Raw genomic sequence first — 60,754 nt, 5'->3', positions numbered from 1 at the left:
CTGTAACCCAAAAGCAGACACAATACACAGAATCTAACAGGTTTATTTGTGGGCAGGAAACAACAGAATATAAGGAACATCACAGGGCAGGATGTGTGAAGTGGAGGAGAGTAGAGTTAGTGATGTAGCGCCAGCTTGTTGTGGGAATTGTGTGATATGAACAGCAGGGTTTGTCTTGCTTATTTCACAAGGGAGAGCACTGGAGGGGAAGCTCCCAGAGGCGGGCCGCTGCTCCGAAAGAGAAAGTTAAATAACTTGCTAACACCCATGGACATGACAGTTTCTGAGAGGCTACATGTAAGCTGAACTGCTGAGAGGAAATCAGCTGGTTTACAGGAACTTGTGGTTGTTGTGTAAACACTCTGTCACTGCTGTAAAATCAGCTGATCAGAGGTTCAAAGTCTCCTTTCAGGTGTGTGATGGACAGTTTTAAGATTCTTCTAATTCTCTGTGTCAAGATGACCTTAATGAATTAAAAAGGTTCATATCATCATATTCTGTCTCCAATTGTTCAACTTGTTCAACTTAACTTGTGTCCATAAATGACTCTTGTTATTCTTCTCAGTCTAAAACCAGGCAGACTGCTGCTGTGCTCTGTGTTGTTGTCCGATCTGTTTCCAAAGGTAAAGTAAATCCTCACAAAGACAAACTGTGTGAAAATAGATTTATTTCAGATTTATGTATTAATCTGGTGTCAGTGGTTGATGTCCAAGCTTGTGTAGTTGACAGTTCGTGTGGTCCTCAGATCATCTCCACTGGGATTTAGAGGAACACTGTTCTTAAACAGAGAACTGAAATAAATTATTATAATTTTAAAATGACTTCCTGTATGTTCACATCTCCCTGAATGCAGTTGTGACTGTGAGGTAGACTCCTGCTTACAGAGCTGACACGTACAGAGGACGAGATTAAACTCTGTGTCTTATCTTTTATGAGGAAGTGGAAACATGTAGAGCTGCTGCTGGAACCTTAATTTGTTTACTTCCATAGAGTGAGAATGTCTGTTAAAAACAAAAACTACTGATAATATACATAATCCACATGACGCAGTGAATTTTACTTTAAGATTTTTTTCTTTCGTTTTCTTTGTGTAAATAACGGGGATTACCCTGGTGTCTGTGCTTTCACTTTCACCGTGTTTTTATTTGCCTGTGATCTTGATTCAGGCTACATAAAGATCGCTGAACACCTCACATAATCAGATTCCTTCACACACTCACTTGTGCTCTCCAAAGCAGGTAAGGCAAACAGTCTGATTCAGACTGAAAGTTTAACGTCTTCATGTGTGGTGATTATTATTGCCGCTTTCATTGGTGATCTATGTGATCCACTCTGTACATACTTTATATCATAGTTGGATTATTGATCAGCAGACGTTATGAAGGCTTCATTTTAACAAGATGTTGATATTCAAATGTTCACAGAGGTTTTCTGTCATTTAGCTAAACTCAAAAATCAGGTGGACAAAATAATAGAAACAGTGTAAATCTGAGTGGACGTGTCTTTGTTCACTTTGAAGATCTTTAAAACAGAATAATATCACTGTGCTACAGCTACACTTGACTTTTGGTTGTTCTTCAGGTCACAGGAGGAGGAGCTGCTTTGTGTTCCTGAGCTGATTATCGACTGAATATGGACAAAGACGAACTCGAACTCATCATGGCTCTGAGAGCCATGGCTTTTTTAGAGGCGTTGGAAATACAAGCGGAAATTCTGTGAGTCTCTCACGAACAAATTTATTTAGAAGATAATAAAGATTTTCATATTTCAGTCACTGTACAATGAAGAAAACTATTTAAATTAATTGTGTCTAAATCCACTTTTTGAATGGGGCTTTTTGAACATTATGGGGTGGTGGAGATTTGAAGCTGTGACAGAAATCAAATGAACATGAATCCAGTTTTAAAAGAAAAAGGAGAAAGAGAGCTGAGTGATAAACCTGAGGTCATACCTGCCTCCATTTTATTTTTTACATGAAATCCTTCCTCACAGAGTTTGTTATAATTATAGCAAATCTTCTGTTAATAGTATGTAGAGTCACGACTTCTGCAGGTCTTTTATCTGTGGTTCACTGCAGAAGTTTAATGTAGTTAGAAGTGAAACTCAGCTAAAGTCAAACTCTATAGTGACAGGCTGGACATGCTGTCTGTCACAGGGTGGCAGAAAACTTGTATGATTAAAAATATCACAGCAGATCTGCATATGTGTGCACATATATAACCTCACTCTCTTTAGTATCACACTGATCCAGTCAAAGCTTTCTGTACTTGCTAAAAAAGATTTATTTTTTTTGTTGTTTTATAAAAGGAAAAGGCTGGCTGCTGCATGCCGCCCTGAAAGTCCCAGGAGCTCTGCTGAAAGGAAAAGATTAATAAACCTTGCAACAGAAAACTGCAAAGACGAAACTGTCCTGCAGTGGCTGAGAGAAAATTCAGAGTCTGGCACCTTCAGAAAACTCTCAGACATGTTTGATTTCCTGAAAAGTAAAATTGATGAGGAAGAAAAGAAGAACCATGATGACACTGTTGACATAATCTTTGTGGCACATGGATCAATCACAGACTCCATGATCCCAGCCAAGTGTTTGCTGCCTCTGCCCACCATCACTGACCTGGTCCTGTACTCTCCCTGGAACTGTGCCACCACACCTGATGTAACCTATGGCATTGCAACAGGGAAAATGAAGCCACAGCACAGAGTTTTTTACCGTAATCTTTCACTACCGTTTGTTCCCCACAGTGGAATTCTTTTTGACGAACATCAACCCCCAAATCTGCCAAACTACTGGAACTCACTGAAGAAAGCCGGAGGACAGAAGATCCCAAATATCAGTGTTAGCCCTCTGCAGGAAGATGAAGGAGTGTGGGAAAGATTTAAGTCTCTCTCAACAAAATATGGTCCACCAGGAAGAAACCGCATCGTCATCCCGTTCATCCTCCCGGAAGAGAGTGAAAGTGTCCCGTTCTCTGTCGTCTGCTTGGCTCTGTCCCTGGTGCTCCTCTCTTCCAGGTTTAAAGCCACCGTGCACCTTGATACCTGTCTGAGTGATAAGTCTACAGGACAGAAATCTGACAGGAAGCATCTGCAGGAGCAGTACTGCTGCACTGAAGACAACACTGTGATGACCTGCTCACCAGATGCATTCAGTGTGAACTGGTTGGATCGTTTTAAGAGTCTGTTTAGTTAAATACACTCAATCGACATCTTTTCTGTGTTAAATGTTTTGAAACTGTTTCAGAAACATCACAAAAACAGTTTCATTGTTAGTTTGAAAAAAGAAACCCACACAGGACTCATGTTAGAACATATGTTTGAGTTTAATTACAATCACAGATGCTTCCAGTAGTTCAAAGTAGCCTTCAGTCTATCAGCCAGTTTCACTTCTTTAATGAAGCCTACATGAATCAGAATCAGAATACTATATTGATCCCTAGGGGAATTTATTTAATTATTACATGAATCAGTCTCCAGATTTTTGTGCACTTTAAGCTGTTTGTGTTGTTGCTGCTTTCCTCAGAGCTCAGGCTGGACTTCAGTGTACAGACTGTCTTATACTTTATCCTGACAGAAAAGAGTACACAGCACTTTATTGTCTAGTTTAGCTCCACACTGACATGGAGGTAAACCTGCAAACAGCTGAGCAGACAAAGTCACACAGTGTGTAAACTCTGTCTTTCTGTGTAATTTAAACATCTTAATGTATCTATTTTTTTTATGATGAAATCAAACTACATTTTGGATTCTTGTATCATTTGTACTTTCTTGACTTTTTATATCAATGTCATTTAAAACATAATGACTTTAATTCATTGCTGGGATGTAACTGAAGCAGAGTCACATGTGATAAAATCCACTGCTCTTTATGGAGCTCACAGGCGGAAGTGAGTTTCAATCAGCAGGCATTATGAAAATGAATGAACTGTGAAAATGAAGCAGAAATTAAACTTAAATTAAATTACATTAAATAAATGAGCACTTTATCACCAGAAGCATCGACTCATCTGCTTCTCAGTGACATTTAGAGATTATATACAAAACACAAAGGTAATAAGAAATAGACAAACTGAATGTCCATTATGTGTGTACCTTTACAGATACACTCAGTCATGGTTTTTTAAATATATATTTTCATTTTCCTCTTCATCCAACAAAGTTGACTTTGTTCATGTGGTTGCAGCATTTTCAGTGTGAGAAACTTTCCCTCCTTGAAGTGACTTCTTCCTCCTTATAAACAGTGCAGCTGTATAGTGATTGAAACCAGCACCACACTGAGCCAGTTTTATAAATGTGAAAAATGGGAGTGGACATCCCTAAGATGAGAATCCCATCAGCTTACACTGCTGTGTATAACTCCTGGCCTCTCATCAATAGTCATAGCAGCTTGCATATTAACCATCAGATGAACAGAATCAACTTTCTGAGATTTGCTTACCTGGATTATTGAGCATGCATCTCTTAGGTGTTTCAAAGGACAAAAACAGTGAATATTTGTTTGAGAATAAAATGAAAATGTTGAATAGAATGAAAGTAATAAAACAAAGATGAAAGAGAGGAAGAAAATGGTTTGTGTTCCTGTGTCCTGACTAGTTGTAACACACAGGTGTGTATGAATGTTTACAATAACAATAAATCAGAAAAAGATAAACAGTGATGTAAATCAGATGATTTATGGGAAACTGTAGTCTGCAGGACTTACTGATGCACTTTAGACCATAACGTAAAACTCAGTTACAAACTTGTGTTTGTGTATAGATGTGTATATAGATATATAGGCAGATGGATGATTTTGCTGTTATTTTTATTTCATCACAAAGCTTTTATTTCTATCCAGTGATCTTCAACTCATGTCAGATGGTTCAAACACTACTGTTAGATCAAAGCTGCTGGTATTTTACAGAAACACACTTTAGTGCAGGTACTTGTATGTACTTTTAGTGGTAACTGTGACCAGTGTGACTCCTAACTTATCATAGTTTCATGACAATCTTTACCTGAACGTAAACAATCAGCTAGCAAAGTGAAAGTAAACAACAAGTGAAACAAAACGAAACAGTGAATGAAACAGAGCAGGAACACATTCTCCAGAGAAAAAGGGAATAAAAACAGTATAATCATGTCACCATAGTGTCTCTACAACTTTACAAAGTCAGACTCAGTTCAGTACTCATGAACGTGTTCACTCTCATAGTCTTCGTGCGGTTTTTGTGGTAAATGTCTCCCCCGTGTAGAGACAGTTTAAGTTAATAACTGAAGAGAGTTCATCTTTAATGAACCCAACTGATTACAATCCAGGGCCATGTTAAACCTGGAAGCGTCTGTATGGTGACATGTACGAATGCTCTAGGTATTTAGGAAAAGACCTTCAGTCCTTCATTTATTACCTCCTTTAGCAGTGAATATATTTATTCATCATTTATGAAAGTAGAGGAGAAATATCATCCCAACAACCATCTGACTATTTGATTAACAAAGCTAATGAAGTTGCACAGATTATGCATCATGTACAGGATGTGACCTGCTGACCTGCTGTTGAATTCAGTTGCTCTACACAACTGAATTCAACAAGATGTAAAGAGATGTTTCATGAGTTGTCCAGACATACTTCCACTCTCTGAGAGTACACTGTCTTTATACTAGATGGTATAAAGTTGGTATGAAAGGGAAAATCAGCGAATGGATCTAAGAATCGTCAGCTAGAAATCGCATTAATCTCTGCTTTACTTGCTGTAAGCTACCTCTGAGCATTAAGCCACAGCCACTGTGCACCAGTCACACATTATTCTTTACTTTAAACCAATACAGTGCAGCAAACTAATCCATCAAAACATGGATAAGTGGCAGCAAAGCAACTGAGTGAACAGTAGAAGACAAAATGTGGCGGGGTGTGGTCTGCGGTGCCGCTGCAGGGGAGGCCGACACACCTGAGAGGCATCTGCAATCACACGTAGCCAACTGTTGTGATTGTGGATGGTGTGTGTCAGGCTGTGAGCTGTGGAGCAGCAGCCAACTTGGGGTGATCGTGGCTCAAGAGTTGGGCGTTTGCCTTGTAATCAGAAGGTTGCCGGTTCGAGCCCCGGCTTGGACAGTCTCGGTCGTTTTGTCCTTGGGCAAGACACTTCACCCGTTACCTACTGGTGGTGGTCAGAGGGCCCGGTGGCGCCAGTGTCCGGCAGCCTCGCCTCAGGGTGGCTGTGGCTACAATGTAGCTTGTCATCACCAATGTGTGGATGACTGGATATGTAAAGCGCTATACAAATACAGGCCATTTACCAACTGTGTTTGTACAGCAACCGTGTGTGTAAAGTCTGCTGCAAAGCATGTACATGTCGTCAGGTCTGCCGTGGTTCGGTTACACTATAATATTAAAAAGAGGTAAAGAGGTTAAACACAGAATAAAACACAGATGATGTAGACAAACCAGCAGAGTGTGAGTGTGTGTGAGAGGAAAAGTATAGTATTAAAAGTTCTGTATGACTGTGTGTTTAAGTTGCTTTCATCAACACTTTGGGGTTTTATTAGGTTTCGAGGTTTCTGCAGCAGGAACTCTTTTAGCCACAGATCACTGCAAAATGTCACAAGAGAGTGGTTAGAAAATTAGAAGAAGCAGAACCAGCACACTGTGTCTCAGAGCTCTACGTGTGAGCTGAACAGCTGACAGTAAATCAGCTGGTTTACAGGAACTCTCAGCTGTTGTGTAAACACACCGTCACTGCTGTAAGTCTCCTGCCAGGTGTGTGATGGAAGATTTAAGATTCTTCTACTTCTCTGTGTCAGGATGATCTTAATGAATTCAAAAGTTCCATAATGTCATATTCTGTCTCCATGTAATCGTTCACATATACCACATGTTGCTGTACAAGTTTGATGGTCTGTGTTCTGTGACCATGGTGGGTAAATAACTTGTGTCTAAAAATTATTCTTTTTATTCTTCTTGGTCTAAAACCAGGCAGACTGCTGCTGTGCTCGGTAAGGTTGTTTGACCTGTTTGTAAAGGTAAAGTAAATCCTCACAAAGAAAACCTGTTTGTGTGAAAATGGATTTATTTCAGATTTGTGTAACCATCTGGTGTCAGTAAAGTGGGATCCTTTGGCTGATGTCTGCAATCGACACGGTGGTGCCTGATCGTCCTGGAAACAGGCCTCTAACCTTGTGGAGTTGAGAGATCGTGTGGTCCTCAGATCATCTCCACTGGGACTTTGAGGAACATTGTTCTTAAACAGAGAACTGAAATAAATTATTATATTTTAAAATGACTCCCTGCATGTTCACATCGCCTTGAATGCAGTTATGACCATGTGGTAGACTCCTGCTTACAGTGGTAACACTTACAGAGGAGGAGATCAAATTCTGTGTCTTATCTTTTATGAAGAAGTGGAAACATGGACCAGGATGTCAAGACCCCAAACATGGAGCAATCAGAGACTCCATGATCCCAGCAAGCCAAGTGTTTGCTGCCTCTGCCCACCATCACTGACCTGGTCCTGTACTCTCCCTGGAACTGTGCCACCACACCTGATGTAACCTATGGCATTGCAACAGGAAAAAATGAGGCCACATGAGGCCACTGAAGACTTTCACTACCGTTTGTTTCCCACAGTGGAATTCTTTTTGACGAACATCAACCCCTGAACCTGCCAGACTACTGGAACCCACTGAAGAAAGCTGGAGGACACATGATCCCAAACACCATCGTTAGCCCTCTGTGACCATATGATGGTGCGTGGGAAGAATTTAAGTCTCTCTCATCAAAATATGGTCCACCAGGACGAAACCGCATCGTCATCCCGTTCATCGTCCCGGAAGAGAGAGAAAGTGTCCCGTTCTCTGTCGTCTGCTTGGCTCTGTCCCTGGTGCTCCTCTCTTCCAGGTTTAAAGCCACCGTGCACCTTGATGCCTGTCTGAGTGATCAGTCTACAGGACAGAAATCTGACAGGAAGCATCTGCAGGAGCAGTACTGCTGCACTGAAGACAACACTGTGATGACCTGTTCACTCAGTGTGAACTGGTTGGTCTGTTTTTAATTAGATGCACTCATCCACATCTTATGGTCTTTTCAGTCTATCAGACAGTTTCACTTCTTTAATGAAGCCTACATGAACCAGTCTCCAGATTTTTGTGCACTTTAAGCTGTTTGTGTTGTTGCTGCTTTCCTCAGAGCTCAGGCTGGACTTCAGTGTACAGACTGTCTTATACTTTATCCTGACAGAAAAGAGTACACAGCACTTTATTGTCTAGTTTAGCTCCACACTGACATGGAGGTAAACCTGCAAACAGCTCAGCAGACAAAGTCACACAGTGTGTAAACTCTGCCTCTCTGTGTAATTTAAACACCTTAATGTATCTATTTTTTTATGATGAAATCAAACTACATTTTGGATTCTTGCATTATTTGTACTTTCTTGACTTTTTATATTAATTGAAATTAAAACACAATGACTTTAACTCATTGCTGGGATGTGACTGAAGCAGAGTCACATGTGATAAAATCCACTGCTCTTTCAGGAGCTAACAGGTGGAAGTCAGTTTCAACCAGGAGGAATGATTAAAATAAATGACCTGAGAAAATGAAGCAGAAATTAAACTTCAATCAAAGAGCACTTTATCTGCAGAGCATCGACTCATCTGCTTCTCAATGAATTTCAGAGATTATAATCAAAACACAGAGGTCATCAGAAATAAACAAACTGAATGTCCATCATGTCTGTACTATTACAGATACACTCTGTCATGTTTTTTTTTTATATTTTTACTTTCATCTTTATCCAAGAAAGTTGACTCTGTTCATCTGGATGCAGCATTTTCAGTGTGAGAAACTTTCCCTGCTTGAAGTGACTTCTTCAGCCTCAGCTGACTGCAGACGTCCTCAGCTTAATAAACAGTGTGTCAGGAGTTGCTGTGTGGATGTGGAGTAGAGGAGACCCAAACGCTGGACTAGTGATGATTAAGGGTGTTTATTGCAATGGCAGGATGAACAGAACAGGGAAGATAGATGGCTGGCTGGCTGGCTGGCTGGCTGGCTGGCTGGCTGAACTGGAAGGCAAACACGAGGAATAGACAGCAGTGACAACATCAATGACACGACAATGAACTGGTGAACCTGAGGAACTTAAATACACAGGCTGAATGATGACGTCAATTGGAAACAGGTGAGTACACGGCTGAACTTAGTCTAACTAATGATGCATGGAATGAACTGGAACATAATACACTGGTAGACAGGCTGGCACAGAAAACTGGAAGTGAAAAACATGGATGTGGAAAATAAGCTGAACATGACAAAACTGAAAACGCTGGTTCAACTACCCAGGAAACCTGACACAGTGCAGCTGCATAATGATTGAAACCAGCGCCACACTGAGCCAGTTTCATGAATGTCAAAAAAAAAAAAAAAGGAACAGCCATCCCTAAGATGAGAATCCTATCAGCATACACTGCTCTGTATCACTCATGGCCTCTTAACAATAGCCATAGCAACTTGGATATTCAGGGTAATCAGCTGGCATCCAGTAGAGGTGGACTATTTTTTTCAAATAATAGCAGACAGCCCAAGTACCTGCTGTCAGCATTTTCTCAGTTACGTTGGATAAATGGATAAATATTACTGCTAGATTTGTGTTTGTTGCTGCTGTAGATGTTTATATGCCACATATATTCAGAGGTAAGTTAATCGACCTTATCAAATGATATTTTATAAGTATGTTGTTTTTGTAGCATCTCATCTCTGCCCTGTTAGACCCATTAAAAACTGTCCTATTTACAGCTCTAAGATCTTTTCCATCAGACCACAGAGAGTTATGACATGTCATGATTTTATCATTCAATAAAGGAATATTTACATCAATTTACCTTCATTTCTATCATGAACCCACAGAATGATCGCATCTTCTGACTTGAGTTTGTATTTGATTGTATTTTCTTTCTATTGTAGCAGACTTGTAACTTTAGACTGTGCAAAACGCTGCAGATTTGGCTTCTCTTCATTGGTTGCCAGTAAAATTTAGGTTTTGCTTTTATATCCTGGCTTTAACTCTTAGGGCACTACATGGTCAAGCTCACCATCTCTGAGCTGACTGCTCAAAAATCATTCTTCTGGAGATCTTAGCTCTTAAGGTCAGAGGTTACTGCTTTTCAGGCAGTGGCACAAAGATCGCATAATTTTCTTTAACCTTCATTCCACTGTATAGACTCCACTAACTATTTTTTTTAAATCTGAAGACATATTTATACAGATAAGCTTTCAATAATTTTTTGTTTTATTCTATTGATTTACATTTGTGATTTTTAAAATCTGTTTATCTAGAGTATTTGGTCTATTCTGAGAGGAGGAGAGTTTTTAACTATCTTGAGATAATTGAACTAAAATCCGTTAATAATTAATAATTGTGATAAATAATCAAATAATAAGTAATAACTTTTGTTGGGTTTCCAAGTTAACTTTCTTAAAAAATCCCAAATCACCCCTGGTTTAATGATTGAAGTTTTTACATGTAATTTGTTCTAAAACAGAGCCCGGTAGTTCTAACCCAAGACTGATTTGTAGTAATATACTTTTGCTTTATAAAAAAAATGTTTTGCTTCTATTATACTTTCATTGTTTGATATATTTTGTACGAATTTCACTGTCTACATATTTTATGTATAATGTGGCAATAAAAGTAGTTATATTTATTTTTATCATTATCTTTAATTGTCTTTAACCCATTTTTTTATATGCTGAATTTAGGGGAAACAAATATTTAGTTTTAACTCAAATCTGAATGGTAATATAACCCTTTTGAGTTTCAACACAATTTTTTGTAATCTTAACTTTAAACACTAATCAATTAACCCAATTTTTGGGTAGTTAGCCTAACCCAGTGTGCTGGATCAAACCAATAACCCAACCCTGTTGAGTTGAAACCAGCCAGAGTCCGCTGGGTCCAAATTAGGTTATTTTTAACCCAGCAGTTTTTAGTGTGTACTATACTATAAATCTATCATTTTAACTTCCCAAAGCTGGAAAATTTAAAAAAACAGTTGAAACATAAGTATTCATTTTACTGCTTTAAAAGCTTTAAAATGATGATTATAAAACAATCAAAAGTCATAATGAAACTCAGTAATTATCATGTTTGGTAATCAGGTTAATGCAGTTCAACTCCCATTGTTAAGTCCTTGTCTGGTCTTATTGATGATTGGCTGGCATCATCAGCTCATCTGTCTTCCAGACCAAAATATTCACTCTCTCTTCCACTCCAGCTGGCATTAACCTATTAGTGGTTTTTATGCTTAATTTATGTTTAATGTATTAATGCTTAATTTATAAGTAAATCTAATTTATATTTTATAATATTTTATTTAAGCAAACCTCTATTGTGGACTCCCTCCTTGCCACCTACTTTTAGCCATCCTTAGACCCATTGGTAAGAGTAACGTTTAAGCTTGATGGCTAAGAAAGTTTGTGGTTTGCTAAATGCTTATCTAAGTTGAAATGTGGCTTCAGTGCAGCATAAAGTACACTCAACAAAAATATAAACGCAACACCTTTGTTACTGCTCCCATTCCCCATGGGATGGACGTAGAGACCTAAAATTCATTCCAGATACACAATATAACCATCCCTCCCAAACAGTGGTCACAAATCAGTCCAAATGTGTGGTAGTGGGCACATCTGCCATATTGAGATAATCCATCCCACCTCACAGGTGTGCCACATCAGGATGCTGATCTGACATCATGAGTAGTGCACAGGTGTACCTCAGACTGCCCACAACAAAAGGCCACCCTGGAATGTGCAGTTTTGTCTCACAGCAAAATGCCACAGATTCCACAATCAATGAGGGAGCGTGCAATTGGCATGCTGACGGCAGGAATGTCAACCAGATCTGTCGCCCGTGCATTGAATGTTCATTTCTCAACCATAAGCCGTCTCCACAGGCGTTTCAGAGAATATGGCAGCACATCCAACCGGCCTCACAACCGCAGACCTCGTGTAACCACACCAGCCCAGGACCTCCACATCCAGCAGGTTCACCTCCAAGATCGTCTGAGACCAGCCACCCAGACAGCTGCTGGAACAATTGGTTTGCACAACCAAACAATTTCTGCACAAACTGTCAGAAACCGTCTCAGGGATGCTCAACTGCATGCCCGTCGTCCTCATCGGGGTCTTGACCTGACTCCAGCTCGTCACCGTAACAGACTTGTGTGGGCAAATGCTCACATTCGATGGCGTCTGGCATGTTGGAGAGGTGTGCGCTTCACGGATGAATCATGGTTCACATTGTTCAGGGCAGATGGCAGCTGAGAATGTCCCAGTTCTTGCATGGCCAGCATACTCACCGGACATGTCACCCATTGAGCATGTTCGGGATGTGCTTGACCGGCGTATACGACAGCGTGTACCAGTTCCCACGAATATCCAACAACCTCGCACAGCCATTGAAGTGGAGTGGACCAACATTCCACAGGCCACAATTGACAATCTGATAGACTCCATGCGACGATGTGTTGCACTGCATGAGGCAAATGGTGGTCACACCAGATACTGACCGGTTCTGGGTCCCCAGACCCCCAATAGCGCAAAAAACTGCACATTCCAGGGTGGCCTTTTGTTGTGGGCAGTCTGAGGTACACCTGTGCACTACTCATGATGTCAGATCAGCATCCTGATGTAGCACACCTGTGAGGTGGGATGGATTATCTCAATATAGCAGATGTGCCCACTACCACACATTTGGACTGATTTGTGACCACTGTTTGGGAGGGATGGTTATATTGTGTATCTGGAATGAATTTTAGGTCTCTACGTCCATCCCATGGGGAATAGGAGCAGTAACAAAGGTGTTGCGTTTATATTTTTGTTGAGTGTAGTTATAGTAATTTATGGTATAGTATTTGGCTACGTGACCAATATCCTGGATAAGACTACATTTTGTCACCAGCTGCCTCAAGTTGATCAAATGAAAACACTGTTATGCCCCAAAGGCCACGGATCAGATCACCGCCCAACACACATTATGCCCCACATTACACCCCACGCCCATGATGTCTCATGCGGGTGGTGGCCCCACAGGCCCATGTCTCCTCTTCAGGTTGCGCCCAGTCACCAGATGCTTCCTTGAGCACCGTTCCCAGATTTGATTCCAGGGTGGGGTCCTGGGAAGCCTATCCCGGGTAGGCTAGACTAGTCCCTTAATTTGGTTCCTTTGGGGTTGACGAAGATGAAACCCAGGGCAGACCCAGAATACACTCGAGAGATTAAGTGTCTCGGCTGGCCTGCGAGCACCTCAGCATTCCTGCAGATAAACTGGAGGAGGTGGGTGGGGAGAGGGAGGTGTGGGCTTCTCTGCTTTGGCTGCTGCTACCGTGACCCAGACCTGGATAAGTAGAAGAAAATTAAATGATTGATAGATAAACTCTGCTATTACTGTATAAATAATGTTTATTTTTGCTTGTTTGTATATTTCATTTCTCTTATTTTGTGTATTCACGCCTCTTGTTCATAAGAGCTGAAACACAGACATCGTCACCTTCTGGTGACCTATAATTACAATATTATAGTTGTAATTACAGTTCTTTTATAACCACACAGCTTCCACAAACTGTGTGTAAAGTAAAGTTTATACTGTATCATTTTCAGTGTTTTTAGACCATCTGATGGACTCATAGACACAACGGTCACCTGCAGGTCAAAGAAAATTCGTCTTCTCATTTCTGTGAGCCTAATTTAAGCATAAGTATTCATGCAAGTAGCATTTATATTAAATGTTGATATTGTTGTAGCTTCGTTTAATTCAACAGTGTTAAAACCGCAGCAGATGTTAAAGTACAGTCTTGCAAACTGCTTCAGAATAGAGTCTATATTTGAACCAGAGAGAGTGCTAACCATGAAGAAGTGAGGAGTATACTTGCTGTTGATCTTCTACCTGACTGACCCTCTGGTCATCAGTAGAACCTTTAAAACAAAAAAAAATTGAAATAAGACATTTGCCTTTGCATGGTTGATTTTTATACATTGTTGTGAACAGTTTCCCGTGCCTGAATGCTGATTCTGTGTACTTAAATATTTAAAGAGTAAAATCTTTTATCAGTGGAACAAAAATGCTCACCTCTGGATTTTCTGTAGCAATAGAACAAGAGCAGCAAGAATATAAATATGACTCCAGAAATTATTCCAATGATCATCAAAATAAGAAATGAAGAGCTTTCAGGACTGGGCACAGCTGTTGTAAATTAGAAACGTGAACTGTTAACTTCAATCAACTCAAGTGAATTTTCCATTTGAATAACAATGAAAGCTTCTAAAGAAAAATAGATCAACTAAACAGGCAGGTTCCAAGACAGCTCTGCAACATCAAGAGCACTACTCTCACTATATGTTTAGGTTTACCAGGCATATCTAGCACCCTCCCCTGTTAGCTGATGCAAATTACGACTGACTGGTGATTAGTTAATAAATGGTACACTTTCTGTTACTTCTCGTTTTTGTCTTTTGTGGTCTGCATTTGGGTCCTCACCTAAGAGAATCCACACAATCTGCCTGCGCATATCGTGACAAACCCAGTGGAAAGCAATCCTCTCTTTCGCTGGTAAAAAACACAAACACATGCAGCAAGCCGAGGGTACTAGGACATCCACCCCTGTCTGGCAACTCTTGCCAAAGAGAACCCAAGAGTTTCTCCAGGAGACTTGTTCCAGATTGAGGTGAGCCCAACTGTAGCTCTGTCAATCTGTCAAACTCATGCACTAGCTCTGCCTCCTCCCACACCAGGGAGGTAATTGCTAGTTTCAGCAACTGGGAACTGGATACCTAAGTCATTTGCCTTTGACTTTGCCTCTAAGAGAGTGGATACTCCTTAACACAACAGCCAGCAATGATAGCTAGGAGCTGGGGATGTTACTGCCAAGGTCTCCACCCTTGATCCCCTCTTGACACACATTGCATTTAACTCCTATGGCTCCTCCTGTGAATGGCAGAACTGAAAGGGAGGTCAGTGTTGGCCTCACAGGTCTCAGACTTCACAAAATCTCTGTGTCTCACAAAAACAATATGATTTGCTTTCTAGAACATTTACTTCATCCTGTGCTGATCCTTGTTATGTTTGTAAAATGAAGCTCAACAACAAACATGACTTACTTGATGCTGACAAGTTGAAGGCTTCACTCCACTCTGTTGAAGAATATGAGTCATCTCTGCGTCGACTCTTACACGTGTAGTCTCCACTGCTGGACTCAGAAACATTGAATATCCAGTAATTATTGTGAGTCCACTGTGTGGTCTGGTTGGCTCCTCTCCATCTATACTCCCACTCAGTGGTTTCACCTCCTTCCTGCACCTCACATGTCAGACTGATCGTCTCACCGCTGAATATCTGAGGCCAGCTGGGTCGTCCTTTAACAACAACCTTATTGGAAACTGTTTACACATATTTACAGTTGAGATACAAACAAACATAAAATCAACAGAAATAATTTAATATTGAGTTGCTTGATAGTGACGAGTCAATGTACAGTAGTATAAAAAGTGTCTTCCCCCTTCATGATTTCCTATGTCTTGTATTTTTGACTTAAATGTTTCAGATCATCCATCCATCCATTCGCTTCCGCTTATCCTTTTCAGGGTCGCGGGGGGCGCTGGAGCCTATCCCAGCTGTCATAGGGCGATCATCAGATCATCAAACAAATTTAAATGTTAAACATAGATAACAAAAGTAAACACAAATGCAGTTTCTAAATCTTTATCATTAAGTATAAAAAAAATCCAAACCTTGTGTGAAAAAGCGATCGCCACCTAAACCTAATAACTGGTTAGGGCGTCCTTGGCAGCAACAACCAGATTCAGTCATTCCAAACTCTTCATTTTGCTTTTCTTAACCCATTCAGAGGTGGACTTCAGTTCAATTTTATTTTATTCATACAGCACCAAATCACAATAACATTTGCCTCAAGGTGCTTTATATTGTAAGGTGAAGACTCTACAATAATACAAAGTAAACTGAGAAAACCCCAACAACCATATGACCCCCTATGAGCAACAGTAGGAAGGGAAAACATGCTGAGCCAGACAGCCAGAGATTACTGGTGTGATCTGGATCGTTGTCCTGCTGCAGAACCCAAGTGTGCTCCAACTTGAGGTCATGAACGCATGGCTGGACATTCTCCTTCATGATGTTTTATTAAACAGCAGAATTCATGGCTCCATTTACCAAAGCAAGTCTTTCAGGTCCTGGGGCAGCAAAACAGACCTGGACCATCCCACTAACACCACCGTAGTTTACTGTTGGTGTTCCATTGCTGAAATGCTGTGTTACTTTTAAGCCAAATGTAATAGGACACACACCTTCCAATTAGTTCAACTATTTTCTCAAAGTATTTTCCTAAAAGTCTTGGGGATCATTAAACTTTTTTCTGGCAAAACTGAGACGAGCCTTAATTTTCCTCTTTTTGTTGTTGTTGTCTCTGCCATGCAGGCCATTTCTGACTAGTCTCTCTCTTAGGGTGGAGACATGAACACTGACCTTAACTGAGGCAACTGAGGCCTGACAGACCGACCTTCAGCAGGTCTGGTAGTAATATCAAGGCAGTATATAAGGCCTTGATATGGGAGTGAAACTAAACTCAGCGTTGTAATAAAAAAATGTGGTTGATCACAGTTAATAATATTATTTAACAAGGTGGGGGCTTTTTCCACACACGGCCAGGTAGGCGTGGATTTTTCCTCCTTTAACTATAAAACCTTTCGATTTGAATCTTTATTTTCCGTTTACTTGTGTTATCTGTTTCTAATATTACACTAAACTTGATTTATGATCTGAAACATTTAAGTGTGACAAACATACAAAAAGTAGGAAATCTGGAGGGGGGCAAACGCTTGTTCACACCACTGCCCATTTCAAAGAAAACTTTTCAACTCACAGGTTATCTCAGTGGTGACATCACCACTTTTATCAGTGTAGTAAACTGGGTTTCCTCTTCTTCCTCTGCAGTGGTAGATTCCTCCTTGAGATACTCTGATTACTCCATTTTGTTGATCATCTGTTCTGATTTGAACGTCAGTGTTTGGGTCACGTCTGAACCACTCATATTTCCAGCCAGCAGAGCTCCCCACAGAGCAGGTCAGAGTCACACTGCCCCCTACTGGTATGATAGTTGATCCTGGAGTTAGTGTGGCCCTGGGTTTACCGGCTGTTAGGGAAAATAAAATATGTACACATATGATCTATTATGAAGTAATAAGAACACAGGTCCTGGCTAAAGATTTTTTTTTCCAAAGCTCCTTCCATGAGCACATTAATTAAGTGTACACTCTGTTTTATAATTTAGATGAATATTTGAATTATTATATTAAGTGTATTATATGTATTGGTCATGGTCATGTCACGGCCTGGGGGTTCAGCTGGTCGCTGATCATCCCCCTCTTTTTCTCTAGTCCTCTCTCTCTCTCTCTTCTCCGCTTTCTCGCCAGGGCTGAACTCATTATGGGTTCACGCCCTTGGCCCACGCCCTCGGAGGAAGAAACACCTGTGCCTTATCAGTGTGGTATTTAAGAGGGGAAGCAACGGCTGTTCTTCGCTGGATCGTTGCGAGAATCGCGTCAGTGAAAGTCGAGCGCCCCAGCAAGTATTTTCCCATGCAGTGTATGTGTTCAGCATTTAACAAGCGTCTCTTTGTGTACAGATTCCCTGGACTGTTCCCCGAGTGTGCGAGTGGATTCGTGTCTGGATTGTGTGGAGTAAGACGAGCGTGTTCCCCTGGATTTTCCCCGGAGCCCTGCCCCCCTCACCTTTTGTACATAGCACTGCCTCGCACCCCCTTGTAAATAGCACTGCCTCATATCTGTGTATATACTCTCTCTTTGGACATTGTTCTGCAATAAATTTCCTTGTGTGCATCATCCCCGGAGTCCAGCGCGTGAGTCCACCCCGTACGTCGTGACAGGTCACTGAGGACTTACCCAGCACAGTTAGGGAGACAGTATTACTGTTCTGTGTATAATGTGATTTCTTCATACGACCAGAGCACTGGTATTTACCAGTATCAGATGTAGTAATAAAGTAATAAAGTATGTAGTAATAAAACTAAGTAATAAGAATTGTTTTATCATACAGATGTGAGCTGAGTAGTGAAAGAGACAAAATGAGCAGATTACATGTCATTTTGTTTCCTTTGTCTGCTCCTCGTCTGCTTGTTGTGTTTGCTGGGAGCTTTGCCACCAATAATAGTTACTCTCACAGATGCTCCATCATGGAAATACACCATTCTGATGGGTTCAAACTGCTGTAGAAAAGCAATTTTCAAGGAGTCTTGAATTGCTTCTTATACACTAAAAGCTGCTGCACAAAATCCTTAAATTGCTTCAAATATAAAATAACTGCATTTTCGTCTAGCTTAGCCTCATAGCTTCAACTATCAGTTGACAAATAGCAGTGTCATACTCACCATAAGCAGATGTTCACATCAGTTAATCCATGCACTCTCTCACACAACAATGAAATCTGTAACTAAAAAATTGACTTTTTTTATCTTAATTGATAAAACTGAGCTTTACTAATATAGATTATTCCATTAAACCCCTGTAAAATCTTCTGGTTTCATCATAAATTGATTTACAGGAAACAGACAACTCAAACAGTAACAGAAGTGAGTGTGAGGTGAGAGGAAGTCGTCCTTTTTTCTGAACTTGCCACTGTTGCCTTACATGTCGCTGTAAGTGGGTTTAGAGGCGTGAAACGACAGACATTTCCTGTCTCATTGCCCAAAGCAATGAGAAGTACGCAGCAGTGTGGTATATATAAAAAGATTCCCCACTCGCCCCTGTGGGCGGTCAATCCTTCAAGCTCGGGTCCTCTACCAGAGGCCTGGGAGCTTGAGGGTCCTGCGCAGTATCTTAGCTGTTCCCAGGACTGCGCTCTTCTGGACAGAGATCTCCGATGTTGTTCCCGGGATCTGCTGGGAGTCACTGCACCTAGTGCTCCAATTACCACTGGGACCACCATCACCTTCACCCTCCACATCCTCTCGAGCTCTTCTCTGAGCCCTTTGCACTTCTCCAGCTTCTCGTGTTCCTCCTTCCTGATGTTGCTGTCACTGGGAATCGCTACATTGATCACTACGGAAGTCCCACAGGATCTGAGCTCAGTCATTCTCCATCACCCTTGGCGGAGTCTCCCATTTTGAACTCTGGACTTCCAGGCACTTCCAGACACAGATACTCCTGTATATTATGCCGGCCACTTGGTTATGGCGTTCCATGTATGTCTTGCCTGCTAGCATCTTACACCCTGCTGTTATGTGCTGGATTGTCTCAGGGGCATCTTTACACAGCCTGCACCTGGGGTCTTGCCTGGTGTGATAGACCCCAGCCTCTATGGATTTTGTGCTCAGAGCTTGTTCCTGTGCTGCCATGATTAGTTGACAGCATTGTTGAACGCTCCTGATCCAGGCTCATGTCAGTACAATGCAAACGCCAACAAAAAAGCTAATGGTTACACAGCTTGACAAGGTCCTGCCACCATTAACAGGACATGGGAACACATGTGAATTTGAGATGCCACAGTTTCCAATGGGATCCAAGGTGAGTTAAATTAAAAGGAGAGAGATCTCTTTCATGTTTTCATTGTCGTCTGTTTTTGACTTCACTAGGCAAGTCTTAAGACTTAAGATGAAACTGCACCCATTAAGTCACAAAAACTCTGACATGAAATATTAGATTTAAAATACTAACAGAAATTTTCAACACTGTATTCTGTGTTGAAAACTATTGCCCCTCCTCCTGTCCCTCAACAAAGTTTGTCCATTTGTGTGGTATAAAGGGTGTCATACATGTTCAAAGTTTTCCTGCCTCTGTACAAAGTTCCAGCAGGTCAGTGTTATATAAACACTTGAAGGACTCCACTCAGCATTTATGTTTATGTAATTTATCAACAAACACAACACACAAGACTGAAGCATATACTGTATAACATTTATATAATAAAGGCTACATGGTTTAAATGACACATAAAATGAGATAACAGAATAAAAAATTTGACGGCAGTTTACCAAATATGAAATAAACAAATATAAAATGTTATTAATGTACAAATCCATTTAAAAAAACAAGAGGAACAAAAATGCTTATTTGCAAAGGAAAGATCTGTAAATATAGATATAAAAACAATACATGTGTTGGGGGCGTGGTTTACGATGCTGCTGCAGGTGCGATGTACACACCTGCGCGGCGTCTGCAATCACACCTTAAAAGTTCAGAGTTTTGGTTAACGATGTTGTTGTGGTTGTTGTCTTGAGCTGCAGTGTGAGTGTGTCCAGCAACCGTCAAAGTATTAATACAAGTGATCAAAATGCCACTGGGTCTGCCGTGTATGTTTACAATATGCAGTTCAATAAATGCTTGTGTGGAAGTGGAAAGATCCTGATCCTAACACCACACTATCACTTGCTATTGTAAGCTATTTTATTTCTGTATTACTAAGAGCTGGTTTTGATTTGACTTCAGAATAAACTGCTTCATCAGCTGCTGCAGGGGCTGATTTTCCTGCAAATAAAGAGATTTTTTGATAAGATGACTGCCAGTAACATCTTAATTCTCTCTACTATTTATACACTTTTTCTTGGTGTGTATAAAAGTATAAAAGTATAAAGCAGACAGCAAAATGAAAAATTTGTAATTTTTTAGATTACTTTACTTACCTTTATGTATCTTGACTTTAGCTCTGTTGTGGGAGACCTCTGCATACAACAGGCTGTAATCTAAAGAGGACAGACGATGATCAGAAAAGGTTGACTGTCTTTAATTTCCTTTATATTTATATCATTCTGTCATTCAACACCTAAACTACATGACATGACTGAAGGATGTTCTCTACACTGACTAACATTTCTCAGCATTAGATATTATCTTGTTTGAGTTCATCATTATAGCGATAATGAGTCTGTTATTTCTGTGCAATTACCAAGAGCTGGTTGTGACTTGACTTCAGAATAAATGACTTCTTCAGCTGCTGCAGAGGCTGATTTTTCTGCAAATAAAGACATTATTAGTCAAAGATGATTGTCAGTAGCATTTTAATTCTAAGTCCACACAGCCAGCAGGATAACAATACCTCAAATCAGCCTTTTAGACTGAGGGGTAAAAAGTGTAAACAGACAGCAAAAAGAAATGTGTGCTTTACTACTTTACTTGCCCTTGTTTCTCTTGGCTTTAGCTCTCTTGTGGGAGACCTCTGCATACAACGGGCTCTCATCTAAAGGAGGACAGACAGACGATAAACTAACTTTGGAGTAACTTTGATTTTCTTTATACTGAAATCATTTTGTCATTGAAAACCTAACTCATCACATGAACTGACTGAGGGAGGTTCTCATCTATTGAAAATGATTTTTTTTTGACAGCTCGTTGTTGTATTATTAAAAAAAGCTTCTTTCACATTGTGCCTACATCAAAAACAGCCAGTGAGCATTCAGAAGGGTCTCCTCAGTGATAGATGACCCCTGATATTAGAATCACATGAAACACGAGAAGAATGATGCTGGCTAATCTCAGTTAAAATACAGATCTTTGACATGATTGGACTAAACTGAATGTATTGTCTCTGTTGAGAACAGGATTAAAATGAATCCTGTGATTATAGGTTAAGGTTTATAACCTCCAGCACCCATAAGAACATAAAAACCTTTATGGAAAAAAGTAGTTACATTAAATTACACTCTGGAAAAAGGAAAGTGGAATCTCTGAAAAGAAAAAACATATCAGCAAAGGTTTTAAATACTGAAGGAATTGGACTGATTATTAATTGTTCTTTGGTTTATTGTTTTATTGTAAAAGATTCATTATTCAAATTAAATTAAGGGAACATTCGACTATCACAGTATGAAACATTTTCATTCAACCTTCAGGGATACCTGGCTCCATTTCAGCAGCTTTGATGCAACTCAGAATGACAAGAGGTGTACTGAAGAGGAAACAACAACAAAAACCCAACAAGAGAATATCTTCGAGGTGGTGTTCACAGGTCATTGCTCTCTCTTTATCCCCCTGACTGACTTTTCTTGATGCTGTTGTTCAGTCGAGCTGTGCTGTGAGTACAAGTCCTAGTAAAGGTCATGAGGCCTCGTGCTGTGTTCGCAGAGTCTATTTCTAACAGTTTGATCAACAGCATGCACATGAGAATGGGCCGTCCTGGTCTGCCTGTGCAGCCTGATGGTAACGTCTCACAATACCAGCGGTTTGCACCAAAGCAGCTGAAATGGACTCACAATGTTTTATGCTTCCTAACTACACTGATTGAAGTCCCTGAATTTTAACTTTTTAAATGTGTTCCACCTTTTTCCACTTTCTCCTCTATTTATTAGTTTATTTGTTGAACAGAGCACATTACAGCGAGCCGCTGGTTTCTTGCTTTTTCTTCTTGGAGCGATAACATGAATGAAAATCTAGTTTTTCCTTCATTTGGATACTACTGTCCAATAAAAGCATGTAAACTAGTGTATTTTGTATTGGTAGCAGAATAAATACTCACCTTTCTGAGTGATGTTTTTAAACTCAATCAAAGAATATGTGACATCCCCAGATTCAACTAAAATAGAGTTCAAACATTTACACATAAATGAGAATAATCAAAGAGTCCGCATACTTATAAACCGCTGTTTATACTTTACCATTTTTTGTGTCATCGTGGTCTTTGACTGATTCATAGAGACAAGCATCACCTACGAAACAATTAAAACTCATATACATGGATCTGATCACCTTACAAACAGAAATGTCTAAAGCAGAACTCGTCACGGTTAACGCTGACCTTGGTGAGGAGAAGCATGTTGGCTGTCTCGAGCTTCATCCTGGTTGATCGTTTGGTTTATGGTTTGATTTGTGCTGGAACATAAAATGTAGTAAAACAGTGGATTTAATAAGAAACACGGGATGAAATTCTGGTTTGATAAATAATGAGAGAGAAAATGTAAACAAACCTGGCAAAGCATGAATCTGAAAAACAAAACAGAAAAACACAATCAGATGTTTTTATTGCAAACTGTTCTGGTGCTGTACCGTTACATGCAGCGTTCAGGGTACGTCTGTAGTTCTGAACAATTAGATTATGCTCAGTGTAATATCAGAGAGAAATGGTTTCACCCTTTGACTGTTTGAAGCAACAACACAGCAGAAGAAGAATCAGTAAAAGTCCACAGACGAGTCCAACGATCAACAGAGCAGGAAATGAAGAGTTTCCAGTCCTGGGCACTGCTGAATAAATGAGAAGATTTAATTACATGTATGTAAACAGATTTAATGTACAACAGGCTTCACATGAAACACACACAAGAGCTGGCACTATCTCCAATACCAGAACTCCTGATCACATCTCCGCCACTCTCATGTTATTTTACATGATTTTGTAATATGTACAAAAAAGCACAAGCGAAAGAAAATTTTCTCTGTGTAACTTGGAACCAACATGATCTCCAGGACAGATGTCAGCTGGTGCAGTGTAATATACAATTACTTCAACTATACAGAGGCAAATCGAGGCAGTGCTGAAAGCTAATGGGGGTCCACCCAGTACCAGCAAGGTGTACCTAATAAAATGTGTAGTAGCCTTCTTAATCTCTGAGGTGTGTCCCATTGTCACAGATGTATAAAATCAAGCACGTAGCCTTCTAGGGAGCTTCTCTAAACTAAAGCAGCGTTTTGTCTCAGTGTTTTTACACTTTCAGTAAAGACGGCACTGAAAACGCTAAAATTAAAAAGTGTCAGTGTTCACAAGAACGATGGTGATGCAGCCACTGTGATATCTGCGGTAGTGTTGCAGCTGATAAGGAGCAGATATTCTGAATATTACATAAACATCATACTGAATACTGTCAAACTGGCAACAGCCCTCAATATTCACAGTAAAGCACTTTTTTCATCATCATCACTTTACGGGGTATTAGTTGGGGTCCCCAGCAGGCGGCTTGGACACTTGTCTTCATGATTACGATAACTCAGGAACATCTACTAATAATCTCAGATAAGTTCAAATCTCAGTGACCTCGAGGTCAAAGTTAGAGGTCAGGTTTTCTAAAAAGGAAGGAAATCACTTATGTTCAAGCTTACTTGCATGTACCAGGAAGCTGAGGGGCAGCACGACCATGGTGACTGAGATCAAGTATGTGTGTGTTTTATTTATGTTATCAGCTGGAAGAAAATTTCCAAGAGACTTTTAAATAGGGATGATGTAGTTTTGTCATTATTTGTTTTGTACATTTAAAGTGTTTTTCATAGACACACGTATATGATGTTTGTTTATTTCATCATCTTACTGGGGTGATGGTAATAAAGCTCAACATTAGCTTTGTACCAGCTAAATATTCACAAAGTGTCGGACAAACTACGAGGCTACAATCAGGTTGATGTCATCCTGTGCTGATCCTTGTTATGTTTGTAAAATGAAGCTCAACAACAAACATCACTTACTTGATGCTGACAAGTTGAAGGCTTCACTCCACTCTGTTGAAGAATATGAGTCATCTCTGCGTCGACTCTTACACGTGTAGTCTCCACTGCTGGACTCAGAAACTCTGAATATCCAGTAATTATTGTGAGTCCACTGTGTGGTCTGGTTGGCTCCTCTCCATCTATACTCCCACTCAGTGGTTTCACCTCCTTCCTGCAGCTCACATGTCAGACTGATCGTCTCACCGCTGAATATCTGAGGCCAGCTGGGTCGTCCTTTAACAACAACCTTATTGGAAACTGTTTATTAACAGTTAAGATACAAACAGAAACATCAGCTTAGCAGAGAAAACTTAACACTGTGTGTCTGAATGTGAATTTTAAACTAAATGACTGAACTCACAGGTTATCTCAATGGTGACATCATCACTTTTATCAGTGTAGTAAACTGGGTTTCCTCTTCTTCCTCTGCAGTGGTAGATTCCTCCTTGAGATACTCTGATTACTCTGTTTTGTTGATCATCTGTTCTGATTTGAACTTCAGTGTTTTGGTCACGTCTGAACCACTCATATTTCCAGCCAGCAGAGCTCCCCACAGAGCAGGCCAGTGTCACACTGCCCCCTACTGGTACGATAGTTGATCCTGGAGTCAGTGTGGCCCTGGGTTTACCTGCTGTTAGGGGAAAAGAGGAAGAAAAGAAAAAAAATGGATAAAAGACCATTTCATTTTTGTGTGAGAAAAGTTTTTTTTTTAAAATTTAATAACAACATCATTTGAAAAAAAATACTCTCTATTTCATCAATTGGATGAGTTTGAACAGGCATCACAAATTAATCGTTAAAACATCCCAGCAGTGTTAATGCTGGTCTCATCCACTTTCTCCTCTCACACAGCTCTGTAATGCATTTCCATTTATAAACTACTGCTTTCCTTTTTCTGCATCAAGCCTTCCTGCTTGATTCATCAGAAGATTCTCACTAATGTAAGACTCAGATGTCAGACCACACAGAAGCAGATCATCATAGCTGCACAGACAAATCTCTACTGCAGCAGTTTAATTATGAGACTTCTAACTTTTCATTTCTTTAATTCATACCTTCAAACTTTAATATCTTGCTTTTATTTGGTATTAGTTAATCTTCTTTCAACACCATCAGAAGAAATCAAACATTTCACACATCACTGCTTTAATAAAACAAACTCATCCATCATTCCTGAGATAAAATGTATAAAAACATGTAATCCATGAAGAAAATCCCTTCAAACAGTTCGGTCCCCTGTGGAGGAAAAAATGTCTGTCGCAGTCTTAAAATGTTGTTTCCACATTAGAGATGTGTTCACATTCACAGCATACAGCAGAAACTATGTTCACATCACTGGGCTCTCTACACCACTTCAGCTGCACAGACGTCACAGAGTCACCATCTCTGTTTCTAGGCTGCCACAATAAACCAGCTCAACAATGAAAACATTAGATTTCTGCTTGTAGCTCCATCAGTCACCATGACAACATCTCCATCTGAAATATTACAACAAACCTTTTCTCCACCTACTCATCTCTGTTTAACTTCCTACAAGCCTCACTGCTCTTTCTTACACACACAAACTTTACAATGAAATGACGTCAGCTTCTGTTTAGAGTAATTATCAGGTATCAGCCCAAATGTCTGTTTGTCCATAATAAACTGGCTCAGGACCTATTAGTGCTTGAAAAGGATCAGTCTGAGTATGATGACTGGGGTTGGTGAGGGTGGTAGTGATGACATGGTAATAACAATATTTGGATGTTTTTCTTTAGTCCCATACGTCCAATGGATTTTAAACTGTCTATAATGAGGCTACTATCAGGTTGATGTCATCCTGTGCTGATCCTTGTTATGTTTGTAAAATGAAGCTCAACAACAAACATGACTTACTTGATGCTGACAAGTTGAAGGCTTCACTCCACTCTGTTGAAGAATATGAGTCATCTCTGCGTCGACTCTTACACGTGTAGTCTCCACTGCTGGACTCAGAAACTCTGAATATCCAGTAATTATTGTGAGTCCACTGTGTGGTCTGGTTGGGTCCTCTCCATCTATACTCCCACTCAGTGGTTTCACCTCCTTCCTGCACCTCACATGTCAGACTGATCGTCTCACCGCTGAATATCTGAGGCCAGCTGGGTCGTCCTTTAACAACAACCTTATTGGAAACTGTTTACACATATTTACAGTTGAGATACAAACAAACATAAAATCAACAGAAATAATTTAATATTGAGTTGCTTGATAGTGACGAGTCAATGTACAGTAGTATAAAAAGTGTCTTCCCCCTTCATGATTTCCTATGTCTTGTATTTTTGACTTAAATGTTTCAGATCATCCATCCATCCATTCGCTTCCGCTTATCCTTTTCAGGGTCGCGGGGGGCGCTGGAGCCTATCCCAGCTGTCATAGGGCAATCATCAGATCATCAAACAAATTTAAATGTTAAACATAGATAACAAAAGTAAACACAAATGCAGTTTCTAAATCTTTATCATTAAGTATAAAAAAATCCAAACCTTGTGTGAAAAAGCGATCGCCACCTAAACCTAATAACTGGTTAGGGCGTCCTTGGCAGCAACAACCAGATTCAGTCATTCCAAACTCTTCATTTTGCTTTTCTTAACCCATTCAGAGGTGGACTTCAGTTCAATTTTATTTTATTCATACAGCACCAAATCACAATAACATTTGCCTCAAGGTGCTTTATATTGTACAATAATACAAAGTAAACAGAGAAAACCCCAACAACCATATGACCCCCTATGAGCAACAGTAGGAAGGGAAAACATGCTGAGCCAGACAGCCAGAGATTACTGGTGTGATCTGGATCGTTGTCCTGCTGCAGAACCCAAGTGTGCTCCAACTTGAGGTCATGAACGCATGGCTGGACATTCTCCTTCATGATGTTTTTATAAACAGCAGAATTCATGGCTCCATTTACCAAAGCAAGTCTTTCAGGTCCTGGGGCAGCAAAACAGACCTGGACCATCCCACTAACACCACCGTAGTTTACTGTTGGTGTTCCATTGCTGAAATGCTGTGTTACTTTTAAGCCAAATGTAATAGGACACACACCTTCCAATTAGTTCAACTATTTTCTCAAAGTATTTTCCTAAAAGTCTTGGGGATCATTAAACTTTTTTCTGGCAAAACTGAGACGAGCCTTAATTTTCCTCTTTTTGTTGTTGTTGTCTCTGCCATGCAGGCCATTTCTGACTAGTCTCTCTCTTAGGGTGGAGACATGAACACTGACCTTAACTGAGGCAACTGAGGCCTGACAGACCGACCTTCAGCAGGTCTGGTAGTAATATCAAGGCAGTATATAAGGCCTTGATATGGGAGTGAAACTAAACTCAGCGTTGTAATAAAAAAATGTGGTTGATCACAGTTAATAATATTATTTAACAAGGTGGGGGCTTTTTCCACACACGGCCAGGTAGGCGTGGATTTTTCCTCCTTTAACTATAAAACCTTTCGATTTGAATCTTTATTTTCTGTTTACTTGTGTTATCTGTTTCTAATATTACACTAAACTTGATTTATGATCTGAAACATTTAAGTGTGACAAACATACAAAAAGTAGGAAATCTGGAGGGGGGCAAACGCTTGTTCACACCACTGCCCATTTCAAAGAAAACTTTTCAACTCACAGGTTATCTCAGTGGTGACATCATCACTTTTATCAGTGTAGTAAACTGGGTTTCCTCTTCTTCCTCTGCAGTGGTAGATTCCTCCTTGAGATACTCTGATTACTCCGTTTTGTTGATCATCTGTTCTGATTTGAACTTCAGTGTTTGGGTCATGTCTGAACCACTCATATTTCCAGCCAGCAGAGCTCCCCACAGAGCAGGCCAGTGTCACACTGCCCCCTACTGGTATGATAGTTGATCCTGGAGTCAGTGTGGCCCTGGGTTTACCTGCTGTTAGGGGGAAAAGGGGGAAATGCATTATTCATTATGAACTCATAAAAAACAGAAAAGGGAAATTTAAAGATTTGGTTTAATGTGGTGAAACTTTCCACCCACATTACTCTTTATCATATTTTTCTATTTATTTTCTCTCTGTGTTCTTTGATTTTCTTCTCGTGTCTTTCTCAACATGTGGATATTGTTTCTGTAACTCTGGTTTAAATCTCTAAATAATCACAGTATAAATGTTTGTCTGACCTGAAAGAGTCACACTAATGTAAACTAACACAGGTCACTGCTGAAGGACACACAATGATGGTTTCACAGCTCTGTGTGGTTTTTGGTTTAAATAACAGAAACATCAGTCACCTTAAACTTTATTAAACTTTTCATGTTTCTTCTTTTTCTTTGTTTTAAAGTTTAGAGTCTGTGAGTATTTTATCACTGTGTGTACTGTGAGTGATGTAACAGGTAAAATCAGTTTCCTGGTTAAAGTTTATGCTTTACAGCAACAGAAACAAGTTTCCATGACAACATTATTTAGTGTACATGTCACTGACGACTTACCCGTCACAGTTACAGAGACGATGTTACTGGTCTTTGTTTTCTGTGATCTCGTCCTGTGAGCAGAGCAGCTGTATTTACCACTCTGAACTGTAGATGCAAGTTTTAAACTGAGGTCTTTGTTTGTGTTGGAGTTTAAAATTTCTTGACCATCCTTCATGACTTTGTATTCCCAGTCAGTGTGTTTTTCTTCCTTCACCTCACATTTGAAGCTAACAATCTCTCCGATGAAAAAAATTGTCGAGCTGGGTTCAACAGTTAGCACAGCATCTAGAATCCAACACAAACACAACATCATTGATCTGAAACACTTTTATGTACTTTACAAATCAAAATCTGTTCTGACATGTTCATAAACTTATAAATATATTGAGTAATAAAAACAGAAATGGAAAGTGTTTAAGATTGATGCACTAAGATTAATATTTACTAAATAAATGAAAGTGCAAACTGTTCAGTCACCTTGAGCGTGTCCGCTGCAGAGGAGCGTACAGAGAACTGCAATAAAGGAAGAAACTTCACACATCATCAAACTGAAGACTCACTCAAACATGGCATCAGTCAAACACACCTGGTGTTACCAGAGGCTGCTGTGATTGGTTTAAATTATATATTTAATGTAATATGCATCAAATTATCACTGATGAAGAAACAAACCTTTCTGAGATAAACTAAACCAGCGTCAGTGCACTGAAATCTAATCCAGTCTGCAAACAACCATGTTGAGAACAAAACATGAACTGAAATGCTGCAAATGACTGAAACTCTGTCATTTTACTAAAACATGTTCATCAGTCAATGAATCAAAGGAAGAAGTGATGCACTGACAGAATAGGCCCAGCTCACAGAGGAAAGTGGGTCCCATCCTCACATCCAGCTGTGACACGTCTGAAAACTTCTACGACTTTGTGTGAAGAGAAAGAAGAAGAAGCACACGAGACGCCGAGAACTGTGAAGAAAACAAAGACTTTAAAACTTCTTCTTTCTCTGCTTCCTTCCTTTTATCACACCTTAACAAGCTCTGACTACAGCATGCTTTGACATGTTTGGTGCTGCAGAAACAAATTAAGGAGATTTTTATGAAACTAAGTAATAATTTACTTAGTTGTAGTTGTATCATACACATGTGAGCTGAATAATGAATAGACAACATGAACAGATCACAAGTCCAAGTGAAGCTTTAAATGTGAAGTACTTTTGTTTTACATCCAGAAACACAACAAGAACACAGCTGTCTGCACCTTCACCTGCAGGTCTCATACACACACTGATCACATATATGCACATGTTAAACACTCTTTGTCATAAATCACATTCAGACACAGTATTAAATAAATCTAATTCTCAAAACTGTTCCACTCCTGAAACTAATAATTCATTTGAACCCTGACATGGAGAACAGGCAGAGGCAAGTTTGTGGACACTTTTAAAATATTTAATTTTCTTTTAGTTTCTTTTTACTCTTTAAATTACTAAATTACTAAAATGCAGTCATAAAGTTATAAGTAAGTTTACCCTGGATGGTGAAAGTGGCCTCTATCGACTGTTTTTCTTTGTTAAGTATAGTTAAGAGTTTTGATGTATTAAACATCAAGACCATCAAAACATTTGAAATCCTGGAAACATTTGAAATCCTGGAATAACTGCATAGGAAGTTTTCAAATTAAAGTCTTGGAGCTCGACTGACTTCTTACAGAAACAGCGATGGACATTTTGTTTCCTTTGTCTGCTCCTCGTCTGCTTGTTGTGTTTGCTGGGAGCTTTGCCACCAATAATAGTTACTCTCACAGATGCTCCAGCACACAAACACGTCATTCTGATGGGTTCAAACTGCTGTAGAAAAGTGATTAAAACCATTAGCAAGCACAAGAAAAGACATTTAGTATTTTCCTCCTGCCATAGAAATATTAATCAGCTGCTGATAATTTTCAAGGAGCCACGAATCACTGATTATATTCTAAAGGCTGCTGCACAAAGTCACTACATTGCTTCAAAATACAACAAACATGTTTCCATGAAGCTTTGTAAACAGTTAAAAACAGATTGATAGATGATCAGCCCAGAGACGTAACACTTACTCAGAGCAAATGGTCACAGCAGGAGAAAGCACTTCTTCCCACAACAGTGAAATCTTTCACTAAAAATACTTTATTTATCATTTTAACTGACAAACTTCACTAATGTAAAGTCATCACTGCAGAGTCTTTGAACATGAAGTTCAGTTCTGGTCAAATGTTCACTCAAATTCAGGAAGTGAGATGAAGTCCGCCTCCCTCCCTTCTCTTGTCTGTTTCCTTAAAAGTAGCTGTAACTGTTGTATTCAAAGAGATGAAAGCTGTTAACTTTGTCACTCAGTAACCACACAGTGAGCTACTTCCTGAGGCTCATGGGAAATGTTTTTGAGATCGAACAAACTTTGACTGACTTTAAAATGGCAGGTCGTTCAGACTGCAGCAGATAATCGTTCAGTTACAAGCACAGACTGAAACTCACTGAGATGAAACCGAAGAGACACTTTAACTCAAATCCAAAATCCATTTCCTGAAAATACTGTAGGAGGTTTCCATAAACTGTTTGAGAATTAGTAATCAGAGTAAATCCAGACATTACAATTCTTTAGGCTGACTACAGACAAACACTGTCAGTCTGATTGTTGGATAGCAGAGCACAGCTGGAAACAGATGTTGTATGAATGCTCTAAATACATTTTTGCTTCTTGTTAGGTTTCCTGGTGAGGTGTAAGTGTGTTGTGCTAGACTTCAACGTTAGTCCCAACATCAGTGTGCCATCGTTCAAACCATTGTACAGCACACTTCATGGGCCTGATAGAAGAAGAGGAAGAAGAACCCGGTTACGTTGCTTGGCCTCCACTTACACCTATTAACTTAGCAGATTTAAAGAAAAAATCATTAAATCAGTGACTCTTTGGTTAAGCTGCAATACGATAATTGTAAATGAAGCTTATGTGTAAGTTGAGCTGCCTATGTGTAAGGAAGATCTGTAATCAGTCATCTGCTTTCCTGGCTGTTAGTCTGCTTTTCTGTTCTCTGCATCACTATCACTGTCAGTCTCTATACTTACATCATTACTCTAGTCCAATCATCTTCTTGCCCTCCTTCTTTGGGCCAATCAGCCTCCACTCTGTATGGTTTAAATCTGTGCTGGGTCAGGAGGGGTGCTGAGCCTTAAGCAGAAACAGTGGTGGAGCCTGCTGAAAATCCAGACACTCTGGCCTGTTTAAAGTGCTCAAACACAGTTTGCATAGTTACAGAACTGCAACACAGAACAGCCACAGTGTGTGGCATCAAGTGTCAAACATGGAGGAAGAAGCGTGATGGTCTCTGGCTGTGTGCTGGACCCAGGGTCGGTGACTTGTGCAGAATGAGAGGCACCCTGAACCAAAACAGCTGCCACAGCATTCTGCACCACCATGCAATTCCCTCTGGTAGGTACCTAGTTGGTCAGGGTTCATAAAAGCTGAACGACAGTCCAAGCTATGCCAGAACTACCCCAGGGAAAAAGAAGATGGTAAGTTGAAAACATGGAGTGTCCAGCACAGTATCCAAACTTTAACCCCATCAAGCTGGTTTGGGATGAACTGGACAGAAGAGTGAAAGCAAAGCAACCTACAAGTGACACACATTTATGGGGACATCTGTAACAGATATGAGAAGAACTTTCTGAAGAATATTTGATTTCTCTTGTAGAAAAAATGCCACAAGCGTGTTCAGCTGTCATATCTGCCAGAGGTGTTTACTTTGATGAGTCTAAAGTTTAGAAGACATGTTGGTCTATAAATTGATTCCACGATATATTTTTAAGTCCAACTGGAAAAATTGGGGTGTTCAAAAACATTGACCAGAGGTGTATTTTTATGGTTGTGGCCGCCTCTATATATGGGCCTCCCCTGGTTCAACCTGATATCACACCATAATGTATACTAGACACACTGGTCCACCCAGATGTTGCAGTAAGTTGTAGTAAACTGCAATAACAGCAGAGGGAGGTTTTTATGTCAAGGCAACATAATAATAATCACAGAAAGCCCTTAAATAGACATTATTAACCCATTTAACACATATATATTTATAAGAAACGTACATGAAATATTTGTGGTGATTAAGGAAACTGGAATGTACTTCAATACTGGTCTACAGTTGCTTGCTCACTAGTGGTGTCTTTTCTTTAAATATATTATCTCCCCCTGCTGCTGCTGTAATGTTTGTATTCAGTGAAGCAACCTCTCCATGCGTGCCCATTTCACGTTTTGGAGAGCCAAAATTAATAAAAAATGGAAGCTCATGAACAATCATATCGACAACATTCATGTTTAAAGTTTAATCATGTTCATCACAGATGTGAAGATTTACACTTGAGCATTAGTTTCATCCGTCTGAGATTTTAGATATATGTAAATGTGAAAGTGTTGGTGACCATGAAGCTGAGAGGAATAAACTTTAGTTTTATTCTGGGTGAGAGCAGAGCCTTGATTCATGCTCAGGGACTGACTCACCCTAAAATATCTAGAAAATGAGAAAATAGTACGTTGTAAGCGATGTTGTACCATTTTCACTTTTTGTGTGCACATTGTTCTTCTGTTCATGCAATCAAACAGTAAAACTGTCAAAGGGAAGATCTTAGAGGCGTGACCAAAACACTGAAGTTCAAATTAGAGTAGATTATCAACAAAAAAGAGTAATCAGAGTATCTCAAAATAAAACTAAATAAAACTGAGACTTACACGACATTTTTCAACTGTTAAATAAGTCCAATTAAAGACAAACTCACAAAGCAAATTAAAATAAATATTTGAACATCTCGGAAATAGTGGGCAGCATGACAGAAGTGAGACCTGCTGCGATGTAAGGATTGGAGATGGTGGCACTGACAGAAAGACGGGTGGTGTGAAGATGTTTGGATTTTCACTGGGAGTGAGTGAGCAGATCTGAAGGACAGCCTGGGTTGAGCGGATTGGAGACAAAGTTAGAGAGGCGAGGCTGAGATGGTTTGGACATGTGCAGAAGAGGGATGGGGGATATTTTGGACGAAGGATGCTGACGATGGAGCTGCCAGGCAGAAGGCACAGATGAAGACCAGAGAGAAGATTTTTGGACGTAGTCAAGGAGGACATGCAGGGGCTTGGTGTGAATATAAAATAGAAATACAATATTACCAACCCCCCAAAAATATAACTGTGGGGTTCAATTTGACTGGTTTTATAGACAGATAGTAACGTCTTCTCTGACTTAGACTAAATTCCAAAGAATCAGTGGTACCTTGTTTTGAAAATTATTTTTTTTAAGTCATAACACTGTTCCTAATCTATTGACAGTGCTACAATGATAGAAAAAACTATAATTAAGTAAATAAAGCCTCATCCGTTCATCATTGTGCCAAAGTTTGGACATTTTTACAGCACAGTTGTTGAAGACGAAAGAAGAAGAGGAGGACGAAAAGTAGAAATGTGACAAAAAGCTGACTTTGCTGCTTGTCCTGTTACACTTTAACACGAAATATCATTAGCAGCATTTCAAGGAACCAATAAGTGTGTTGATTAAGCTTCAATGTAATTATAATTGTCTGTGTTCATAGTGCATAATTTAAATAAAAGCTTAATATAAACCTTTGGTTTTGAGTTTTATTTTGCAAACATGATGTAGGATACAACAGAAATGCTGCTCATAGCTAGAAATAAAAACACACACATACAAAATACATTCACTGATACATTCAAATCCATACAACATGTGTTGCATCATTAAGTCTGATATAATGTAGGAGGTCACATACAGCAATAATATTCACTGTTACCTGCATTTAACACAGCAAAAGCTGAATTTAAAACCAGATTATTAGCTGCTAAACATCATGTTTCAAATGTTTTCTTGCTGCATCAAATGTTACGCAATCTACATTTTATATATTTTCTATAAAAGCTATAAATGCTCCCAGATAAATAAATAGACAAATTTTAAAAATATTTTAGACGTTTGGCTATAATGTGATGTAAAACCTGTCATATTGTCTCCTCAACAGAAGCTGTTGTCATCAGTCACTTTCCTCGTTCTGTTGATGGTGAGCTGCTCTTTATGGACCTGAAACAAAATCATAACAAACAGCTGTGAAACAGACTCATGCACATGTGTGTAAATTATATATGCTGCCCTCTGACATGCACTACTTTATGTGTGCAGTTTCATTATTCTAGAGAAACCAATAAAAATAATCAATAAAAGCTGGATTAAAGGAGTTTATAAAAACAGGTTTTAGTCCACACAGATTTACTATTTCACACTCATTTCTTTCATTATGTGCTTTAGCAAATCTTTCTGTATATCCTCGTCCTATCAGTCCCCTTCACCCAGGCGTAATTCTTTGTTTGTATTCATTCATTTAAATGTTTTTCTTCATGAGACTGCATAGACAGGAAGGAAACGTGGAGGCAGAACATGACAAAGATAAGATCTGATGGCTGAGAACCAAAGTGGCTCTTAGGTCACGAGGAGAAGCTCCACCTACTGTTACGTCTCATGGCTCGCATAATTAAGTAAGTAAGTAATTTTTTTATTTAATATAAATTTTATTTATATAGCACATTTCTTGATAAAAGATCACAAAGTGCTTCACAAGGTATAAAACAAAAACAGACAAAAGTTAACAAAATGCAATTCTAAAAAGATGTGTAATTCAAACAGAAAGAATCACTTTCCCCAGGAAGAACCCACTGGACCATCACACAGGTCACCCAGCTTCCTAAAGAGGAAGGCTGGGGCAGTATCTATGAGACACAGTCAGTTATATTCAGAGCACATTAAATGAATGCTCTCTTTCCGTGCATCCATGCTCAACAGCATAAAACTGTAAAATGTCCTCTCAGCCTGAAACAGATCTACAGGACATTAAAATTATCGTCTAATTTAACTGAAACAAGTGAAACACACTGAGAGAGCAGATAAAACAGTTAAAGAGCTCCTGTAAAGATTTCATACCTGGGGTTGAATTTGGATTGACATTACAATAGTCAGAGCTCTCCTCTGGGTCAACACGGTGCTCTGTTGAGGTCATGAAATGAAAGCATTTAAAAAACAAACAGTTTTGCAAATGTAATATATTTTATGTTGGATACTCACGTGTCTTGTTAATCACTTTGAGCTGATTCACACATGAATCACCTTCTATTTGACCTGAAATAACATTATTTATTTTAATAATCACAGTTATTTTATAACAGCCTCCATGAGCTGTGAATGAATTAAAGTTTATACTGTACCAGTGTCAGCGCTTTTAGAGCCTCTGATTGTCTCATAGACACAACGATCACCTGCAGGCCAAAGAAAATTATTCTACTTATCATTACTATTATCAAGTATTCTCATCAGTAACGTTTATATTAAATGCTGTTATTAACTTTGTTTAATTCAGCAGTGTTACAACTGCAGCAGTCTTGTTGCAAAGAGCATCAGAATCTTTTAAACTACATGAAAAGCTAACCATGAAGAAGAGACGAGTACACCTGCTGCTGATCTTCATCCTGACTGACCCTCTGGTCATCAGCTGAACCTTTATTAAACACTTAAAAGAAGACATTTGCTTTTACATGGTTATCTTTTATACATGTTATACAACAGTTCCAACTCCAGGCCTGCATGATGTGTCTGTGCACATAAATATTTAAAGAGTAAAATCTCTGAGATCAGAGGAACAAAAAGTCTCACCTTTGGACTTCATGCAGTAATACAGCAAGAGCAGGAGGACAATAAATGTGATTCCAGAAATGAGTCCAACGGTCATTAGAAAGGAAGAGCTCTCCGAACTGAGCACAGCTGTTGTAAATAAGAAACACAAACTGTTTAATTCAATAATTTAATTCAATAATTCAGAAGCTGCTTTAAAGACAATAAATATGTTCAAGGTCTCTGGATTTTTTATTTCTTAAGGATGTGACCTTCAGTCACTGCTGTAGTTTTTTAGTCCTCCCAACTCTTCATTTTTTTTCTGTGGCTTGTCCAGTGTTCTCAGATTTTTTACGGACAGCCTGGACACCATGCTGAGATGTGCCAAGTGTTCAGCTAAATTAAAAACTCTGTTGAAATCATTTTGCTGGTACAAAAATAATATTGTATCAAACTGTGTTATGTTGAGCATTTTTCAGAGATTTAACAAAGAAGGGGAATAAATGTTTGTTTATGTGACAAGCTGCAAGTAACAAAACATCTAAAGATAAAATTTAAAATTGTCTGTAAAGTTTATTTCACAAAATAATGCAACAAAGTGCTACTTTGCTGTTATTGTATTTTAAAGTGGTCAAAGGACTCTTAGTGGAGGGAGTTTGTAATAATAAAAGACAATTTTTTTTTCTTTTTATTAATTTATATAATTATTTTACACAAATGATGAAGCAACAAATCATCACTGTCTTGTTTATACCAGCTAAATATTCATTACACAAAGTACCTGAAAAAATAAAAGTCCAATATCAGGTCTGTGTCTCACAAAAACAATATGATTTTCTTTCTAGAACATTTACTTCATCCTGTGCTGATCCTTGTTATGTTTGTAAAATGAAGCTCAACAACAAACATCACTTACTTGATGCTGACAAGTTGAAGGCTTCACTCCACTCTGTTGAAGAATATGAGTCATCTCTGCGTCGACTCTTACACGTGTAGTCTCCACTGCTGGACTCAGAAACTCTGAATATCCAGTAATTATTGTGAGTCCACTGTGTGGTCTGGTTGGCTCCTCTCCATCTATACTCCCACTCAGTGGTTTCACCTCCTTCCTGCACCTCACATGTCAGACTGATCGTCTCACCGCTGAATATCTGAGGCCAGCTGGGTCGTCCTTTAACAACAACCTTATTGGAAACTGTTTATTAACAGTTAAGATACAAACAGAAACATCAGCTCAGCAGAGAAAACTTAACACTGTGTGTCTGAATGTGAATTTTAAACTAAATGACTGAACTCACAGGTTATCTTAATGGTGACATCATCACTTTTATCAGTGTAGTAAACTGGGTTTCCTCTTCTTCCTCTGCAGCGGTAGATTCCTCCTTGAGATACTCTGATTACTCTGTTTTGTTGATCATCTGCTCTGATTTGAACTTCAGTGTTTTGGTCACGTCTGAACCACTCATATTTCCAGCCAGCAGAGCTCCCCACAGAGCAGGCCAGTGTCACACTGCCCCCTACTGGTACGATAGTTGATCCTGGAGTCAGTGTGGCCCTGGGTTTACCTGCTGTTAGGGGAAAAGAGGAAGAAAAGAAAAAAAATGGATAAAAGACCATTTCATTTTTGTGTGAGAAAAGTTTTTTTAAAAAAATTTAATAACAACATCATTTGAAAAAAAAATACTCTCTATTTCATCAATTGGATGAGTTTGAACAGGCATCACAAATTAATCGTTAAAGCATCCCAGCAGTGTTAATACTGGTCTCATCCACTTTCTCCTCTCACACAGCTCTGTAATGCATTTCCATTTATAAACTACTGCTTTCCTTTTTCTGCATCAAGCCTTCCTGCTTGATTCATCAGAAGATTCTCACTAATGTAAGACTCAGATGTCAGACCACACAGAAGCAGATCATCATAGCTGCACAGACAAATCTCTACTGCAGCAGTTTAATTATGAGACTTCTAACTTTTCATTTCTTTAATTCATACCTTCAAATTTTAATATCTTGCTTTTATTTGGTATTAGTTAATCTTCTTTCAACACCATCAGAAGAAATCAAACATTTCACACATCACTGCATTAATAAAACAAACTCATCCATCATTCCTGAGATAAAATGTATAAAAACATGTAATCCATGAAGAAAATCCCTTCAAACAGTTCGGTCCCCTGTGGAGGAAAAAATGTCTGTCGCAGTCTTAAAATGTTGTTTCCACATTAGAGATGTGTTCACATTCACAGCATACAGCAGAAACTATGTTCACATCACTGGGCTCTCTACACCACTTCAGCTGCACAGACGTCACAGAGTCACCATCTCTGTTTCTAGGCTGCCACAATAAACCAGCTCAACAATGAAAACATTCGATTTCTGCTTGTAGCTCCATCAGTCACCATGACAACATCTCCATCTGAAATATTACAACAAACCTTTTCTCCACCTACTCATCTCTGTTTAACTTCCTACAAGCCTCACTGCTCTTTCTTACACACACAAACTTTACAATAAAATGACCTCAGCTTCTGTTTAGAGTAATTATCAGGTATCAGCCCAAATGTCTGTTTGTCCATAATAAACTGGCTCAGGACCTATTAGTGCTTGAAAAGGATCAGTCTGAGTATGATGACTGGGGTTGGTGAGAGTGGTAGTGATGACATGGTAATATGTCTGTGAAGGTTCTCAGTCATCCAGGTCATCGTAGTCACCTTTGACTATGACATGGTAATAACAATATTTGGATGTTTTTCTTTAGTCCCATACGTCCAATGGATTTAAAACTGTCTATAATAAGGCTACAATCAGGTTGATGTCATCCTGTGCTGATCCTTGTTATGTTTGTAAAATGAAGCTCAACAACAAACATCACTTACTTGATGCTGACAAGTTGAAGGCTTCACTCCACTCTGTTGAAGGATATGAGTCATCTCTGCGTCGACTCTTACACGTGTAGTCTCCACTGCTGGACTCAGAAACATTGAATATCCAGTAATTATTGTGAGTCCACTGTGTGGTCTGGTTGGCTCCTCTCCATCTATACTCCCACTCAGTGGTTTCACCTCCTTCCTGCACCTCACATGTCAGACTGATCGTCTCGCCGCTGAATATCTGAGGCCAGCTGGGTCGTCCTTTAACAACAACCTTATTGGAAACTGTTTATTAACAGTTAAGATACAAACAGAAACATCAGCTCAGCAGAGAAAACTTAACACTGTGTGTCTGAATGTGAATTTCAAACTAAATGACTGAACTCACAGGTTATCTTAATGGTGACATCACCACTTTTATCAGTGTAGTAAACTGGGTTTCCTCTTCTTCCTTTGCAGTGGTAGATTCCTCCTTGAGATACTCTGATTACTCTGTTTTGTTGATCATCTGTTCTGATTTGAACGTCAGTGTTTTGGTCACGTCTGAACCACTCATATTTCCAGCCAGCAGAGCTCCCCACAGAGCAGGCCAGTGTCACACTGCCCCCTACTGGTATGATAGTTGATCCTGGAGTCAGTGTGGCCCTGGGTTTACCTGCTGTTAGGGGGAAAAGGGGGAAATGCATTATTCACTATGAACTCATACAAATATAGAAAAGGGAAATTTAAAGATTTGGTTTAATGTGGTGAAACTTTCCACCCACATTACTCTTTATCATATTTTTCTATTTATTTTCTCTCTGTGTTCTTTGATTTTCTTCTCGTGTCTTTCTCAACATGTGGATATTGTTTCTGTAACTCTGGTTTAAATCTCTAAATAATCACAGTATAAATGTTTGCCTGACCTGAAAGAGTCACACTAATGTAAACTATCACAGGTCACTGCTGAAGGACACACAATGATGGTTTCACAGCTCTGTGTGGTTTTTGGTTTAAATAACAGAAACATCAGTCACCTTAAACTTTATTAAACTTTTCATGTTTCTTCTTTTTCTTTGTTTTAAAGTTTAGAGTCTGTGAGTATTTTATCACTGTGTGTACTGTGAGTGATGTAACAGGTAAAATCAGTTTCCTGGTTAAAGTTTATGCTTTACAGCAACAGAAACAAGTTTCCATGACAACATTATTTAGTGTACATGTCACTGACGACTTACCCGTCACAGTTACAGAGACGATGTTACTGGTCTTTGTTTTCTGTGATCTCGTCCTGTGAGCAGAGCAGCTGTATTTACCACTCTGAACTGTAGATGCAAGTTTTACACTGAGGCCTTTGTTTGTGTTGGAGTTTAAAATTTCTTGACCATCCTTCATGAGTTTGTATTCCCAGTCAGTGTGTTTTTCTTCCTTCACCTCACATTTGAAGCTAACCATCTCTCCGATGAAAAAAATTGTCGAGCTGGGTTCAACAGTTAGCACAGCATCTAGAATCCAACACAAACACAACATCATTGATCTGAAACACTTTTATGTACTTTACAAATCAAAATCTGTTCTGACATGTTCATAAACTTATAAATATATTGAGAAATAAAAACAGAAATGGAAAGTGTTTCAGATTGATGCACTAAGATTAATATTTACTAAATAAATGAAAGTGCAAACTGTTCAGTCACCTTGAGCGTGTCCGCTGCAGAGGAGCGTACAGAGAACTGCAATAAAGGAAGAAACTTCACACATCATCAAACTGAAGACTCACTCAAACATGGCATCAGTCAAACACACCTGGTGTTACCAGAGGCTGCTGTGATTGGTTTAAATTATATATTTTATGTAAAATGCATCAAATTATCACTGATGAAGAAACAAACCTTTCTGAGATAAACTAAACCAGCGTCAGTGCACTGAAATCTAATCCAGTCTGCAAACAACCATGTTGAGAACAAAACATGAACTGAAATGCTGCAAATGACTGAAACTCTGTCATTTTACTAAAACATGTTCATCAGTCAATGAATCAAAGGAAGAAGTGATGCACTGACAGAATAGGCCCAGCTCACAGAGGAAAGTGGGTCCCATCCTCACATCCAGCTGTGACACGTCTGAAAACTTCTACGACTTTGTGTGAAGAGAAAGAAGAAGAAGCACACGAGACGAGAACTGTGAAGAAAACAAAGACTTTAAAACTTCTTCTCTCCGCTTCCTCCGCTTCCTTCCTTTTACTCAGAACTATCACACCTTAACAAGCTCTGTCTACAGCATGCTTTGACATGTTTACTCTCCTGGTGCTGCAGAAACAAATTAAGGAGATTTTTATGAAACTAAGTAATAATTTACTTAGTTGTAGTTGTATCATACACATGTGAGCTGAATAATAAATAGACAAAATGAACAGATCACAAGTCCAAGTGAAGCTTTAAATGTGAAGTACTTTTGTTTTACATCCAGAAACACAACAAGAACACAGCTGTCTGCACCTTCACCTGCAGGTCTCATACACACACTGATCACATATATGCACATGTTAAACACTCTTTGTCATAAATCACATTCAGACACAGTATTAAATAAATCTAATTCTCAAAACTGTTCCACTCCTGAAACTAATAATTCATTTGAACCCTGACATGGAGAACAGGCAGAGGCAAGTTTGTGGACACTTTTAAAATATTTAATTTTCTTTTAGTTTATTTTTACTCTTTAAATTACTAAATTACTAAAATGCAGTCATAAAGTTATAAGTAAGTTTACCCTGGATGGTGAAAGTGGCCTCTATCGACTGTTTATTCTTTGTTAGGTGTAGTTAAGAGTTTTGATGTATTAAACATCAAGACCATCAAAACATTTGAAATCCTGGAATAACTGCATAGGAAGTTTTCAAATTAAAGTCTTGGAGCTCGACTGACTTCTTACAGAAACAGCGATGGACATTTTGTTTCCTTTGTCTGCTCCTCGTCTGCTTGTTGTGTTTGCTGGGAGCTTTGCCACCAATAATAGTTACTCTCACAGATGCTCCAGCACACAAACACGTCATTCTGATGGGTTCAAACTGCTGTAGAAAAGTGATTAAAACCATTAGCAAGCACAAGAAGAGACATTTAGTATTTTCCTCCTGCCATAGAAATATTAATCAGCTGCTGATAATTTTCAAGGAGCCACGAATCACTGATTATATTCTAAAGGCTGCTGCACAAAGTCACTACATTGCTTCAAAATACAACAAACATGTTTCCATGAAGCTTTGTAAACAGTTAAAAACAGATTGATAGATGATCAGCCCAGAGACGTAACACTTACTCAGAGCAAATGGTCACAGCAGGAGAAAGCACTTCTTCCCACGACAGTGAAATCTTTCACTAAAAATACTTTATTTATCATTTTAACTGACAAACTTCAGTAATGTAAAGTCATCACTGCAGAGTCTTTGAACATGAAGTTCAGTTCTGGTCAAATGTTCACTCAAATTCAGGAAGTGAGATGAAGTCCGCCTCCCTCCCTTCTCTTGTCTGTTTCCTTAAAAGTAGCTGTAACTGTTGTATTCAAAGAGATGAAAGCTGTTAACTTTGTCACTCAGTAACCACACAGTGAGCTACTTCCTGAGGCTCATGGGAAATGTTTTTGAGATCGAACAAACTTTGACCGACTTTAAAATGGCAGGTCGTTCAGACTGCAGCAGATAATCGTTCAGTTACAAGCACAGACTGAAACTCACTGAGATGAAACTGAAGAGACACTTTAACTCAAATCCAAAATCCATTTCCTGAAAATACTGTAGGAGGTTTCCATAAACTGTTTGAGAATTAGTAATCAGAGTAAATCCAGACATTACAATTCTTTAGGCTGACTACAGACAAACACTGTCAGTCTGATTGTTGGATAGCAGAGCACAGCTGGAAACAGATGTTGTATGAATGCTCTAAATACATTTTTGCTTCTTGTTAGGTTTCCTGGTGAGGTGTAAGTGTGTTGTGCTAGACTTCAACGTTAGTCCCAACATCAGTGTGCCATCGTTCAAACCATTGTACAGCACACTTCATGGGCCTGATAGAAGAAGAGGAAGAAGAACCCGGTTACGTTGCTTGGCCTCCACTTACACCTATTAACTTAGCAGATTTAAAGAAAAAATCATTAAATCAGTGACTCTTTGGTTAAGCTGCAATACGATAATTGTAAATGAAGCTTATGTGTAAGTTGAGCTGCCTATGTGTAAGGAAGATCTGTAATCAGTCATCTGCTTTCCTGGCTGTTAGTCTGCTTTTCTGTTCTCTGCATCACTATCACTGTCAGTCTCTATACTTACATCATTACTCTAGTCCAATCATCTTCTTGCCCTCCTTCTTTGGGCCAATCAGCCTCCACTCTGTATGGTTTAAATCTGTGCTGGGTCAGGAGGGGTGCTGAGCCTTAAGCAGAAACAGTGGTGGAGCCTGCTGAAAATCCAGACACTCTGGCCTGTTTAAAGTGCTCAAACACAGTTTGCATAGTTACAGAACTGCAACACAGAACAGCCACAGTGTGTGGCATCAAGTGTCAAACATGGAGGAAGAAGCGTGATGGTCTCTGGCTGTGTGCTGGACCCAGGGTCGGTGACTTGTGCAGAATGAGAGGCACCCTGAACCAAAACAGCTGCCACAGCATTCTGCACCACCATGCAATTCCCTCTGGTAGGTACCTAGTTGGTCAGGGTTCATAAAAGCTGAACGACAGTCCAAGCTATGCCAGAACTACCTCAGGAAAAAAGAAGATGGTAAGCTTGAAAACATGGAGTGTCCAGCACAGTATCCAAACTTTAACCCCATCAAGCTGGTTTGGGATGAACTGGACAGAAGAGTGAAAGCAAAGCAACCTACAAGTGACACACATTTATGGGAACATCTGTAACAGATATGAGAAGAACTTTCTGAAGAATATTTGATTTCTCTTGTAGAAAAAATGCCACAAGCGTGTTCAGCTGTCATATCTGCCAGAGGTGTTTACTTTGATGAGTCTAAAGTTTAGAAGACATGTTGGTCTATAAATTGATTCCACGATATATTTTTAAGTCCAACTGGAAAAATTGGGGTGTTCAAAAACATTGACCAGTGGTGTATTTTTATGGTTGTGGCCGCCTCTATATATGGGCCTCCCCTGGTTCAACCTGATATCACACCATAATGTATACTAGACACACTGGTCCACCCAGATGTTGCAGTAAGTTGTAGTAAACTGCAATAACAGCAGAGGGAGGTTTTTATGTCAAGGCAACATAATAATAATCACAGAAAGCCCTTAAATAGACATTATTAACCCATTTAACACATATATATTTATAAGAAACGTACATGAAATATTTGTGGTGATTAAGGAAACTGGAATGTACTTCAATACTGGTCTACAGTTGCTTGCTCACTAGTGGTGTCTTTTCTTTAAATATATTATCTCCCCCTGCTGCTGCTGTAATGTTTGTATTCAGTGAAGCAACCTCTCCATGCGTGCCCATTTCACGTTTTGGAGAGCCAAAATTAATAAAAAATGGAAGCTCATGAACAATCATATCGACAACATTCATGTTTAAAGTTTAATCATGTTCATCACAGATGTGAAGATTTACACTTGAGCATTAGTTTCATCCGTCTGAGATTTTAGATATATGTAAATGTGGAAGTGTTGGTGACCATGAAGCTGAGAGGAATAAACTTTAGTTTTATTCTGGGTGAGAGCGGAGCCTTGATTCATGCTCAGGGACTGACTCACCCTAAAATATCTAGAAAATACGTTGTAAGCGATGTTGTACCATTTTCCCTTTTTGTGTGCACATTGTTCTTCTGTTCATGCAATCAAACAGTAAAACTGTCAAAGGGAAGATTGTAGAGGCGTGACCAAAACACTGAAGTTCAAATTAAATTCCTCACTAAGACCAAAAAAGTGGACCACATCAGTCCAGCTCTGAGGTCTTTACACTGGCTGCCTGTCCGTCAGAGGATAGACTTTAAAGTTCTGATGCTGGCCTATAAAGCTCTGAATGGTTTAGGATCAAAATACATCAATGACCTCCTGACCCAGTATGAACCTTCCAGATCCCTCAGGTCATCTGGATCCGGTCTTTTATCAGTTCCCAGAGTCAGAACCAGACACGGAGAAGCTGCATTCAGCTTTTATGCTCCTTATATCTGGAACAAACTCCCAGAAAGCCTCAGATCAGCTGAAACACTCAGTTTATTTAAATCCAGGTTGAAGACTCACCTGTTCTCAGCTGCATTTGAATAAAGCACCAAATCCACACTTTTAAGCTTAAACTTCAAAACTTACATTTAACTACTGATTTTATCTGTTTTGATTTTATATACTGTTTTGTTTGTTTGTTAATTAGTTTGTTTGTTTGCTTGTTTTAATCAATTTTAAATCATGCTTTTTATTTGTTTTTGTTTCTAATGTCTCTGTAAAGCACTTTGAATCACCTTGTTGTTGAATTGTGCTATACAAATAAACTTGCCTTGCCTAGAGCAGATTATCAACAAAAAAGAGTAATCAGAGTATCTCAAAATAAAACTAAATAAAACTGAGACTCACACGACATTTTTCAACTATTAAATAAGTCCAATTAAAGACAAACTCACAAAGCAAATGAAAATAAATATTTGAACATCTCGGAAATAGTGGGCAGCATGACAGAAGTGAGACCTGCTGCGATGTAAGGATTGGAGATGGTGTCACTGACAGAAAGACGGGTGGTGTGAAGATGTTTGGATTTTCACTGGGAGTGAGTGAGCAGATCTGAGGGACAGCCTGGGTTGAGCGGATTGGAGACAAAGTTAGAGAGGCGAGGCTGAGATGGTTTGGACATGTGCAGAAGAGGGATGGGGGATATTTTGGACAAAGGATGCTGACGATGGAGCTGCCAGGCAGAAGGCACAGATGAAGACCAGAGAGAAGATTTTTGGACGTAGTCAAGGAGGACATGCAGGGGCTTGGTGTGAATATAAAATAGAAATACAATATTACCAACCCCCCAAAAATATAACTATGGGGTTCAATTTGACTGGTTTTATAGACAGATAGTAACGTCTTCTCTGACTTAGACTAAATTCCAAAGAATCAGTGGTGCCTTATTTTGAAAATTATTTTTTTAAGTCATAACACTGTTCCTAATCTATTGACAGTGCTACAATGATAAAAAAAAAAAACTATAATTAAGTAAATAAAGCCTCATCCATTCATCATTGTGCCAAAGTTTGGACATTTTTACAGCACAGTTGTTGAAGACGAAAGAAGAAGAGGAGGACGGAAAGTAGAAATGTGACAAAAAGCTGACTTTGCTGCTTGTCCTGTTACACTTTAACACAAAATATCATTAGCAGCATTTCAAGGAACCAATAAGTGTGTTGATTAAGCTTCAATGTAATTATGATTGTCTGTGTTCATAGTGCATAATTTAAATAAAAGCTTAATATAAACCTTTGGTTTTGAGTTTTATTTTGCAAACATGATGTAGGATACAACAGAAATGCTGCTCATAGCTAGAAATAAAAACACACACATACAAAATACATTCACTGATACATTCAAATCCATACAGCATGTGTTGCATCATTAAGTCTGATATAATGTAGGAGGTCACAAACAGCAATAATACTCACTGTTACCTGCATTTAACACAGCAAAAGCTGAATTTAAAACCAGATTATTAGCTGCTAAACATCATGTTTCAAATGTTTTCTTGCTGCATCAAATGTTACGCAATCTACATTTTATATATTTTCTATAAAAGCTATAAATGCTCCCAGATAAATAAATAGACAAATTTTAAAAATATTTTAGACGTTTGGCTATAATGTGATGTAAAACCTGTCATATTGTCTCCTCAACAGAAGCTGTTGTCATCAGTCACTTTCCTCGTTCTGTTGATGGTGAGCTGCTCTTTATGGACCTGAAACAAAATCATAACAAACAGCTGTGAAACAGACTCATGCACATGTGTGTAAATTATATATGCTGCCCTCTGACATGCACTACATTATGTGTGCAGTTTCATTATTCTAGAGAAACCAATAAAAACTAGAAAAAATTGCATTTCCTGCGAAAATGCTGTGTGGATGCCTTAACGCTGAAGATGTCTGCAGAAAAAAGCTGAAAAAGTTGAAAAAAAAAATGTTGCCCTGAGCAGGATTCGAACCTGGCCCTCCTGGTCTAAGAGCAGCTATTTAGCTCACTGAGCCAAAGTCATTCTCACAAAGAAGAGGTGGAGAGATTGACAATTGTGCTGAAACGAGAAGAAGCTGCTGAGAATTGTGCTGATAAGAGGTGGAAAGGCTGAAAATGTTTCAGAAGTGGTGAATAAGCAGAATTTGGGCAGAAAAGAGGTGAAAACTCTGAATATTTTGCTGAAAAGAGTTTAATCAGCAGAATTTCTACTGAAAAGAGTTGAATGAGCAGAATTCTCCTGAAAAGAGGTTTTTGCTGAAAATAGCAGAAAAAACTGAAAAATTTTGCTGAAAAGAGTTCAATCAGCAGAATTTGTGCTGAAAAGAGTTCAATGAGCAGAATTCTGCTGAAAAGAGGTTTTTGCTGAAAACAGCTGAAAAAGCTGGTATTTGTGCTGAAAAGTGGTGAAAAAACTGAAAATTGTGCTGAAAAGGGGTGAAAAAGCTTAAATTTGTGTTGAAAAGAGTTAAAAAAGTTTAACTGTTGACTGAAAGAAATGTTGCCATAAGCGGGATTTGAACCCCGGCCTCCCAGTCTGAGCTAAAACACAGGTCAAGCCGGCAAGGAAAATCAGTGAGGCCACTGATAATATGCAGAAATAGGCAAAAAAATATTGCAAAAAAAATTCAATATCTCAAAAAGTATAGAAGTTATGAGCACCAAAAGATATAGCCACAAAGAGCAGAAAGAGCAGAATTTTTTAAGACTTGAACGGTGCAAATAGCACAAAAACTGAGGGAGTAGTTAAGCGCCAAAAAACTGCCTTTGAGGGCATCCACACAATAATCAATAAAAGCTGGATTAAAGGAGTTTATAAAAGCAGGTTTTAGTCCACACAGTCCACACAGATTTACTATTTCACACTCATTTCTTACATTTCTTTCATTATCTGCTTTAGCAAATCTTTCTGTATATCCTCGTCCTATCAGTCCCCTCCACCCAGGCGTGGCTCTTAGTGGCCACCAAAGTGGCTCTTCAGTCACGAGGAGAAGCTCCACCTACTGTTACGTCTCATGGCTCGCATAATTAAGTAAGTAAGTAAGTAAAATTTTATTTATATAGCACATTTCTTGATAAAAGATCACAAAGTGCTTCACAAGGTATAAAACAAAAACAGACAAAAGTTAACAAAATGCAATTCTAAAAAGATGTGTAATTCAAACAGAAAGAATCACTTTCCCCAGGAAGAACCCACTGGACCATCACACAGGTCACCCAGCTTCCTAAAGAGGAAGGCTGGGGCAGTATCTATGAGACACAGTCAGTTATATTCAGAGCACATTAAATGAATGCTCTCTTTCCGTGCATCTATGCTCAACAGCATAAAACTGTAAAATGTCCTCTCAGCCTGAAACAGATCTACAGGACATTAAAATTATCGTCTAATTTAACTGAAACAAGTGAAACACACTGAGAGAGCAGATAAAACAGTTAAAGAGCTCCTGTAAAGATTTCATACCTGGGGTTGAATTTGGATTGACATTACAATAGTCAGAGCTCTCCTCTGGGTCACCACGGTGCTCTGTTGAGGTCATGAAATGAAAGCATTTAAAAAACAAACAGTTTTGCAAATTTAATATATTTTATGTTGGATACTCACGTGTCTTGTTAATCACTTTGAGCTGATTCACACATGAATCACCTTCTATTTGACCTGAAATAACATTATTTATTTTAATAATCACAGTTATTTTATAACAGCCTCCATGAGCTGTGAATGAATTAAAGTTTATACTGTACCAGTGTCAGTGCTTTTAGAGCCTGGGATTGTCTCATAGACACAACGATCACCTGCAGGCCAAAGAAAATTATTCTACTTATCATTACTATTATCAAGTATTCTCATCAGTAACGTTTATATGCTGTTATTAACTTTGTTTAATTCAGCAGTGTTACAACTGCAGCAGTCTTGTTGCAAAGAGCATCAGAATCTTTTAAACTACATGAAAAGCTAACCATGAAGAAGAGACGAGTACACCTGCTGCTGATCTTCATCCTGACTGACCCTCTGGTCATCAGCTGAACCTTTATTAAACACTTAAAAGAAGACATTTGCTTTTACATGGTTATCTTTTATACATGTTATACAACAGTTCCAACTCCAGGCCTGCATGCTGTGTCTGTGCACATAAATATTTAAAGAGTAAAATCTCTGAGATCAGAGGAACAAAAAGTCTCACCTTTGGACTTCATGCAGTAATACAGCAAGAGCAGGAGGACAATAAATGTGATTCCAGAAATGAGTCCAACGATCGTTAGAAATGAAGAGCTCTCCGAACTGAGCTGAACTGTTGTAAATAAGAAACACAAACTGTTTAATTCAATAATTTAATTCAATAATTCAGAAGCTGCTTTAAAGACAATAAATATGTTCAAGGTCTCTGGATTTTTTATTTCTTAAGGATGTGACCTTCAGTCACTGCTGTAGTTTTTTAGTCCTCCCAACTCTTCATTTTTTTTCTGTGGCTTGTCCAGTGTTCTCAGATTTTTTACGGACAGCCTGGACACCATGCTGAGATGTGCCAAGTGTTCAGCTAAATTAAAAACTCTGTTGAAATCATTTTGCTGGTACAAAAATAATATTGTATCAAACTGTGTTATGTTGAGCATTTTTCAGAGATTTAACAAAGAAGGGGAATAAATGTTTGTTTATGTGACAAGCTGCAAGTAACAAAACATCTAAAGATAAAATTTAAAATTGTCTGTAAAGTTTATTTCACAAAATAATTCAACAAAGTGCTACTTTGCTGTTATTGTTTTTTAAAGTGGTCAAAGGACTCTTAGTGGAGGGAGTTTGTAATAATAAAAGACAATTTTTTTTTCTTTTTATTAATTTATATAATTATTTTACACAAATGATGAAGCAACAAATCATCACTGTCTTGTTTATACCAGCTAAATATTCATTACACAAAGTACCTGAAAAAATAAAAGTCCAATATCAGGTCTGTGTCTCACAAAAACAATATGATTTTCTTTCTAGAACATTTACTTCATCCTGTGCTGATCCTTGTTATGTTTGTAAAATGAAGCTCAACAACAAACATCACTTACTTGATGCTGACAAGTTGAAGGCTTCACTCCACTCTGTTGAAGAATATGAGTCATCTCTGCGTCGACTCTTACACGTGTAGTCTCCACTGCTGGACTCAGAAACTCTGAATATCCAGTAATTATTGTGAGTCCACTGTGTGGTCTGCTTGGGTCCTCTCCATCTATACTCCCACTCAGTGGTTTCACCTCCTTCCTGCACCTCACATGTCAGACTGATCATCTCACAGCTGAATATCTGAGGCCAGCTGGGTCGTCCTTTAACAACAACCTTATTGGAAACTGTTTATTAACAGTTAAGATACAAACAGAAACATCAGCTCAGCAGAGAAAACTTAACACTGTGTGTCTGAATGTGAATTTCAAACTAAATGACTGAACTCACAGGTTATCTTAATGGTGACATCATCGCTTTTATCAGTGTAGTAAACTGGGTTTCCTCTTCTTCCTCTGCAGTGGTGGATTCCTCCTTGAGATACTCTGATTACTCCGTTTTGTTGATCATCTGTTCTCATTTGAACGTCAGTGTTTTGGTCACGTCTGAACCACTCATATTTCCAGCCAGCAGAGCTCCCCACAGAGCAGGTCAGTGTCACACTGCCCCCTACTGGTATGATAGTTGATCCTGGAGTCAGTGTGGCCCTGGGTTTACCTGCTGTTAGGGGGAAATGGATAAAAAATTGTTTCATTTTTGTGCAGTCTGTGAATAAAGTAAAACTAAATGTAAAATGGTACATTTTAAATAAGAACATTATTAAGAATGTACTCTCTGTTTCATTCATTGGATGAGTTTGAACAGGCATCACAAATTAATAGTAAAAACATCCCAGCAGTGTTAATACTGGTGTCATCTACTTCCTCCTCTCACACAGCTCTGTAATGCATTTCCATTTATAAACTAGTCCTTTCCCTTTCTGCTTAAAGCCTTCCTGCTCCCAACATCAGAAGATTTTTGCTAATGTAAGACTCAGACGTCAGACCACACAGGAGCAGATCATCATAGCTGCACAGACAAATCTCAAATAGCACCACTTTAATTATGAGACTTCTAACTTTTCATTTCTGGCCTTCATCACATATTATCAATGATTTATTAACTGCAGCAGTTTGCTTTGATTTGGCATCAGTCAATCTTCTTTCCACACCATCAGAAGAAATCAACATTGATTCCTATTACAACCACTAAAGCAGTTCATTAGGCATAAAGAAAGCTCAGACAGGACCACTCGAGCTACAATCCGAGGAGACTTGTTTATACCCCACAGACGGACAGCATTTGGGCAGAACGTCCTCTCTGTTAAGGGAGGCCATCTGTGGAACAGTCTTCCTCAACCCATTAGAGAATGCTCTACACTCAATTTGTTTAAGGCAAAGGTTAAAAACTGGTTATGGACAAATCAAGTATGTGATCATGTATGAGTTGTATAGTTTTAATGTTTTATTTGGGAACAGAATGGTGTGTATGTGTAAGTTTGGTGATGGAGTTTTTATTATGAATGAATGATGAATTTTTATGAATTATTATGTCTATTTTTTATGTTTAAGGACAACAGATGGAAATTAGCCTTTGGCTATAATCTGGTATGTTTACATTCATGTAATTTTTTTTTTTTACATTTATGTTCATTAACATGCACTGTCCTAAATAAATAAATAAAATAAACGTATCTTCATAACTTACACACTAATATCAACATTTCACACATCACTGCATTAATAAAACAAACTCATCCATCATTCCTGAGATAAAATGTATAAAAACATGTAATCCATGAAGAAAATCCCTTCAAACAGTTCGGTCCCCTGTGGAGGAAAAAATGTCTGTCATGGTTTTAAAATGTTGTTTCCACATTAGAGATGTGTTCACATTCACAGCATACAGCAGAAACTATGTTCACATCACTGGGCTCTCTACACCACTTCAGCTGCACAGACGTCACAGAGTCACCATCTCTGTTTCTAGGCTGCCACAATAAACCAGCTCAACAATGAAAACATTCGATTTCTGCTTGTAGCTCCATCAGTCACCATGACAACATCTCCATCTGAAATATTACAACAAACCTTTTCTCCACCTACTCATCTCTGTTTAACTTCCTACAAGCCTCACTGCTCTTTCTATGGCTGAGTAACAAAATCTACACCAGACAGAAAGAAAGACCCAAAGCACCTGGTGACCCCAGATTACATCACTGATGATGCATCCAATCACATTCAAAGATGTATCTTTCACATTAATGTCCCTCCATTGATTCTCCTCCATCTGCTCTGTTGTTCTGATGTGTGTTTGAGGTGAAGCTGATGGGTCTTCAGTCCTAAATATTTCACTACAGCTCTGAAACGTATTGTTCATCATTGGCTTTTATGCTAAATGTAATGATGGTAAATGACACAGAGTAGTTTAAATATTAAAGCAGATAACAGACAAGGATAACTTTTATCACTGTTTAATATAAACTTTAGTTTTCTTGTTATTCACTTTGTTTACTTTAAAGTGGTCGAAAACAGTTTTCAGTAACATTTTAGCCTCACTGATAAACTATATCTGAGTTTACTACCTACTAGCTGATACGTACTTGATGCTGACAAGTTGAAGGCTTCACTCCACTCTGTTGAAGAATATGAGTCATCTCTGCGTCGACTCTTACACGTGTAGTCTCCACTGCTGGACTCAGAAACTCTGAATATCCAGTAATTATTGTGAGTCCACTGTGTGGTCTGGTTGGCTCCTCTCCATCTATACTCCCACTCAGTGGTTTCACCTCCTTCCTGCACCTCACATGTCAGACTGATCGTCTCACCGCTGAATATCTGAGGCCAGCTGGGTCGTCCTTTAACAACAACCTTATTGGAAACTGTTTATTAACAGTTAAGATACAAACAGAAATGTAGATAACCTGCTGTTAGTTTGGTATTTGGTCCTAATCCGCTTGCCGTACCTCCGTGTAGGTGTGTGTATATTTTGAGTGGTATAGGCGCCATTCCGTTATTGAATCCAAGCATGTAAGTTCTCTGCTGCTGTGCTGGTTAATAAAACCACGTTAACTGAGATTACTGCTTCATCATTATCATACTGGTGAACATACAACATGGTGTCAGAAGCGACGGAACACGTACTTCGTAGTTGACGGTGTTTTTTTTCCCCGTCTCAAGTCTATTTTGTGGGTGCGTTTTTTTGTATCCGGACTGCAGACAACATGGCGGAAGGATTCAGGAGGCCCGACCCGCTTGTTTTCGATGGTAATGTTGCTGAAAATTGGCGCATTTTTGAGCAAGAGTATGACATTTTTATAGCGGCGGCACACTCTGACAAGCCAGCGCGCACACAAGCCTACATATTGCTCAACATAGCAGGTCCCGAAGCTATAGAACGGGAGCGGTCTTTTGTTTACGCGCCAGAAGTGAGAGAGCCCGGCGAGGGAGGACGAGTCCTCATTCCTGCAGAATCGAAGGAGGATCCTGAGTGCCTCAAAAGGAAATTCAGAGAAACGTGCAGCCCTCAAACCAATGTCACGATGGAAAGACACAAGTTCAACACGCGGAATCAGAGGACTGGCGAGACTGTTGAATCCTATGTAAGTGATTTACGGATTAAAGCAAAAAGCTGCAGATTTGGTGATCTGAGTGAAGAACTAATAAGAGACAGACTAGTTTGTGGCATCAACAATGACAATTTAAGGAAAGTGCTACTGCGTGATAGTGATTTAACGCTAGCAAAAGCCATATCTGTCTGCCAGATTCATGAAATGACTGAAGAGCATAATAAAACACTTGCTTTTCCTCAACAATCTGCATCAAATGTTGATGTGCTCCAGCCCACATTTACGAGAAAGCACAGAGGAGATAAAAAGAAAATACAAGGAGACAGGTCTGAAACACAGCATGTCACTAACTGTACTAACTGTGGGGGTGCTCATGCTGCAAAAAAGAGCAAATGTCCAGCTTTTGGGCAGCAGTGTCATGCATGCAAAAAGTGGAATCACTTTAAGAAACGGTGCAGAGCTGTTCGGCCTACCCAAAACGTAGCAAGACACAGAAAGTCAGTTCATCATGTGGAACCAGACCAAGCTGATGACAGCGGAGACGACACATTCTACGTTGATGGTGTAAATCTGCAATATGCAATCCATGCGACTGATGTGGATGTGGAACACAAAGAGGAAGTTTTTGTCACCATGCAGATTAATGGGATTCCTGTTGAAATGAAGGTGGACACAGGTGCTAAATGTAATGTGCTTCCCAAGAAAACGGTTAACATTATAAGAGCAGATAAACAAATGAAAGCACACCCCAAGTCCGTTAACCTAGTAGCATTTGGAGGCAGCAAGTTTCAAACCTCAGGTGTAATTAAGCTGCAGTGTTTTCTGCATGGGCAGCCACATGTGCTATCATTCTTTGTTATTAATGAAGATGTTCAGCCAATACTTGGACTATGTGCATGCAGAGAAATGGGACTTGTATCATTCAGCAATGACGTCCACCAATTGAGCATGTCTGCAGATGACCTGTCACAACAGCTTATCACAGAATACAGCGACTTATTTTCTGATGAGCTTGGGAGGTTGCCAGTCACCTATCGCATGACACTGAACCCAGATGTGAAACCAGTTGTTCGCCCAGCACATCGCATCCCTTTGGCCATGAAAGACAGGGTCAAGGCAGAGCTGGTCAGGATGGAGAAATTAGGCGTCATTACTCCCGTCTCAGAGCCGACGGACTGGGTGTCTTCCATGGTAGCCACCAACAAGAAGGGCAAAGATGAAATCAGGATATGCATAAATCCTCGAGATTTAAACACTGCTCTGAAAAGACCACACCATCCCATGCGCACAGTAGAAGAAGTGGCTGCAATAATGTCAAACGCTACTGTGTTCTCTGTTTTGGATGCTAAGAACTCTTTTTGGCAGGTGTCATTGGATCAAAAATCATCCATGCTAACCACCTTCAGCACTTGTTTTGGTCGTTTCAGGTTCCTCAGAATGCCTTTTGGTCTTAACGCTGCCAGCGAGGTGTTTCAGAGAGCCATGGAGCAGATATTCGCTGGGTATCCATGTGCCATCATTGTTGATGATATACTCATCGGCGGAAGAACCATGAAAGAACATGACGACAACCTGAGAAAAGTCCTTGATCGTGCCAGAGAAGTAAACCTGCGACTAAACCCATTAAAGTGCAAATTCCGGCTGAATCAGGTCAGTTATGTCGGACACATTTTCACAAGCGAGGGGCTTAAAGCAGACCCTTCCAAAACAGCCGCAATCAGAGAGATGCCAGTTCCAACAGATGTCCAAGCCCTGCAGAGGTTCCTGGGGATGGTCAATTATCTTGGAAAATTCATTCCAAACTTCAGCCATCTGTCAGCTCCTCTGCGACAGCTCACACACAAGGACAGCGAGTGGATGTGGGACACACAGCATCAGACTGCGTTCAAAGCACTTAAAGAGCACATGTCTAATCCACCTGTTCTGTCATATTATGATGTCAGCAAACCTGTGACACTAACGTGCGATGCATCACAGTATGGTCTTGGTGCAGCTTGCTTACAGGAAGGGCGACCTGTGGCATATGCTTCACGTACTCTGACAGACACTGAAACCAGATATGCTCAGATAGAAAAGGAGCTGCTGGCTGTTGTTTTCGCATGTACAAAGTTTCATGACTACATATATGGCAAGCCTGTGGTCGTAGAAACAGACCATCAGCCACTGGTCACCATACTAAAGAAACCTATTCACGCTGCACCAGCCAGATTACAGAGGATGTTGTTAAGGCTCCAAAAATACAACATCACCCTCACATATAAATGTGGAAAACACATGTATCTGGCTGACACACTGTCTCGTGCTCCCAACAGCTCCACTTTCCAGCAGCCTGAAGAAGAGGACAACTTTGATGTCATGACGGTGAGCTGCATCTCTTCTTCACGCCTGGAGGAACTTAAAGGACACACAGCTGAGGATGAGACACTGCAAGTGCTCAGCTCGTTCATCAAACATGGTTGGCCACAACGACTCCACAACCTTCCCACAGCAGTTCATCCATATTTTCCTTTCAGGGATGAGCTGATTGTGGATGATGGCATCATTCTTAAAGGTTCCAAAGCTGTGATCCCAAAATCACTGCAAGGAGACTACATCACCATCATGCACAGAGGACATCCCGGCGTAGAAGCTACCAAGCGGAGAGCACGGGGGATCGTCTTCTGGCCGTTCATGTCAAGAGATATTGAACAAACAGTTACTTCCTGCTCGGTGTGTAACAGCACTAAACCTCATCAACAAAAAGAGCCCCTTCATCTGCATGAAGTTCCAGAGCTTCCTTGGTCAACTGTGGCTACAGATATCTTTGAGTGGCACTGTCAGCACTATTTAGTAGTAGTTGACTCATACTCAGGCTGGTTTGAGATTGACCTGCTAAAGGATTTGACATCAGCGACAGTCATCAAAAAGCTGAAAAGACACTTCTCAGTTCATGGTGCTCCACACACTCTGATCTCAGACAATGGCAGGCAGTTTACAAGCCAGCGTTTCAAAGACTTCGCTTCACAGTGGGACTTTCAACATGTCACCAGCAGTCCAGAGTATCCTCAATCCAATGGGCTTGCTGAGAGAGCAGTGCGCAGTGCTAAACTGCTGATGGAGAAATCACACAGAGATGGCACTGATGTATTTCTCAACCTGCTGAACCTCAGGAATGTTCCACGTGATGTGAACCTCGGTTCCTCTGCAGAACGACTTCTATCCAGACAGACTCGAACTACGCTCCCAATCACAACGAAACTGCTCGAACCACGACACCTTGAATCTGAGAGAGTGAAAGCCCAACTACTCAACAAGAGACTGACTCAGAAGGTCTGTTATGACAGATCCAGCCGACCACTTCCACCTCTCAACGAAGGACAAGTAGTGAGGTTACAGACCCCACAGGGTTATGACCGCACAGGTGTGGTAAAGGAACTTTGTAAAGAACCTAGATCCTACCTGGTACAGTCAGATGGAAACACTTACAGGAGAAATCGCAGACACATATTGCCTGTGTCTGAGCCTGTTACTGTTCAGAAAGACACTGATCATCATCATTATGATGGACTGCAGGTTGTGGGTGAAAACAATGATGTAGAACAGTTTAAAGACAGCACTCATGTTGAGAGCTCTTCTGATGTTTTGCATTCTCCAAGACCTTCCAAGAGTGATGGTGTTTACAGGACATGCTTTGGTCGTGTGTGCAAACCTAATCCAAGATACAGGGATTAATTGGGTACTAGTTAAAACACAGAACATTTTCAGGTTTGATGTTTGAGCCATCAGTAACTGATGTCAATGCTTCAAGTTAAATTCTGTTTGAGGTGATTTTCAGTAGTAATCATATTTAACTTTATACAGCAAAATGATATTCTTGTCATGTTTATTTCTTCCATCTGGTTGCGAATTTAAATGTTCCTAAGGGTCAGCGTATGTCACCTTTTATGCTGTGATTATTATTATTCAGTATGCATTAAACTTTATGTCCGGTTGGGGATGTACTAAAGAAGGGGGATGTAGATAACCTGCTGTTAGTTTGGTATTTGGTCCTAATCCGCTTGCCGTACCTCTGTGTAGGTGTGTGTATATTTTGAGTGGTATAGGCGCCATTCCGTTATTGAATCCAAGCATGTAAGTTCTCTGCTGCTGTGCTGGTTAATAAAACCACGTTAACTGAGATTACTGCTTCATCATTATCATACTGGTGAACATACAACAAGAAACATCAGCTCAGCAGAGAAAACTTAACACTGTGTGTCTGAATGTGAATTTCAAACTAAATGACTGAACTCACAGGTTATCTCAATGGTGACATCATCACTTTTATCAGTGTAGTAAACTGGGTTTCCTCTTCTTCCTCTGCAGTGGTAGATTCCTCCTTGAGATACTCTGATTACTCCGTTTTGTTGATCAGCTGCTCTGATTTGAACTTCAGTGTTTGGGTCATGTCTGAACCACTCATATTTCCAGCCAGCAGAGCTCCCCACAGAGCAGTTCAGAGTCACACTGCCCCCTACTGGTATGATAGTTGATCCTGGAGTCAGTGTGGCCCTGGGTTTACCTGCTGTTAGGGGGGAAAAGGGGGAAATGTATTATTCATTATGAACTCATAAAAAACAGAAAAGGGAAAATTAAAGATTTGGTTTAATGTGGTGAAACTTTCCACCCACATTACTCTTTATCATATTTTTCTATTTATTTTCTCTCTGTGTTCTTTGATTTTCTTCTCGTGTCTTTCTCAACATGTGGATATTGTTTCTGTAACTCTGGTTTAAATCTCTAAATAATCACAGTATAAATGTTTGTCTGACCTGAAAGAGTCACACTAATGTAAACTATCACAGGTCACTGCTGAAGGACACACAATGATGGTTTCACAGCTCTGTGTGGTTTTTGGTTTAAATAACAGAAACATCAGTCACCTTAAACTTTATTAAACTTTTCATGTTTCTTCTTTTTCTTTGTTTTAAAGTTTAATTTATCCATAGTTGATGTTTTTTAAAGCATTAAAACACATCTATGTAATGATTACAGAGTCTGTGAGTATTTTATCACTGTGTGTACTGTGAGTGATGTAACAGGTAAAATCAGTTTCCTGTTTAGTTTAAGTTTAAGCTTCAATGCAAAAGAAACAAGTTTCCATGACAACATTATTTAGTGTACATGTCACTGACGACTTACCCGTCACAGTTACAGAGACGATGTTACTGGTCTTTGTTTTCTGTGATCTCGTCCTGTGAGCAGAGCAGCTGTATTTACCACTCTGAACTGTAGATGCAAGTTTTAAACTGAGGCCTTTGTTTGTGTTGGAGTTTAAAATTTCTTGACCATCCTTCATGACTTTGTATTCCCAGTCAGTGTGTTTTCCTTCCTTCATGTCACATTTGAAGCTAACAGTCTCTCCAATGAAAATGGTCGAGCTGGGTTCAACAGTTAGCACAGCATCTAGAATCCAACACAAACACAACATCATTGATCTGAAACACTTTTATGTACTTTACAAATCAAAATCTGTTCTGACATGTTCATAAACTTATAAATATATTGAGTAATAAAAACAGAAATGGAAAGTGTTTAAGATTGATGCACTAAGATTAATATTTACTAAATAAATAAAAGTGCAAACTGTTCAGTCACCTTGAGCGTGTCCGCTGCAGAGGAGCGTACAGAGAACTGCAATAAAGGAAGAAACTTCACACATCATCAAACTGAAGACTCACTCAAACATGGCATCAGTCAAACACACCTGGTGTTACCAGAGGCTGCTGTGATTGGTTTAAATTATATATTTTATGTAAAATGCATCAAATTATCACTGATGAAGAAACAAACCTTTCTTAGATAAACTAAACCAGCGTCAGTGCACTGAAATCTAATCCAGTCTACAAACAACCATGTTGAGAACAAAACATGAACTGAAATGCTGCAAATGACTGAAACTCTGTCATTTTACTAAAACATGTTCATCAGTCAATGAATCAAAGGAAGAAGTGATGCACTGACAGAATAGGCCCAGCTCACAGAGGAAAGTGGGTCCCATCCTCACATCCAGCTGTGACACGTCTGAAAACTTCTACGACTTTGTGTGAAGAGAAAGAAGAAGAAGCACACGAGACGCCGAGAACTGTGAAGAAAACAAAGACTTTAAAACTTCTTCTCTCCGCTTCCTTCCTTTTATCACACCTTAACAAGCTCTGACTACAGCATGCTTTGACATGTTTGGTGCTGCAGAAACAAATTAGTGAGATTTTTATGAAACTAAGTAATAATTTACTTAGTTGTAGTTGTATCATACACATGTGAGCTGAATAATAAATAGACAAAATGAACAGATCACAAGTCCAAGTGAAGCTTTAAATGTGAAGTACTTTTGTTTTACATCCAGAAACACAACAAGAACACAGCTGTCTGCACCTTCACCTGCAGGTCTCATACACACACTGATCACATATATGCACATGTTAAACACTCTTTGTCATAAATCACATTCAGACACAGTATTTAAATAAATCTAATTCTCAAAACTGTTCCACTCCTGAAACTAATA

The 60,754-nt window shown here is 39.3% G+C and overlaps 5 protein-coding genes and 1 pseudogene across 5 annotated transcripts; 2 read left to right on the top strand and 4 right to left on the bottom strand.

The window, feature by feature from the left end:
* Positions 1 to 1,632: 1,632 nt before the first annotated feature.
* LOC146606933 (uncharacterized) lies at positions 1,633 to 3,187 on the top strand. The gene is made up of 2 exons (XM_085349176.1): positions 1,633 to 1,715; positions 2,308 to 3,187. The coding sequence occupies exons 1-2, from the start codon at positions 1,633 to 1,635 to the stop codon at positions 3,185 to 3,187; spliced, it is 963 nt and encodes a 320-aa protein (XP_085205302.1).
* A 4,176-nt stretch (positions 3,188 to 7,363) lies between these two features.
* LOC146606932 (uncharacterized) lies at positions 7,364 to 9,054 on the top strand (annotated as a pseudogene).
* A 4,214-nt stretch (positions 9,055 to 13,268) lies between these two features.
* On the bottom strand, positions 13,269 to 18,240 carry LOC146606931 (uncharacterized). The gene is made up of 7 exons (XM_085349175.1): positions 18,214 to 18,240; positions 17,936 to 18,059; positions 16,897 to 17,166; positions 14,079 to 14,204; positions 13,868 to 13,936; positions 13,608 to 13,663; positions 13,269 to 13,358 (listed from the first exon to the last, which is right to left on the bottom strand). The coding sequence occupies exons 1-7, from the start codon at positions 18,238 to 18,240 to the stop codon at positions 13,269 to 13,271; spliced, it is 762 nt and encodes a 253-aa protein (XP_085205301.1).
* A 2,189-nt stretch (positions 18,241 to 20,429) lies between these two features.
* On the bottom strand, positions 20,430 to 29,779 carry LOC146606930 (Fc receptor-like protein 5). The gene is made up of 16 exons (XM_085349179.1): positions 29,743 to 29,779; positions 29,377 to 29,412; positions 28,918 to 29,184; positions 28,093 to 28,362; positions 26,330 to 26,608; positions 24,816 to 25,085; positions 24,434 to 24,712; positions 23,111 to 23,221; positions 22,948 to 22,963; positions 22,779 to 22,852; positions 22,639 to 22,689; positions 22,500 to 22,556; positions 21,165 to 21,224; positions 20,934 to 20,999; positions 20,671 to 20,730; positions 20,430 to 20,515 (listed from the first exon to the last, which is right to left on the bottom strand). The coding sequence occupies exons 1-16, from the start codon at positions 29,777 to 29,779 to the stop codon at positions 20,430 to 20,432; spliced, it is 2,019 nt and encodes a 672-aa protein (XP_085205305.1).
* A 5,164-nt stretch (positions 29,780 to 34,943) lies between these two features.
* On the bottom strand, positions 34,944 to 41,533 carry LOC146606929 (Fc receptor-like protein 5). The gene is made up of 14 exons (XM_085349174.1): positions 41,497 to 41,533; positions 41,131 to 41,166; positions 40,672 to 40,938; positions 39,846 to 40,115; positions 39,464 to 39,742; positions 37,886 to 38,155; positions 37,504 to 37,782; positions 36,630 to 36,737; positions 36,406 to 36,474; positions 36,185 to 36,235; positions 36,045 to 36,098; positions 35,856 to 35,966; positions 35,640 to 35,692; positions 34,944 to 35,009 (listed from the first exon to the last, which is right to left on the bottom strand). The coding sequence occupies exons 1-14, from the start codon at positions 41,531 to 41,533 to the stop codon at positions 34,944 to 34,946; spliced, it is 1,950 nt and encodes a 649-aa protein (XP_085205300.1).
* A 5,761-nt stretch (positions 41,534 to 47,294) lies between these two features.
* LOC146606928 (Fc receptor-like protein 5) lies at positions 47,295 to 60,247 on the bottom strand. Its single transcript, XM_085349173.1, has 14 exons — positions 60,211 to 60,247; positions 59,845 to 59,880; positions 59,389 to 59,652; positions 58,502 to 58,771; positions 53,263 to 53,541; positions 51,072 to 51,341; positions 50,690 to 50,968; positions 49,816 to 49,923; positions 49,592 to 49,660; positions 49,376 to 49,426; positions 49,236 to 49,289; positions 49,047 to 49,157; positions 48,831 to 48,883; positions 47,295 to 47,360 (listed from the first exon to the last, which is right to left on the bottom strand). The coding sequence occupies exons 1-14, from the start codon at positions 60,245 to 60,247 to the stop codon at positions 47,295 to 47,297; spliced, it is 1,947 nt and encodes a 648-aa protein (XP_085205299.1).
* Positions 60,248 to 60,754: the final 507 nt, after the last annotated feature.

This window comes from Diplotaxodon limnothrissa, unplaced genomic scaffold, assembly GCF_057381915.1.
Source record: "Diplotaxodon limnothrissa isolate DT_005_m unplaced genomic scaffold, D_limnothrissa_male_GT1.1 unmapped_scaffold_2, whole genome shotgun sequence".
NCBI classification, from domain to species: Eukaryota; Metazoa; Chordata; class Actinopteri; order Cichliformes; family Cichlidae; genus Diplotaxodon; species Diplotaxodon limnothrissa.
This window is presented reverse-complemented; position numbering and strand designations above follow the sequence as displayed.

Coding starts and splice junctions, on each gene's coding strand:
- LOC146606933 (XM_085349176.1), top strand. CDS start 1,633: ATGGACAAAGACGAACTCGAACTCATCATGGCTCTGAGAGCCATGGCT. Junction 1,716..2,307: donor GAAATACAAGCGGAAATTCT/GTGAGTCTCTCA, acceptor GTTTTATAAAAG/GAAAAGGCTGGCTGCTGCAT.
- LOC146606931 (XM_085349175.1), bottom strand. CDS start 18,240: ATGGTGTATTTCCATGATGGAGCATCT. Junction 17,167..17,935: donor TGTCTCCCTAACTGTGCTGG/GTAAGTCCTCAG, acceptor TTTCCCTAACAG/CCGGTAAACCCAGGGCCACA. Junction 13,937..14,078: donor ATCCAGAGGTGAGCATTTTT/GTTCCACTGATA, acceptor TTTGTTTTAAAG/GTTCTACTGATGACCAGAGG.
- LOC146606930 (XM_085349179.1), bottom strand. CDS start 29,779: ATGGGACCCACTTTCCTCTGTGAGCTGGGCCTATTCT. Junction 29,413..29,742: donor CTGTGAGCTGGGCCTATTCT/GTCAGTGCATCA, acceptor CCTTTATTGCAG/TTCTCTGTACGCTCCTCTGC. Junction 29,185..29,376: donor CTGCAGCGGACACGCTCAAG/GTGACTGAACAG, acceptor GTTGGATTCTAG/ATGCTGTGCTAACTGTTGAA.
- LOC146606929 (XM_085349174.1), bottom strand. CDS start 41,533: ATGGGACCCACTTTCCTCTGTGAGCTGGGCCTATTCT. Junction 40,939..41,130: donor CTGCAGCGGACACGCTCAAG/GTGACTGAACAG, acceptor GTTGGATTCTAG/ATGCTGTGCTAACTGTTGAA. Junction 39,743..39,845: donor TGTCACCATTAAGATAACCT/GTGAGTTCAGTC, acceptor GTTAATAAACAG/TTTCCAATAAGGTTGTTGTT.
- LOC146606928 (XM_085349173.1), bottom strand. CDS start 60,247: ATGGGACCCACTTTCCTCTGTGAGCTGGGCCTATTCT. Junction 59,653..59,844: donor CTGCAGCGGACACGCTCAAG/GTGACTGAACAG, acceptor GTTGGATTCTAG/ATGCTGTGCTAACTGTTGAA. Junction 49,924..50,689: donor CTTCAACTTGTCAGCATCAA/GTAAGTGATGTT, acceptor TATTTACAACAG/TTCAGCTCAGTTCGGAGAGC.